Here is a 72,089-nt window from a genome sequence, read left to right on the forward strand (position 1 = left end):
AGCAAAATCATGTCGCAACAATGACCAATTTAAACACCATTCAAGATGAAGCTTTTAACCCAACCTCGTTGATCACCCCTTCAAACGAAACTTTTGAAGCATGGATGGAGGAAATCTTTCAAATGGATCAATCACAAAGGCGATAAACTGGAAATCGTCACAAGCAAAGGGAAGATGTTTGAAGAATCGGATGATGAATCTATTATAGACTCTAGGGAAGCTGAAAATTTAGGCCTTGTGGCAATTACTGAGTCTTTATTTTCTAGTTCTAAGGACGAAGATCCCAAAAAGGATTCTTCTCTTGATGTACTCTCTTTTAATTTTAATAATATGAGCTCTATTTTCGAGTATATGCCTTCTCTTGAATCTTTCGAATGCTATAACAATCAATCTAATGAAAATGATAACATTAATAAATTGGTTGAACTAATGATTGAACGAGAACAAAAGAACCCTATCGTTGAAGAAACTGAAATAGTTAATATAGGAACTAACGAAAATAAGAGAGAAGTCAAAATTGGCTTAACTCTAAATCCGAAAAAGCGATCGACCCTCATATCGACGCTCAAAGAAATCGAAGAAATGTTTGCTTGGTCATATAAGGACATGCCTGGAATAGATAGGGAAATCGCGGAACATACCATTCCCTTGAACCATACTTCTAAACCAGTAAAACAAAAACTTCGACGAATGAAACTTGATGTTGCATTAAAAATAAAAGAAGAAATACAAAAATAGTTAGAAGTCGGTTTTATTCGCGTATGTAATTACCCAGAATGGGTAGCGAACATCGTTCCTGTCCCTAAAAAGGATGGACGAGTTCGCATGTGTGTCGACTTTAGGGATCTTAATAAAGCTAGCCCTAAAGACGATTTTCCTCTACCACATATTGATATATTGGTAGATAACACGGCTGAACATGCGATGTTATCCTTTATGGATGGATACGCAGGTTACAACCAAATTTTGATGGAAAAAGAAGATGAAGAAAATACATGTTTTATTACCCCTTGGGGTACGTATTGCTACACAGTTATGCCATTTGGTTTAAAAAATGCAGGAGCTATGTACCAAAGAACGGCTACGACTCTTTTGCACGATATGATGCATAAAGAAATAGAAGTGTATGTGGATGATATGATTGTAAAGTCCAAATATAGAATGGGACATATAAAAGATTTACGCAAATTTTTCACTCGCATAAAAGAATATAAAATGCGATTGAATCCACAAAAATGCGCCTTCGGAGTAACTTCTGGTAAGTTACTCGGATACGTAGTAAGCACACATGGCATCGAGATCAATACCTCTAAAATAAAGGCAATTTTTGACATGCCTCCCCCTCAAACAGAGAAAGAAATTAGGGGATTCCTTGGCAAATTACAATACATTAGTCGGTTTATCAACAAATTGACTATGACTTGTGAGCCAATATTTAAAAAATTGAAAAAAGAGGAGAAACATGAACGGGACAATCAATGTCAAAAGTCCACCAATTTTAGCACCACCAGTACCCACACTACCTCTTAGGCTATACATTACAGTTACAGACACAGCCACAGGCGCCATGTTAGCACAAGAGGTAGAAAAAGTCAAACGTGCAATATATTATATAAGTAAGAAAATCATCCAATATGAAACAAAATATAGCACTTTGGGAAAGACAGGCCTAGCATTAGTGTGGGCAACCAAAAAGTTACGGCATTATATGTTACCACACACTACTCATGTGATTTCTCAACAAAATCCGATAAAGTATTTGTTTGAACAACCACCCATACAAGGATGGATATCTAAGTGGTCAGTGATGTTGGCTGAATTTGAGCTAAAATATATTCCTGAAAAATCAATGAAAGGAAAACTAATTTCCGACTTTCTGGCGCAACATCCAATTCAAACAAGTCGTGCAGAAACTACTCATCTTCCGGATGAAGAGATTCTCATGACACAAGATGACAAATGGGTAATGTACTTCGACGGTGCGTCCAATCCAAAAGTATGTGGCGTAGGAGTGTTACTCATAAGTCCAGAGGGAGCACATACTCCAATCTCTGTTAAATTAGACTTTGAGGTTACTAATAATGCCGCAAAATGTGAGGCATGCATTATTGGACTAGAAGCAGCGGCTAGCATAGGTGTGCAAAAATTAGAGGTATATGGAGACTCCAGTTTGATTACAAATCATATATTTAAAAAATGGAAAATAAATAACTCCTTAATGATATTATACCAAGCACACCTAGAGCAACTCATCGAGCATTTTGAACATATTGATTTTAAATATCTCCCAAGGGATGACAATCAATTTGTCGATGCGCTGGCAAAATTAGCCTCAATGATCAACATTCCAGATCACTTAAATATGATGTCATTATGCGTTGATAGAAGAGAAGAACGAGTGTAATGCAACGCAATAGAGGAAATAAATGACATTGAAGGAGACAATCCTTGGTATAATCATATCCTCCAATATATTACTCATGGCACATATTCCAAAAATACTTCATCGAAAAACCAACGAGCCTTAAGAACACTTGCGGCCCAATATGGTCTAATAAATGGTCAATTATGCAAAAAAGGACCTAATGGTCAAAGCTTACTATATATAGGCCAACCGAAGGCCACACGCCTTATGGAAAATACTCACAACGGTGTTTGTGGACCTCACATGTATGGTAAAATGTTTTCAAAAATAGTTTCACGACAAGGGTACTATTGGTCCACTATGGAACATGATTGCATAATGTTAAAAAATGTCCACAGTGCCAAATGTTCGCTAATTTACAACACCTTCCACCATCCGAACTATACAATCTCACTTCCCCTTGGCCTTTTTCGACTTGGGGAATTGACATAATCGGAAAAGTCTCTCCAACAGGATCAGGAGGGCACGAGTACGTATTAGTTTCCATTGATTACTTTACTAAGTGGATTGAGGCTGCTTCTTATGTGAATATCACTTCTAAACATGTCGCGAAGTTTCTCAAACAAAACATATTTTGTAGATATGGAGTTTCACGTGAACTAATTAGTGATCAGAGATCTCAATTCAAAGCTGAAGTCGAGACCCTCTTAACTCGTTATAAAGTAAAACATCATCACTCATCCCCATACAGACCTCAAATGAATGAAGTTGTAGAGTCGGCAAATAAAAATATAACAGTCATCATTAAGAAAATGGCATAAAATTACAAAGACTGCCGAATAAACTACACTTCGCATTATGGGGTTATAGAACGTCTATACGGACATCAATAAGAGTAACTCCATACTCCTTAGTTTTCGAAATGGACGCAGTTCAACCAGTCGAACTGAAAATACCATCCCTACGCATCGTACTTGAAAGTAAGCTACTGGAAGCTGAATGGGTAAGAGCGATGTATGAAGAGCTTTTATTCCCCGATGAACGTCAATTAAGAGCTTTGAATCATGTAAAAGTCTACCAAAGGTGCATTGCGCGTCATTTCAATAAAAGAGTAAAACCTAGAAATATAAAAGAAGGTGACTTTGTACTAAAGAAGGTAAGGGGTCCACCAACCGATCCAAGAGGGAAATTCAAAGCTAATTGGATAGGTCCCTACCACGTAATTGAAATCCTATCAGGAGGAGCCGTCAGATTAATGGATATTGGAGGAGATGAAATTCGCCAATTAATAAACATTGATCGTCTTAAGAAATATTACATATGAAATCCGGATAAAACTCGTTCACTCATACAACCATTTTTAATTAAGCATTCAATTGAAAGATTCTAAGTGTTCATTTTACCGAATAACACGGTAAAATACATAACACTTGGGGGGTAATTTAGAAATAAAAAACCGTTCTAAGTGTTCAAATTTTTTCGAACATCACGAAAAAATCTTCACACTTGGGGGGTAACAATACGATTTTTTTAAAGAAATTTTTTTCGACATTCGTAGCACAGGTGTCGCGCGCAACTGGAATAGTTGCGCGCGGATGTATCGCGCAACTGATTTTGTTGCGCGCGACATGCTCGCGCAACTCCAGACATTGCGTGTGCCACCTCATGACGAACTGCGAAGACGAATTTTTGCGTTTGAATGAAGTTGCGATTTCTACTTACGGTAAAATAAGGGTGCTTCTTAAATATAACATATACTCGGAAATAAAAATTAAACTTTGATTTAATTCTTTTAAACAAGGTTTGATTAATTTTTTCATTTAATGTCTATCTAAGAGATTAAAGAAAAAATAAAAAAATACATAATAATATATATAAAAAAAAGAATTACGCAAAGACCTGATTTCGTAATGCGAATACGTAGGCAATCTTTATGATTCGGTCATATCAAAATATAAAAATATAAAGCTCATTTTATTTCATTCAAAATTCAAAAGAGAGACATTATTGAACTAGATAGTAAATGAAAAAAAACATAGTAGTGATTACACTTTATTCGAAAAAAAAACTAATGATAAAATTGTGTAACACCCTAAGGTTTTACTATTTCCTCGATTGTCACAGATGATGGAGGAGGAGTTTCCATCGCAGCATTTTCAGAAACCTTGGAGCTTTCCCCTACATTCTTCTTCTTCACCCAAACATTGTTTTTCAATTTAGGGATTGGGGCCTTTGCAACCTGTTTTCCTTTTCCTTTGACTATTGGAGCTTTCTTGCAAGTATTTGGTGAAGGTTATTTTATTTTCATACCTTGTTGTGCGGGTTTGGAGGGAGCTTTCCTTTTTTTTTCCTTCAAACGAGCCTTAGGGGATGAGAAGTCTAATTTTCTTCTCACGCCTTTGTTTTGGCCACTAGGAGGAGTAGTAGTGGTTGAATGCATCAAAGGCTTAGGTGGATTACGAGCGGTGGCGGCTTGAAGTTGAGATCGAGCCTTGTTTAATTCACTACAAAAATAAGTCAATATAGCATCAACTAAAATTTGTTGCTATTCATCAAAAATTCGTTGCCAACTCTATTTAGCAACGGGTTGGAAACAAAAATTTGTTGTTGCTAAAAGGCTTGTTGCCATCGGATTTTGGTTACCAGTTGCAAAGCAATTTTTTTGCAATATTGCATCCATTTTAATACGGTTTCCATGATGGTTGCTATTTTTGGTGCATTCGTTGCCAACTTTGGCAACAGATTACCATTGGTTGTTGCTAAAATTAGCAAGAAATTATTAATATTAGTTCCTAAAATAGCAAAAAATTATTAATGTTGGTTCCTAAAAATAGCAACAAATTATTAAAGTTGGTTCATAAAAATAGCAACAAATCGTAAATATTGGTTGCTATCAACATTACGAGACAAAAACCTCATCTCTATTAGCAATTTGGTTCAACCCGATCCCGACCTTGACCAATTTGAAATCTCACTCAGGTCTGGTCAACTTGGCTCGACTTTGCATGTAAGGCTCTTTGAATCTCCTGTCTCAAGAATCGCAGTTGGTAGGAATCGAAATTGTGACCTCAAAGTCACATGGTGAATCTCTTACCAACTATACAAATTACTATTTGCTTACTTCTATACATATAATTTATAATAAGTGAACGAAATACTAGAGACGAAATTGAAAAATTTGTCTCTAAATTAGGGACAAAATCAAAAATCCGTCTCTAAATTAGAGACGAAATTGAAATTCGTCTCTATTTGATGTCATTATAGCAACAAATAATAAGAAGAGTGTCTTCAAATATTTTTATACATAATAGCAAAAACTGAACTACTTATAAATTAACAACAAAATGTAACACAATTTGTTTCCAATGACAACAAATAAAAAAATACGTTATCATCTAGCAACAAAAGTTTAGACGACTTGTTTCTAATGTCAACAATTCAAAAATTCATTGCCTTTGTTTGTTTCTAAATCAATACAAATAAAAAATTTGTTGTCATAGTTTGTTACTACATGGCAACAAGAGAAAAATATGATGCAATCTAGTAACAACTAGTAAGACAATTTATTTTAAATAGCAACAAATCAAAAATATGTAGCCATTAATTATTAAAAACTTAAAGCATAAAATGTCTCTTTTAATTAGGCAATGAAAAAAATTATATACGTTGCTATTTAGCAACGTTTAAAATAACTGTTGCCAAACTTAGTTGCTAAAAAGCATTTATTTTTGTAGTGATTCACCCTTATCCGCCGCATTCATCCAAGCCTTGTAAAAGGAAGATAATGTGATACTCGCGGGAGGATTTGTATTACCCACTTAGGAAGACTTGACCCATATTCCATCCAACGAGCAATTCTTTCGGGTTTAAAGATCACATCTTTAGAGGCATCACAATCTTGCGGGAGAATAAATTTCCTCATCCCGTGTTGTCTCATCACCCCAAAAGGAAAAATATAAGTAGTACTAGATAGGCCTAAAAGCCTAATGTAAGGGCAATTGAGACTATTCCCAATCATACTATTTATGTTCCACCAAGGAATCACAAACCGTATGTTAGAAATCCCATGACATTGAAACGATGTCCATTCCTCTTCGTTCTTATGCTTATAAAGGATTCGACGTCCAGGGAATATCTTTACTCCATTAGCCTCAAGGTTTTGAGGCTGATTAACAATTCGCAAACGCTCCATGAGCCAAATCTGAAAAAAAAAGAAAAAAAAATTACTTTGCGATTTTTTACACAAGCAGGTGGCGGGAGCAACTAAGCTAGTTGCGCGCACCCTCCGCGTGCAACAAAGAAGATTGTGTTGGTCATGCCAGCGCAACTTCTTAACTTGCGCTGATAAACGCCGAAAAAAAAAACGTACGTGTAATAGGAGTGGACTTCCCCTGAAACCGTTTTTGTTAGGATCTCCTCTAAGGCGATTCAAGCACAAAACGGTTTCCGCCAAAGCCAAAGGAGCGGGTGAATGACATCCATCTATTTGCTCTACTATGGACACCATCGAATAATCTCTGTATTCTTTGCCTGTTCTAAGTAAACAATTAACAACAAGACAATAACATAAAGCACGAATTTTAAAGCGTTGTTTAGTCATGTTGTCACGAGGAGTGACGAAGTGTTCAATAAATTGAATTAAGTTCACGCCTTCTTCAATTCCTATGTTGGCCATATCATTGTCAGACAAACCAAAAAATCTTTGGAATATAGGTTTGGGATCCGACAAGGTAGGAGAATAAGTCACAGGGAGAGTGTTTGTAGGGAAACCTAGCAAGGCCTCGAACTCACCAGGAAGGGGGACAATTTCGTCCCCTCTAAACAAGAAAAGATGGTGGTTAGAGTCCCAATGGTTGACTACGGCATGAAGAAAATCAAAGTTAACCACTAATTGCATATAATTCAATAAAGGGTCCAAGTGGTAAATTTTGAAAGCTAATTTGTCCTCGATTGAAAGGGAAGTGACCCATTGCTTCAAACGTTGTTCAAAGGTCTTCACCATTGTTCAAAAAAAGAGAGAGAGAATAAGAGTTTAGAGAGATTAATTCTTTTTAGTTTCTTATGTTATTAAGTGAATGAATGCGAGATGATCAAAAGCCTACACAAAACCACGTTTAAATAGACCCAAGAGGGGCAAATTTTTGGCAAATTCGGCTTAAAGGAAAGTTCACTGACAGGTGGCGCGCGCAACTCTTGAGTTGTGCGCGACACCCACGCGCAACGGTATTACATGCGCGCGGCAGGCGCGCGCAACTCACGCAGTTGCGTGCGACTCCCCTGACGCGACATGTAAGTTGGGTTAATTTCCGTATTTTGGCTCATATAATGACGAAATCTTCACGAGATCTTAAGACGAATCATACGCTTGCCTTCTAACACTTTGTGTCCCTCTTCTTGCCTACTTTCTTATTTTCTTTTTATTTTCTTTTATTATTTTATTTTCTTATTTTTTATTTCCATTTTTCATTCCTCATTATTTTCCTACTTTCTTTTTCTTTTTCTTTTTCTTTTTATTTTCTTTATTATTATTTTCCTACTTTCTTTTTCTTTTTTTTTATATTTTCTTATTTTATTTTTCCTTCTTTTTGCCTTCTTTTTTTTAGTTAGTTTATTTTTTCGAGGGGGGTAAGTCTGGAACCCTTTCCTTCCCTCGAAAATTTTTCGCATTAATGTACACATGGAAACAAAAAAAAATAATAAATAATAATGACATATATACAAATGTGTCATATATACAAAAAAAAATACAAAAAATATATATACATAAGTTTCCTAAAAAAATATATAATATTTGTGTACAAGAGGAATCAGGGTGCTCGGCGACTACTAGACGGTTGTTGCACATCCTGCAATATCCAAAACGAAGATTAATACATAAAATGTAATAACTTCGTTGCAAAGAAAAAAGAAATAAAACTTACCACGATCATCCGTTGATCACGGCATGACAAAGTCACGAGGGCTCTCCGATAAGTAACTCGGAAAGCACGTAAAGTCCTCACCATGCCGTTCACGGTCTCCCGCGGAACCTGTTCCAAGAATACAAGGACAGTTAGTAAACAAATGTATATGAAACAAAAAAATAAATAGAAATATTTAAGTACATATACATAAAAGACATACTGACTCAACCGTCTCAGGTACGAACGGTATCCCCTCGTCATCCTCGGCCGCTGGAAGGGTCTCACGAATTACCGATCCGACAACATCGGTATACGTGATCTCCGCTGTAGGAGGCACCCAACCACCTAGCTCGACTTGCTAAAAATACATGTGAAAAAAAAACGATATAAGGGTTAAAATTCCGAAAAATAAATGGAAACACGAAAAAAAAAGAGTTAGAGTACTAACCGGAACAAAGGCCGGAAAAGAAGTCAACATGGATGCTATAAAAGCCGGATAAGAAGCATCCGGCAACACCAGCTGCTCCTCTAGATAACCAAGGATCGCCTGAGCTCGATCCTCGGTAGACAGCATGTCCGGACACAGCATCCGGATCGGGGGATCCACAGCAACCAAAGGCTCCTCGGTTGAAAGCTGCCAGAGAACACTCTCGCCTAAAAACCAAGCGTCGGTCCTTTGGAACACCGAGAGTCCCGTAAAGAGGGCCCAGAAACGGGAACGAACCATGCCAGACCGGATAGCCTCAGGGATTCCGACGATCAAACTCCAAGGATGGAGATCGATCTATAAAACACAACCACATGAAAAATAGTTAGAAAATGAATAAAATAAAAAAACGAAAAGAGAACATGTAGTTGGAATACTCACCGACGCACGAGTCGACGAAAGAATCCTCTGGCTAAAGTCGCCGGCAGAAGTAGCTCGTCTCCTCTTAATCTCGACCAATCGATGGCCAATAGGAAAACGAGTAGCCCCAAGCACCCTAGGGGCTAAGAAAGGCAGGTACGAGTATCCCCAAGCCTGAGTTCGAGAAAAGATAAGCCTAAAGGAAAAAATGAAAGTAATAACCGAAAAAAGCTTAAAACACGTACCTCAAGGATACGACCATGCCATGTAAGCAAGATCCGAGGCACCTCAGTAGATGTCGCGGAATCCAATGGCGAAATGCTCTCCTCGATCACTCAAGATGGTGACGAAAATAACATGGGCAATGTATATCCGAGCCAGCTGCTCAGGTGTACACTGCCGGTCAAGCTCGTCAGCCGACAACTTGTCGGTAAGAACCGAGTACAGACAAGATTGCGCATACACGTGAAGGGCCGACGCAAGACGGTCCCCCACAAGGTCGCGCAATCTTTCGTCTGACCCCTTAACGAGCTCTATAACTACAGGCTCACCTCCGAAAGGAAAACCCGTAATCATAGAGAAATCGAAAGGGGTAACCGTCATCTCTCCCCATGGAAAGTGAAAAGTGTTGGTGGAATCCCACCAAAACTCCAGCAATCCACGGAGGAAAGCTGACGATGTAGACTGGATCGATAAATCTCGAGGAGCCGCCAGTTAGGAGTCAATCCCAGAAAGTGCTACAATCTCCTTTGCCACCTCGGGCAAACTCTCAAAACGGGCTCGCAGGTCACTAGAGCCGTACAAACGCATGCCAGGCTCACTCTAAATAAAAGAATAGAAATAATAAAAAACGGTTATGGTTTAAAAAGGAGAAGAAACAAAAGAGAAAAGAAAGAAACGAAAGCGCGGAAAACTCACGATGACGCGCCACCCTCTGATCGAAACGTGGTGATCTGGGTCCCACTTAAGGACCCTAGAGTCCCAGTTGGGAGGATCCTCCCAAATCATCTCCTCCTGGCGACGTCGATCAGCCGCGACGCGTCGCTCTCGAACCTCTTCTCGAGGACGGGTCACCCTCTTCCGAGGGCGAACCGCCTCGTTCGGACCAACAAGAACCACCTCGGCATCGACAAACAGAGGCGAGTCCATGCTATGACAGATAAAATTTCTTTAATTAGTTTATTTTATTTCCTAAACTAAACTAATGTACGTATTCTAGACCCATTTCGGCAGCATAACGGCTACCGATAGGGCAAAACACGAAAATCGAATGCCACCCATACTTGGGGGCTACGATACCTGCAGTTAAACTCAGTAAATGGAGGCTTTTAACACCCATAAAAGCCATCCTATACCAGTTTCAACTAAGCATTCAAGAGATTTTATTCCAAAATCTCAAAGAATCAACTAATTCTTAACTAATTCTAGACGAATAACAGTAATATAAACATAATTATCGTCTACCAAACAATTTTGAAGTTCGAATATGGCAAAATGAGCTAAGAGTATGTTTCGCGCCATTTTTCAACAATTCAAAATTCACAAAAACTGAATTATGAAAGTTATATTAATTCCATCGCTATAATATACTTCATAATCAGAAATTATAACCAAAATGAGCAAGAAAAGCAACGAAATCAAACAAAAATTCGAAAAAAGAAGCAAGAACGAACTTGAACAAAGAAATGCTCATACATTAACCATTTTTCATGAAATTTGTTGCAAAACACTCCTTAAACATAGCATAACCACATGGAACAAACAATTTCAAGAAAAATAAACCGAATCAAAAACCCCCAAATTCAAAATTTGGGGTTTAACGATTCGGAAATCGTTCGAATTCAGCCGAAAAAGAGCAAATTTAGGCAAAAAACTTACATTGGATTACGAAAAATATGAATTGAGGACGAAATTTGCTTCCTTTAGCTTCAAAAATCTCGAAAAACTAAGCTTCCTAGAGAGAGAAAGAGTCGAAAATGGCGAAGGAAGGAGAAATGGTGAAGTGAAAAATCGCGTCTGCGATTTTCACTTTACTGACATAAATGTCGCGCGCAACTTAAGATGTTGCGCGTGACATGCCAGTGCAACTCAGAAAGATGCGCACGACTGGCCAGCGCGACCTTCTGAGTTGCATGCGGATACTGGTCTCTAAAAGACCGGGATTTTGATGTTGATCCGTTTGATCATTTTTTGAATGGTTTTTGCTCGTTATTAGACGCAATGGCGCACAAATTATCAAAATCTTTTTATTTGATTTGCATATTGTAGTTTATTTTCCTTTTGTTAGTTTTTTGCATAATATTGCATGCACACCGTGCTTTGTGCCTTCCCCAAGCATATGTTTTGAACGTTTTTCGTAAGAGTGCCTTAAGACGTTCCGTGGCGGAGCTTTACGTAAAAGCACCCATAGACAGGTTTTTCATTTTACTGTACTGACGTTACAAATGTCCGGGTTTTCTTCTTTTTTCACGTCCGAAGAAAAAAGGAAGGCGTTTTCATACAGCATAAAAATGCAAATGGCGTATCGTACGGCGCAAAATTGTACGGCGTAGGTGTCGCGTAAAATTTCACTTCAGCCCAAGCTTTGCGAGATCTACCTCACGGGACTAAAAGGTAGAGAATTACTGTAGGCGTTAGCTTAACTAGTCGACAGGCGTGCCGAACCTTCAGGAACAAGCACTTCTTGAATGGATACGGTAGTAGTGTGCTTACTAACTTACCGGACAGTTAGGGTGTCGAATCCACCCCTGTATAAAGAAGCGACGAGACGATGTCGCACCCATGTAGTCACGTGCCCCCAGTCCTGAGACACGTGTACTCATCTTGTGGACAAAACTGGTGAGAGAGTTGCTGACTTTCTTCCCTCTCACTGAATTTGGATATATGCGTCCAGTCTTGAGACATGTATTTTTATCTTGTGGACTTCCGACTCGAATACCGGACCATTTCGGCTCGAATACCGAAAACCCCTTTTTTCACCTTTTATTTTGTTAAAGTCAGGCTAAAGTTTTGGGGACTTTAGACCAACGATGACACGATTAAGAGGAAATCCTCCCCTTTTATCCTTTTAAAAACCGATCTCTTCTCATGACCTGACATCACCCAAAATACTTTTACTTGTAAGAGCGTTCTACAATTGTAAAGGATCAATCCAGATTCTTTAGCGTGTTAAGACTAGGAAGGATTTTTTTCTAGCCTTACTAGCTACTTATTTCAAACACTTAGCGAACCAAGGATTATTTTGACATCCTTAAACATTACTGAAAGATTCTCTATCCTTAGAGAACTTCGCAGAATGAGTCTCGGATTTATTTCCTTGACTAATTTGATCATCGTATATTCTAGACTCGATCAAAGTGGGGGCTAACTGTAGAAAAGACTAGCCCAAATTAAAGAAAAAGCCAAAACAAAGGTCAAATTAACTAAACTCGATCATAATTAGGCTTAAGCCTGTGCTTAAACCCTAAAAATGACGGATTTAAGAGAACCTAGGTTAAAACTTAGTGTGCAGCAGAAAAAGCCGCTCGTATCTCACAAAGTCGCGCTGGGCTTCCGCGTGCAACTAATTTAGTTGCGCGCGACACCCAGCACAACTCTGGAGTTGCGCTGCAGAAGATTCAAAATTATTCATCTCTTGCGTGCAACACCTGCTGTGGCAGAATGCTCGAAACCCTAAACCTAATCATTACCTATAAATACGAGCTTAAATCGAGGCTTAAATCTACATAAATTAACCTAAAACTCTGGCGAAATAACTTGTGAACTTGTGCAACCTAGCCCTCTTGTCCTAAACAATAACCCTTTCGATACTTTGTTACTGCGGTGGAGGTTCCCCAACAAGAAGGTGTCCATAAGTGTTCTAAACGGAGATCTAGCAAAGAGAAGTGGTAAATTCCCGAGCACTTAGTTAAATCACCTTTATTTTCTTGTTTAAAAGGACTTTAATTAATTATTTAGTGTTGTTTGATCACCTTTAAAATAATTAATTAATAAATTCCACATAGTATCTTGTGTTAAATAAAGATTAGAATTGAATTAAATAATTGTTGGTTGATCACTTAAGCCAAGGCGAATCTTGTTTATTTATTGTTCTTTCACGAATATTATTAAATAAGAATAACGACTTTTGCAATGTAATTCCTACGTGAATTAATGTTTGTAAATAAAATCAACTAACATAGTTTTAGGTATCGCGTTGCATATATTGTTTAGTGATGAAATTGTAAAAAAGGAAGAGCTAGTAGAGGCCGCATTAGGGCTAGGATGACGATTCCCCTCTAAAAGGAACGGTATCTTAGTACCCTTGCTCCCGAACTCATTTCTGGTTTATAGACCAATTTGGGCATGGGTAAACTTATGATTCGTGCTAATTATTCCATGAACTCCACATGGAAAAAAAGGCATGAACGAGGTTTATGAGTTTTTCCTAAAACTCATTGGCGACTCCTACTTGTTTCTTACAAAAAAGCGTAATGATAGAATCAATTCTAATTCAAGGTCCCCCAACACAGTCAGGAATTCAAATCCTACTGCACCCTAGCAAGTGTAAAGTCCTAGGCTTTTAAGTGGCCAAGGGTATTTAAGGAGAGTACCCCTTATGATGGGATCACCCTCCTTATAGAGAGTACGACTTCACCAACACATCCATTGAACTCTTCCACATCAACGCCAAGCCCCCTTTTTCTCCTTCTTCCTTCTCCCCCACAATCTACACCAAGAGCACAATCAAATTTTATTTTTTCAAGCTCAAAAGCTTTCAAGCGAGTTTCCGAAAGAAAAACCATTTGGGGGTATTCGAGGAAAACAATCCTCTTCAATGCATTAACTGTAGGGTTACCCCCTAAACCCCTACAGTTTCAGGATATTATGTAACTCGTTGATCACCAAGAGCCCTTTGGGTGGAGTTCGCCACACTAATGTCAGCCTTCACAATTGCTCTCTTTTTATTGCTTTCAACATTTTTAGTTATCATATTACCGCTTTCATTTCCCTGGCCATCAGCTAATTTTCTTTTCTCCCCTGCTATGAACACACTTCCTTCAATTCCATGCTAAGGTCAACATCAATCACATGACGCTTCCAGCTCTTCTTGTAGGTAGTAGCATTTTTACTATTTATTTTTGCTCCCGCCACCTGCTTATGTTTATCCCCCACCTCCTCTACACTTTTGAAAACAAAAACTTCCCCTCCCTGCTCACCCTCATTGATTTTATTATTACCATCTACAACATTCAAATCAACCTCTCCTAATTTGTCAAGGACCTTAACCACCCGAGTCGGCACGACAGTTGTATGAGCATCAATGTGTTTCGGTTTTGTGACAAAGAGGGCTTTCGCACACCTACCGTCTTTTATCTCTACCTCATCCTTTTCTCCAAGATTATACTTCCATGGTGAAGCTTTTAACCACGAGCCATACGGAAGGACAAATTCATCATGTTCTCAATGCACCTCACAATCTTTCACACCATGTCCCATCATTCCATAAAAAAAAAAAATAATAAAAAAAAAAAAACAGAAGAGAGGAGGTTTTTCGCATTTTACCTTAAAAGCTTCTTCAATACCACCTCTCAATTTCAGTCAGACCCGCTTGAATAAAGGTTTACGGACATCCACAAGAACACGACTTCTAATAGATTTATCAATCCCAACCTTTGCTGCCGCATCTAATTTAACGGACACTCCAATCTTATTGCTGAATTTTTCAACATTAGCAAGATTCAATCTCCCTTTCAGAGGAAGATTATACACTCTAATCCACATGGGCAAATGGAAAAGTTCGATATCCGAAGGTATAGAGTCAGTAGTTTCTCCAAGGATTAAAGCGTGACGGTCAAAGTGCCAAGGCTGCTCATCAAGAACACGTTGTTTATCCCTCCAATAGCAGAATTGGAATAAGAAACAATTTTTGCCAATGTTCGAGATATCCACTCCATGTTTAGGCTGCCAAACTCCTTTAATGGTTGCAATGTAAGCATTAACATTAATGTTACGGCTAGTCCAGATATTACCTACAAGGGCGAGTTCAATGCGTGCATCATCATCATCTTCACCCGTATCATCCCAATCGATTGCTTCATTAGGGTCCTCTGCTTCATCACTCCGATTTTTGCTACTATCATCACCAGTTTCCTTCTCCACTAACAATAGGGTTTTATTCGCATTCGCCATTATAAAGGTGAAAGAACAATTTTAAGGCACAAAATTGTTAATAACTAGAAGAATTGCAAGAAACTCGATTAAAAATCAAGAAGAAAACCTCTTAAACAAGGAAACCCTAGCCAGAGAAGCTAAAACGCACACCATCAGAACCTAGACAGAACAGGTTTTGAATGAAAAGTATATCATGCTAAATATTAGAATAAGAACTGGATTGAAATTAAGGTGAGGTGAACGAGACTAGGACAAGAACAGTAGTAAGTTCCTCAAAAAAAAAAATGTATAAAAAAATAAAATAAAAACCGAGCTTCCTCGTTCTTCAGTTACGATCTTCGTCTCTGCCCCTTTCTCTCTCCTCTTTGCCCCCATTTTCCCTCTCTCTTCCTCAGTCTCACTTCAATCTCTCCATCTTTTTTCTCCAATTCATGTTTTTTTTGTAAACGATGGATCTCCAATTTCATGCTTGAAGCTCAATTTTTGGGTTAGATTTTCGATTTTAGGGTTTGGGTTAGGGTTCATTTTTCCCCGAGTGTAATAACCATTTCTGTTGTTTATCGTTTTTTCTTTTCGTTTTGTTAGATTGGAATTCGATCTAATTGTAATTTTTGATTTTTTGTATGGTTAAATTTTGATAATGATTCGGTATTGTACCTTGTAATAAAGAGGATTTGATTATACGTAGTTTAGGGTTAGGGTTTTGATTTCAATTCTTGGTTTTATTGTCTTTGTATCATATACTGTAAATGGAGATGGAGAGTTCTCGAAGACCACCGTTTGATAGATCGAATTTGATTTCGAAAAAGCCAAGATTAGCTGAAGACCCAACTCTCAGCGGCCGGCAATTTCAACAACCATTGCAAAGATCGGCGATTGGTTCGGGTTCAGGTGCGACTCGATTTAGAGCGAATTCGGGCGATAGAGAATCCGATGATTCGGGTCGTGCGTCTTTACAGCAATTACAGCAGCATCAGGAGCTGGTTAATCAGTATAAGACAGCTTTAGCTGAGTTAACCTTTAATTCGAAGCCGATTATTACAAACTTGACGATTATTGCAGGGGAGAATTTGCAGGCTGCCAAAGCCATTGCGGCCACCATTTGTTCTAACATTCTTGAGGTGAATTTGAAATTCGGCTTAATATGAATGGTTTAGTTGTTTTAGTTACTTTGTATTTGTAATAGTGTTAAATTGCAGCATTGATAGGTAGGTTAATTCTGTTGTACAGCGCGGGCAATCATGATGAGCCATTCATTTTCTTTATCCATTCCTTACCGATCTAATTTGATTGAATCATTGTAAAAGAAAAGATCAGATTAATGAATTGGAAGTGTTTCTGGATTATATAGGTGTCTTTCAACCGTAGTACAATGTAGTTACAAGTTGCTGATTTTAGATTTCTGAAAGTTATTTATGCGTCTGTCGTACTTATTACTGCACAAAGATGGTTTCAAGGCTTCAAAGAGTGTTCTGTATGCGCGAATCTGGATGTTAGAACAATGTTATGATTGTGAGTGTGAAACTAGCCAACAAATATATATATTCTGTTTATGTCATAGATTGAATCTATGAGGAGATACCCTCTTCTATGTTGCCCAATTAGTGATATTTATCCTGCAACTAACAGGCATCATCAAGTTTCTGCCTTTCAAGCTATGTAACAGGCTGAATGCAAAACTGAACTTTGTTATATCTTGTTCGTACTTATAGCACATTTGACTTTGTTGCCTACTCCATGAAATGTGTTCAACATGAGTTCAAGACAGTTAATTATTTGTCTATGTTGGGCAAGAGACTGAAAGTCAGTAATCTTGGGTGTACACAGTATAGATGCCCTTGTTTGACAAAGATAACAAGGATTATACTCTTATTGACGATGTCGATGATGATGCTGTTGAGGATGATACATCTGTCTGATTTAAAAACTGCAATACTTTGTACAAGTTTACAAAATTACAAGACTTGCCATTTCTATCCCGGAATCCATAATTGTAATTTTAAGTTTTACCGCAGTGGGTATTTGTACTTGATTTATGTTCAGAGTCATTTCTTTCATCTTTTCAGAGTTAATAGTGCTTAATGAATGTCTGCATCAATTTTTACAGAAATTTATTTATTGTCATGCTGCTCCCCTTGAAAACTGTGGTATCTGCATATTGAATTTCTGAATACCTTGAAGTGTATTATAGGTCATCTTGGTTGTGTAGAATGTATTTATGATTACTCTTGATGATGCATTATGAGAGTAGCATAAATGATTTGGACATCAAGGTATATGAAGTTATAGCTCGATATCAAGGATGTCTAGACAAGTTGGATATATTTGGAAGGACCAGTGCTGTAGTTTTACTTTGTAAGATGCTCTTATATATACATGTGTAAGATATATTGGAATATTGTAGAGTTAGGAGGTAGTTGAACTGTAATGAGTTTTATGATGCTCTATCATTGGTAAAGAACTTGCTTAGGAGTGGTAACACATGCGTTCTTGGATTCTTAAGACATGAACTGTCTCATTGAGTAATGGGGGTACAGGTACTTTGGGAATTTGTGAGCATTTATTTTAATAGAAATAGAAACTTGTGGACTGTTGTAAATTGGTATTCAAGGGCTTGCTCCCTTTCAAGATGACTTTTTTTTGTCTTCCCTTTAATTGTCATCTTTTTAAAATTTTCTGTAGGGTTTTCATCTTCATGAGATTTGATTTTTTTAATGTAATGTTTGAACCTGCAGGTTCCTACAGAGCAGAAGTTGCCCTCACTTTATCTACTGGACAGTATTGTGAAGAACATTGGTAGAGATTACATCAAGTATTTTGCAGTAAAGTTACCTGAGGTTAGAATTTGAATAGTTTTTCTGATGGTCATTGATTGCTTTCTAAACCTTGTGTAGTAGAGGCCTCCCCCCTCGCTGCCTGACCCAAATTGTCGCAGAAATTCTGGATACGATTAGTTTCATGTGTTGGTTGTGTCTTTTCTTTTTGCATCTGGTAAAAGGGCATGACAACGGAAATTATGAATTTTTAGTGATTTGAGATGTAGTGAAGTGATGTGCTGTATCTTTATCTGCTGGGTTGGTCTGGACTCTGGAATATTTTACATCTTTCTGCAAGTTTAGAGAACCAAAAACCCTGTTGTGCAACCCACCTGACTACCCCAAGCCTCATACTTGCCTTATGTATGCTAGGCAATGTGAAAAGGCACTTGATTGTGTCGGCTGTTAGTTATGCATTGGCTTGAGCAACAAGTTAATGAGGATATTCAGGTTCACTGGGATAGTTTTGGACTGAGAAAGTGATGTAAGCAGGATAGTTATCTCTCAAGCAACAAGTTAATAGGAGTGATAAGGAAAAGTATGTGAGAGAATATTCATTTAGAAAATGCTTGTAATTTCCTTTCTACTTTTAAGGTTGTATAGGTGATGTAATTGCACCATTAGTACAATTCTCCCTCTGCCTCCCCCCCCCCCCCCTTTAAAATTTGTTTTTCTTTTCTTAATTTCTTGTACTAAAACTCATAAATCACAACATTCAATAACATCCACTTGTCTTGCCCTCCTTCCATCTTATAAAACACTTGTTTTTGGAGTGATAAGAATCTTGTGAACTCTTAAGAAAGTGTTTTAAGACTCCCCTTGGGTTATCAGCTGGCCAGCTGCCTTTCTCATATTGTAGCAGTATCACCAGATAAATTGCCTTCCGTCTAAAGAAATTACTGAATGTCCCTTATATTAGGTTTATTTTGTTCTTGCTATTTATATTTCTTCCCCTGGATTACCTAGGTGTTTTGCAAGGCATACAGGCATGTGGATCCTTCAATACATGCTGGTATGAGGCACCTTTTTGGGACTTGGAAAGGTGTTTTCCCTCCCCAGCCACTGCAGATTATTGAAAAAGAACTCGGATTCTCTACTGCTGTCAATGGTGCATCATCTGGAACTACCACATCCAAGTCCGATTCACAGTCTCAGCGTCAGCCACATAGTATTCATGTGAATCCAAAGTATTTGGAAGCGAGACAGCGTCTTCAACAGTCTAGTAAGGTAAGATCTGTGGCTGGTTCTTGACGACCTTTACATTCTCGTATTGTGGTATGTATATTATTCTGAAATTATTTCTTGGTATGAGTTGAATGTGGTATATAGGCTTAAATTGCTGTGTGCAAATTGACTTTTGATGGTTCTTTCGTCTGAGATGCTGTTTAGATCTCATTCTGTGAATTGGAGGTTATTTTGTTCTAATAGCTGAAACTATTGCCAATAGGTACTTGCATGACCATCATTAAGCCTGATAAACATGACTCTGGAAGTTAAACGATATAATGGATGAGCTACAAAATGCTACTTTTGGTCTCAACTGCAGATTCTGTTAATAATGTACAAATTATGCCATTATTCATACTTTGAATAGGATAATTATATACTTTTAGTTTAGGCTATATATCTCATGCGGGCTTATATTTGTGCATGAAATTGCATATGTTATTGATGTCTATTAATTCCAGCGTTTCGAATATTTGGAAGAATTGATTTGGAGACCCTCAAAATGGTGGAGACTGGAAAGTGTAGTGATTTTATAATAACTTGAATTTCCTAGCCATTTAATTGGATTATGTTTATCTTTAATTTATCATGGACTAAACCCAATTCCAATTCCAATTCCAAAAGCAATTGCTAGTTGTATCTTTACTAGGAGTTCTTCCATATTTGGATGTTCAACTCCATGATTCAGAAATACTCATTTGCTTTTGGTTTCTTTCCTCCACTTGTCATGTGGGATGTTGACATCATTATTAGATGGGAAATTCTCAATGGTCTCGTATTTTTGCTTTTTCTGAATGGTAGCCAACTTTTTTTTTGATTATTATTGGTAGCCCTCAACTTTTTAAAAGTTACAACCGTAACCTTAATTATGTTTTTACCATGAACTTTCTGTTAAATTTAACCTTATGATAAACAAAGGTTAACTTTTAAACAAAATAATAATAAATAAAATAAAACCACCCCTCCCCACCAGCCAGCCACCCTCCAGCCTCCACTGTCGGCGTCCGCCCAACCCTTGCCTGCCATTTTCACACTTCTCTTCTCATACCTTCCCCTTTCTCTCTCCTCTGAAATTATCTGGGGGTTATGGATTGTCCCAATTTTCCGATTATATATATATGTTAGGGTTTTCCTCCCTTACATTTTCCAAACCCCTTCAAATCTGGCCCCAAATCAATGGGAAATTGCTTCAGATCTCCGGCTGCTGTTGCAAGGGAGGATGTAACATCTTCTTCATCTTTGACCACTGTTTTGCCCGACGTACAATTTGCTTTATAAAATGAATGACTGATTGCTGAAAACCAATTTGCTTAAGATTAGAATAACAGATTCAGCCTTTTCAACCCAACTGAAAGAAATAACCAGCTTTGCCCCACTTATTCTCACCGACTAGCGAGTGTAGCGAAAGTAGAAAGAGATTGGTGGTTGGAGAAACCCAGATTTTTCAACCAAGAAATTCGCAAATGAAGAAGATGAAGAAGTATTACCTCCTTTTAACGAAGAAGATAATGAAATGCATCGAAAGCTAGGCAGGAAGTTGTAGTTGTAGAGGCGTCGGAAGCCATTGGAGCTAAACCCAAAGCTCATCATTTGTAACTTAACTTCAAAATGAACTCATTTGGAATGCTGAATAGAGAATACTCATGGGTGTTGGGGGGAACTGCTGGTGGGTGGGTGGGTATTGGCTGGGGGCCGGATGGCCAAGGGTTAGCTGGGTTCTGGCAGAAAGAGAGGGGGGGGGGGCAGGGCAGGGGAGGTTGTCTGGGCTGGGCTGGTGCGCTTGGTGGGGAGGGGTGTTTTATTTTTAATAATTTTTTACTTTTACTTATTATTATTTTAAAGTTAACCTTGGTACTAATAAATTTAGATTTAACAGAAAGTTAATGGAAAAACATAATTAAGGTTACGGTTGTAACTTTTAAAAAGTTGAGGGCTACCAATGATAATCAACAAAAAAGTTGGCTACCATTGAGAATAAGCAAAAATACGAGGCTAGCATTGAGAATTTATGTAATAGACTAACATTAACAAGGGTAATTTGGGAAGTCTAGTACTTTTAGGTTAGTAGTCCTTATTCCTAAGCCTTAGTATAAATAAGGGATAGTATATGCATTAGCTATCATGTGAATTGTGAGGAAAAATGTTGAGAGTAGTAACCTCAAGTTACTAGGAGAGAGATAACCTAAAGTTATCAAGAGAGTGATAGCCTTAAGCTATTAATCTATCATTTGTATCCAATTTCTGCCATTATTAATCTAAATTATCAACCTTTTATATCTTAATTAGTCTTTAACTCAGAAAAGACTAAGTCAGTCCATAACAATTTACCTTATTAAATTTAAGTTGCCTTCATGACAAAAGTAGGTAGCTCTGGGCATTAATCACAATTAAAAATGTGTAGGCTTGAATCATGGTCTTTGTAACACAGTATACAGAGGAAAATCTGCATGGTATGATCTTCTTTGATGGGTATTAGTTACATATCTTATTCTGCTGTGTCATTTGTATGGCTGTCATTCAAGCTCTTAATCTGATAAAGAGATGCTACCGGTTAAATTGCTGTCAACTTGAGAAACCTTTGTTGTTTTATTGAAAAATTATATTTATAATTTGGTTATGATTATAAATGTATAAAAATCTGGTTCTGACTTCTTATCTACTTTTCAAATTGTATAGATGAAAGGAACATATATTGGTCTCTCAGAGGTTGGATCTTCTGAGGATGCAGAGAGACCAGAGAAAACTGCTACTGCAGGAACTGAAAGGCCGTGGATGGAATCGATGGATCCTGTAATAAAAATGCATGTATGGTTACTGCTTATTGTCTTATTTCTATTAGACATCCAACTGTAATTTAATCTCAGTTTTAAATGTTTACCTAATAATTTATCCTCTCTTTTGAATTGTTTCATTCTATTTAGAATGTGTGTCCTCAAAGAGAATCGTTGAGAGAATCCAGTCTTCCAAAGCAGGGAGGTGCAGTATATGGAGATTATGATATTGCATCTGGTCTTTCAAGACCTTTGAGCACATCTGGTGGTAAACCTAGTGAGAGGACTGTCGGACAGAGATGGACTGGTGCTGGCAGAGAGGGGGAAGAATCTATTTCTGGTGAAAGAAATGGGTATGATATTAAGCATGGGATTCCAAAGTATGCAGCTGGCAGACCAGCAAGTAGTGGTTTACCTTCAGTGCTGAAACAGCCAAGAATAGCTCCTGAGATTTCTGGGAGCTGGAAAAATTCTGAAGAAGAGGAGTTCATGTGGGATGATTTGGGCACCAAGGTGGATCCTAGTGCTGCAAGCATCACAAAGAAAGAAATTTGGTCTGATGATCCGGAGAAAGTGGTAAGATGCACAAAAAATTATAATCACAGTATCTGCGTTATCATTTTTTCTTGCAGAAAGAGATTTATGTTGACTATGGAAATTGACTAAAGGCCAGATTTAACACGTGGATGTTAAGATTCTGCAATGTTTCTTTGATGAGTAAACATTTTTCTTGTTAATGTAGTATTTCAGATTATTTTATGCTGTTTGATGTGTTAAGGCTGCATGTGGGTGATGAATACTGTTGCTGGATGCAATGATCCTATGTTTCCCCCAAGCAGTGGGTCTGCTAAAAGACCTTAAGTTAAAAGACCTCAAGTTTTTCCAAAAAAAGAAACCTTCTGAGTTATATCTTTTATTTTGCCTGTAAAGTCCTATATCATAGTTTGACCCTGTAATTTCGTAGATCTTTTTTGCAAATTTTTGTTGTATCTTTCCATTCCAAAAGGCATGCCCATTTGATGTTATTGATAATTTAGCTGTATTTCTCAGTTGTTCTTGTGTTTCATGTTATATCTTATTGTATAAGACTGTATGCATTGATTTGGTCGACTAAATGTGGATCACTATCTACAGGAATTTAATAGGCACCTTCCTAAATGGAAGAACCCGGTTGAAGTCAGATCCAACTTTGAGAGAGAACTTTCTTCTGATAGTCTTTCCTCTGAACAGAAAGATCAAGTGCCTCTTGGACATCCAAGGTCCTCCCACTGGAAGATGCTGGAACCTCACCAGGCTGATAGTTCAAGTCCTTTGTTAAAGCAAATGAGCTCTCACTCCGTGAATGGTCCCAACTCTGCTGGAGTCTCTAGTTTGGGTTTCTCTTCAGCTTCTGCAGGATCTATGGGGCGTCAACCATCTCCAGGCCAATCTGTGATAAGCCAGCGTCCACCTTCTCCTTCATTATCTAAAAGGGATCCTCGTCAAAGTCTCGTTGAGAAAGATCATATGAGATCTTCCTTAGTTCGATCTGATCCTAGAGTTGCTTCTATTTCAGGGAAGTTAAATGCAGGGGTCCGTGATAAAACTTTTCAGGGCTCTATGCTTAATCGTCAAAAGTTGCAAGCTGCTCTGCAGAAACCACCTCCTCCTACAACTTCTTTTCAACAAAGGCATGTCCCATCTTCTGAGCAGCAGCCTAATTCAAAGTCTGAGCTTACTGATATTGTCCAGAAAGCTCAGCAGCTGCTTAGTTCCTCCTCAGCAAAGAAAGGTACCTCATCAGATAGTTTGAATCCTATTGCTGGTAGTATGCAAGGGCAGTCGAACATGAGTAGTTTATTGGCTGCTGTGATGAAAAGTGGTTTACTTTCTGGTAGTCCTGTTTCTGGACAGATGGGGGTTCAACCTCCTTCAATTACTGCTCTCACCTCACAATCAACTTTCATTAGTACAAAGGATGATACGTCTTCAAGTCCTCATGATTCAACAGCTATTGTCTCCCGAAGTAAAGTAGAAATGCCTCCGCTGGTGGCTCCTGTTCCTTCATCTCCTAAGAGCAGTTCATTGGCACAAACATCGAATGCAGCAGCTGTCAAGTCAAACCCACTTTCAATCTTGAGCACATTGATATCAAAGGGGTTGATATCTGCGCCAAAAACTGATGCAGCTGTTGCTGCAGTTTCCGTGAAATCTGATTCCCAGATTCAAGCACAAAGCCCGATTATTGCTTCTGTAACTACTGTAACAGCTCCATCCGTTTCCAAAGTTTCTGCTACTCTACCTAAATCATCTAATGAAAAGGCTCCTTTGCTGCTCGATGAAAAGGCATCTGATGCAATTCAAAGCAATAAAGAAGAAAAAGATCTTATTGGATTTGAATTTAAACCTCGTGTGCTCCGGGATTTGCATCCTGCTGTAATTGACAGACTTTGTGATGACCTTCCACACAAGTGCACTGCATGTGGTCTTCGATTTAAACTGCAAGAAAGGCTTGCTAGACATTCAGAGTGGCACGCTTTTAAAAATTCAATACCAAATTCCGTGAATAAGCCATCCAGGAGATGGTATTCAAAGCCTGTGGACTGGATTGTCGGGAAGGCTGGATTTCCATTTGGTTATAATTCCACTTGTCTCATGGAGGGGTCCAGCAGGATGAGAGAAGAGACAGAGAAAATGGTTCCTGCAGATGAAAGTCAATGTGTGTGTCTTTTATGTGGTGAACTGTTTGAAGATTACTACAGTCAAGAGAGGGATGAATGGATGTTCAAGGGAGCAGTTTATTTGTCTACCCCTTCTGGAAGCTCTGAGGAAGGAGGATCTTGCAGTGAGAGCGATTTGCAAAATTTGATTGTTCACGCCAACTGTATGTCAGGTGATTTAGGTCGTGACTTGGGATCTATCAGGGGTATTAAAGTGGTAATTCTCAATCTTAAAATTTAATTTGGCTTTTACTTGTTTAAGTTTGACATCTAATTTGTAGTCTATTAATATTAGTTCTTAGCATTCTTCCCTGAAAAGGCTTGCTTATCCTTTATTTTGTATTTGGTTGATCTTGGATCATTTGTATTTTGTTGTCTTGCGTTGATCTTGCTTCTCAGCTACTTCCTCTGCCTCCTTTTTGTTTGTCTCATATTTCTCTTTGGGGCGTCCCTTTGAGATTGCTCCATTGCCTTTTTTTGGAAAGTCTGGGAAGGAAGATTGGACGGAGTATATTGTTTGTATACTCCATTGGCATAATTGTGCTGAGCATTTTTAGTTTAGCGGCAAGCATCTATTTGCTTGTTTTTAAGAGTCCGAGTTATTCGTAAACATATCATCCCGTTAGGGAGCCTTGCCTGCAAGGGGAAAAAAACAAAAAAAAAAAAAAATTATAAGGCTGTACCTTTATTGTACATTTGTACTACTTCGTATTAAACTCTCTTTTGATCTGATTGGATTATACATATCTGCAGGAAAAGGGTACGTAGTTAGCTGAGGCATTCATCCATGCAGTAACCACAGTATGTCCCTCTCAGCTGAGGAAGAGGGTGGCCGTAATTTTTTCAGGAAGCTGGTGCCAAAGATACAGGTAAAGCTTTGCACAATGCATCTTCTTTCTCCATTATTGCAGCTGAATCAATGTGATGGCTATTGGGCAGTGAGAGCTTCTACCGGATTTTTGATTTTGGTTTTGATAGTTATTATAGTTCCATGAAAGTAAATATGGAACACATGGGGACGTATCTCGTGCATTTGGATCAAACTTCTCACCTTGGATATTTTGGCATGGTTGAAGTGATATTGCTACCTTTCTCACACTCAGTGCCCACTGTCCATTATGTTCCGTACTAGCAAAATTGTTAGAAGGCAGCCCATTTCAACCTGTCACCGGAGTTCATATCTGAAAGACTGATACATTGTCTTGGTCTTACATGAGCTAAATTTGGCCGCAAACTTTTCCAGCTTAACCCCTTTACATCCTTAGTTTTATTTTTTCGCTGTGGCTTAATTTGAAAATTTGTTTTTTTTAGTAACAGGAAGAGTTTTTTATTTTTTTTATTTTTAATTTTTTTTTTATTTTTTGCTTTTATTTTTTCGAGGGGCAAGTGATGGAGGAGGAACGGGGTGGGGTGGGGGGGGGGTGGTGGTTTGGTGTATACATGGCATAAAGAGTGCTTTATCAGCTGAGGAGATTCTCTTTTTTTTTTTTTTTTTCTTTCTTTCTTTTTTTTTTTTTGTAAAGCATGTACTCCGTAGTCATTTTTGCAGAACTATGTAACGTTCACAAGAATCGCCCACTCCCCTCCAAAAAGGGGGGAAAAAGAGGAAGAAGCGAAGAAGAAAAAACCATAGGTTTAGCTAAAGTCTTTTATTTGATGCATGTTTTTTTTTGAAGGAAATAATTGATGCATGTTAGTAGTATTGATGTTTGTCAGGTTTATTTTATTGCTGCTTTTATTTATTTATTTATTTATTTAAAGGAATTTTAACTTCGATTTCATATTTTTTTTGCAACTTTGGAATATTTTATATCTTACAAATAATAGGGTATTTTCACTTTTACCACCTTCAAATAACCACTTAATTGAATTTACCACCTCCAAAAAAAAAAGATTTACTTTACCACCAACAAAATTTCCAAAAAATCAATTTTACCACCAACCAACGGATTCCGTCCACGAATCCGTTAGTAGGGCCCACCTTTTTGACGTTTCTTCTTCATCTTCCCCGATCTTCCGTGTAAACCAACCAGCAACGAAATCAACTACCTCGGTTGGTCGGAATTTCGTGTGTGACTAAGGAGGGGCCGAAATTTGGTGTGTGGGTTAGGGAGGTGGTCGGAATTAGGTGGTGGTTAGGGTTTTAGGAGTGCGAAATTTGGTGGTGGCTAGGGTTTTTAGAGTGGTCGGAATTAGAAGGGGATTTATGGGTGGTCGGGATTTGGTGGCTGCCAAAAACTAAGAAGCCAAATCACCAACAACAAGGATACAAATCGATTATCATCAACATTTCTACAAACCAAAGCAATTAATCCATTACAATACCCACAAATCGAAACCTCAAAACCAGAAAAAGAATTGGGTAAATCAAACCTTGTCAATCGTTTTTAGCATCAAGCTCAGAACCCCACTTCAATGGAGTCGATTCCAGGTGACTTCCATGGTTGAGGATAAGAAGACGACGGTCAGAGGAGAGAGAATGAGCGAGATGAAGTCTGATTAAATGGGTGCTGTTGATTGATTAAGGAATGCCAAGCCTTGGAAACGCATTTGAAGGGAAGTAGTGATTTAGTGGGTAATCGAAAAGAATGGAGGTGATTAACTCCATTGGAAGAGACGCCATTGTTGTGGCTTTCGAGAAAACAGAGCAAAAAAATAAATAAAAATTGGTGGAAAGGTGGTTGTGGCTGTGCGGTGCGGTGGTGGGGGCTGGTCGTAGCGGTTAGGTGGTGGGGGCTGGTCGTGGCTAGTCGGCGGTGGGGGTCCTGACGGTGGCAGCAACACCGGTTGATTAATGGGGATTTTTTTTTAATTTTTTTTTAAAACTTACCCAATAATATGGCGACACGTGTGCAAGGTAGGCCCCACTAACGGATTTATGGACGGAATCCGTTAGTTGGAGGTGATTGGTGGTAAAACTGATGTTTTATTTTTTTATGAGGTGGTAAAGTAAATCTTTTTTTTTTGGAGGTGGTAAATTCGACAAAGTCATTATTTGAAGGTGGTAAAAATGAAAAACTTTAAAGTTGTAAAAAAATATGAAATAGAGGTAGTACTTAATTTTAAACACTATTTCTTTTGTTTTATGAGGGGGCATTAAAAAGCACTTTATTAACAACCCCCTCCTTCCCCAAATCAATCTTTTTTTTTTTTTTTTTTTTTTAATTTTTTTTTTAATTTTATGTATTTTTTTTTATTTTTTATGAACAGTCTCTTTTATTACTCATGTTAGGCCCTATTCTATTCCCTTAAAAAAAAATTAAGTAAAAATAATTTCCGTTTAGTAAAAATAAGGTCAGTTCAGTAAAATTAATTTCAGTTTAGTAAAAATAAGTACAGTTTAGTAAAATTAAGTTTTCTTATAAAAGAATTATAATTAAAAATCAGTAAAAATAATTTAAGTTCAGTAAAAAATAATTTAAGTTCAGTAAAAATAATTTAGTTCAGCAAAATTAAGGTGAAGAGAATAGGGCCTTATTATAATTGTATAAGTTTTATTTATGCACAATATTATAAATTGATTTGTATCCAATTAAATTTTGCTAGTTTGTTTACTAGTATTATTTTCATTTTTATGGACTAAATTTTTCAGGTTCTTTTTATGCTTACCTTTTCACAATTGAACTTTATAATTGTACTCCATCCGTTTTTAAATATTTGCTCCACTTTTCCTTTTCGGCTGTTTTTAAATACTTGCTTCATTTCCTTATTTGAAAAGTCTTATAATATTAAATTAATTTCTTTTACCAAGTGGACCCAACAATATTAATTCCACATTCTCTTTCCTCCAATTCTTTCCACTATTTATGGTTTTTTTTACAATTTTTTATTCTCCACCAACCCCACTACCATCATATTTTATTACTTTATCCAATTTTCTCCTAAAACTCCGCGTATGGAAAAATGGAGCAAATATTTAAAAACGGAGGGAGTATTAGTCACCATTGTAAAATTGTGTGCAAATGATAAATGAAACTTTATTTGGAAGTGGAGCTTCTAAAGTGCTACCTCTACAAAAAGGGGTCATTTGTCATATGGGCACCGAGAATCCAAGATAACCCATACAACATAATTAGGAAATTTTGACAATTACCACCTTCTGTTATGTCTATTTTAGCAATTACCACCTTCTATTTTTTTTTTTGAAAATTACTACCTTCTATTTTCAAAAACATCAAAAGATACCACCTTCTTGCCCCCCAACTAGCACGTGACGTCATTTTGGGCCAATTCTTTCCCTTCCCTCCCTATTTCCCTCACATTTCTTGTTCCTATTTGGATTCTCATCTCCCTTTTAACTTTTTTCCCCCAAACCACCAATAATTTTCCGTCAATTTTGATTTAGAGGAGTGAATTGAAGAGTTTCTGAATTTTTGGGGGAAAATAAGTGAATGAGAAGGTAAGAATCGAGTTATGGAAGAGAAATGGGAGAGAAATAGGGAGGAAAGGGAAAGAATGAGCCCGAAATGATGTCACGTGCTAGTTAGGAGGCAAGAAGGTGGTAACTTTTGATGTTTTTAAAAATAGAAGGTGGTAATTTTCAAAAAGAAAAATAGAAGGTGGTAATTGCTAAAATGGACATAACAGAAGGTGATAATTGTCAAAATTTGCGCATAATTAATTTGTCTATAGCTGCCATTGGAACTTCTAGCTTGCCAAGAATTGACAAACCTATGTACAAGATTAAATTATTTTTATTTTTAATTTCTTAGAATTTGTTATACTTCCTCCGTTCTTTTTTTATTGCACCACGAGGAATTTCACGCATGTCAATGTATTTTTTAGCTATTAATATCTTCAATTATACTTTTATAAAAATTATAAAAAATTGATATTTGAAAAGAAGATTTCGAGACGAATCTAACTAGATCCCACATGACTATATTTTTTCGAATGGATAAATCACAAATAATAGTCAAAAAAGATTAAATGAATAGTGTAAAAGTCCTAATGGTGCAATAAAATAAAAACGGAGGAAGTATACATTTGGGTGTATCGTACACTAAACTAACCTAAGGTTAGTTTTTGTTCTTCATTTGATGATAAAATTAAAAACAATTATCAAAATGAGAATAAATATTCATTGGTGTACGATATACCCGGGTGTATATAACAACCTTTTTAATTTTTTGGTCAAGGAAAAAAGGCATGAAGTAAAAATCGCCACTAAATAGCGTCTATTACATCTTCAAAGCCTCAAAGGCAGGGCACAATTAAGGAAAACTCCAAATTGAATGCAAGACAATTAACAGAAGTTGAGAATGCTAGACAAACTGACAAAGTCTGTCAATAGAGCTATTAAATGAACCAGGGGAAAAAACCATAATTTTAATTTCAAAAATAAGAAATTTTCACAACTAATAAGAGTCCTGCCTATCTCCAACAATGATCCACTACACGGCAGGATCACAATAATACGAGACTTTCTTCCTTCTACGGATGTTTTAATAGTAGTCGTTTGAAAAATGACTACCATATTATTTTAATGATATACAAATATGACTGGTTTATTTTTTTACGTTATAAATAGTCACAATTAGTCTTATTATATCTACAATGCAAATATATTTTTTGAATTTTTCAATCCAACATAAAATAAATATTTTTTGAGAAACTATAAAATAAGAATAAAAATTACATAAATAAAACTAAAAATTTGATCAATCAAAAAATTGTTGATAATAACTATTTTATACCTAAAATAAAGTAATATAATTAATGACTTGGAAAATATGTGTTAATTATGAACTATATAATTATGAAAATATTATGGTAGTCATAAATCAAATGACTACTATAAAATTTTCATTCTTCTACTACGGCATCATGTGGTCAATTACAATGTCCTCCCAACATAGAACTTGTTCTTTTAAAGGTATTGCATTATATGATCTTTGTGACAATGGTGAATCGATCATTCTTTAATGTTTGACATAATTCTCGACTGGTCTTCTAAAGATATAAAGCGGGATAGGGCTTTGCAACTATATCCATCTTTTACGAAGTACTATTAGATTGTGTGGCCTTACCTTCCCATTACTACTTTGTGACTTAGTATCCTCAAAGAACAACATTGCTTTGAAAAATTCATAGTGAAGATGACCTTCAATTCTTCAAACATAAATTTCAGGGTTCATTATGCGTTCGCAATCTCTTTTCTTAAGGAGAGACAGAGGTTATTGTTGAGGATACTAAGTCACATACATGCATGTCTTGTTCTTTTTATGTCAATAGGCATTGTTAACTACATTATCCTACACTCCATTATCCTAAACTCGGCCTTTTCTTTAATTGTATTAGACCCTTTAGGTGTTTGTCTTGCTTTTGACTAGGGATGTCAATGGGGTAGGACGGGGCGGATGTTGGCCTTCCCAACCCCATCCCCACCTAATATTTTCATCCCCATCCCCGCGGCGGGTCCTATTTTCATCCCCATCCCCGCCCCACCGGGTACAACTCCAAAACCATCCCTGCCCCACCCCCCACTTGGACATCCATCCCCACCTAATCCACACCAAAGACCCGCCTAATCCCCACCCAAGATCCACCTAATATCCGTATCTCAAATACACAATCTTACATAATTAATACGAATTATAAAATAAAACATTCCATACACATTTTTGTGTTATAATATAAGTGTCATACAAAGTATTATAATTAATATTGTATTTCATGTAATTATTTTATAAATAGAATAAAAGTATGTAATTTTGCTTTAAAAGATATATAGATGTGGGTAAACCTGGGCACGGGCCGGGTTGGCCCGCGTGCCGCCCGGCACGGCCCGCCGTTCGGCACGGCCCGAAGTCAAGCACGGCACGGCACGAAGTTCAAGTCCCGTGCCGCGGGCCGTGCCACGGACAGGGTTGAGAATTCCCAGGCACGGCCCGGCACGAGCACGGTGCATGGCCCGCCATGCTGGCCCGCAGGCACGGCCCGCGGGCCAACGGTAATGTTACCGTTTCATCTAGCTAGAAGCCAAAAAAACGGCTAGTTTTTTGCCAATTTGCTCCCCAAAAATTCTATAAATACTCACCTCCATTTCATTCCCAAATCACAAAATCACAATCTCTTCTTCTTATCTCTTATATTCTCTAAATCTCTAATAATCCTTATTTTCTTAAATTCTCTAATTATTCTCTTAAATTCTCTAATTATTTTCCTAATATCGAAAAAAATTAAAAAGTTCGTAATCGTAATTAGTGGAGCGTTGAAGCACGGTTGTAAGATCTAAACTAATCTTAAATTTATTATTGTTTTATTGTTATTATTAGAATAATCTTGTTTAATTATTATTGTTGTTAATTGTTATTGTTTATAATTGTTGTTATTAATTATTATTATTGTTACAATTGTTGTTATTATTTATTTTTGTTGTTATTGTTATTGTTATAGTTGTTGTTATTAATTAATATTATTGTTATTTTTATTGTTAAAATTGTTGTTATTAATTATTATTATTATAGTTAACCACTTTTTATTAAAAAATTAATTGTTAATTATGGCATCGAACAACCCATCATCTAGGTCTAGGGGGAAAGGCCGACTTATCCGTAGTAGTAGTTCTAGGGAACCACCAAATACAACGAGCCCCCAAATTACGAGTCAAACCAATGACCCCATTTACTTCCCCCCGGGCTATGAGCCATATAATACGTCGGGATTTCCAGCACCACCACTAAACCAATTTCCACTACCACCATACCAATTTCCACCTAATTATATCGGTAATCAACAAAACTATTGTTCTAGCCAAGGTAGCCAAGAAAGTACCCGAATTCCCTCCGGTTCTACCCCTTCTACTGCCACTCCCACTAGTCCCACTACTAACCATCACACACATCATGAATGGTTAACCGAAACTGAGATGCTACTTTTGAAAAACCGAAGGAGTGAGGTATGGCGTTATTTTGTCCTAAGTAAAGATGGTGAACAATAGGCAAAATGTAAAACATGTAATAGTGTATTCACGGCAGTTACCAAAAACGGGACGAGACACTTATCTAGACACATGAAAGCTTGTGCAAAACCAGCTAGTGATCCAACCCAGCCCAAAATTTTCCAATTCCATCCATACGGCTTTACATACAACTATGAGAGGGATAGGGATGAGCTAGGAAAAATGATAGTACACGCCGAACAACCTTTTCTTTTCTCGGAAAGTGACGCATTCAACACCTACATTAACAAAGCACTACAACCCCAACATAAAAGAATCTCTAGGAAAACCGTTCGTTCCGCCGCAATGAAAAATTTCCTAGAGTACAAAGTCCGGTTACAAGCCGAATTGAGTAACCTTAACTGTAGAGTATCTTTAACAGCCGATTCTTGGGATAGTGGTTATAAATATCACTATTTATGTGTGACTTGCCATTGGGTAGATGATCAATGGATGTTACAAAAAAGAATAATACATTTCAAAATGCTGGAATACCCACACACCGGCATTAACATTGCTCACCATTTAATGCAAGCAATAGACGAATACAACCTTCGAGATAAAATGATGTCTATGACTTTTGATAATGCAACCTCTATGACATACACAGCTAATCTTATCAAACAAAACTTAACCGATGTACTATTAGACGGTGAAGCTCTTCATACTAGATGTGTTTGCCATGTACTTAACTTATGTGTACAGGATGGAGTTCGGGCAATTGGCCCATACTACAGCAAAATCAGAGATGCTATTATGTCTATTAATAGCTCTAACATGAGATACCAAGAATGGAAGAGTTTTCTAAAACAACAAAAGATAAGGGTAATAAAAATTAGAACCGATTGCCCAACTAGGTGGAATTCCACCTATGACATGTTAACAAAGGCAATTGAGTACAAGGGCCCGTTAACATTATTTTACAACCAAAAATTTCCACAAAATGCTTTGTATGATGATGATTGGAAAAACTGTGAAAGATATATGCAATTTTTACAGTTATTATATAACATGACGTATTGTTTTTCTACTGTTTACAATCCTTGTGCTCAAAACTTTCTTTCTAATGCATGCTTACTCGCCCAACTTTTCGCTGATCATCGCGATCAAAGTGATTATGATCAGTATCTTCCAGCAATGGAAAAAAAGTGGCGTAAATATTATAGTGAGATTCCTTTGATTTATATTTTTGCTTCCATATTCTAGGCAAAAGTATGAAAACACATTTATGTTAGTTGACATTTACTTTCAATGCATGTTTCTTGACGATGATGTAGAAAACTATAAGACTAATGTGAAGGATCAGTTTTTTGCTTTATATAGAGTCTATGAAGCCAAATATGGCACCGTTCCTCGCTCAGGGCCTTCCCAACCATCCAAAAACGTAAGTAAGAAGGCCAAACATTTATTTTCACAAGCTACTAACTTGATTTCAAGGTTTTCAGGTGATTCATCAATCAGGAGAACGCAAAGCGACGTCTCGGAGTTGCAGATGTACCTGAGTTACGACTTCACCAAAGGCATGGACGACGATGAGATAAACAGCCTCGACCTCCTTGCATGGTGGAAACAACAAAGCTCGAAGCATCCAACTTTGGCGGCAATGGCACGAGACATTCTTGCTATCCAAGTTTCCTCTGTCGCCTCCGAACGAGCTTTCAGCGCATCCGGAAGGGTTTTAGACGATAGAAGAACAAGTCTAAAACCCGAAACACTAGAAATGTGCGTGTGTTTCAAAGATTGGTTGGATGCGGAAAATCGCTCACAAGACCGTTCTTACGACCACAACGACAACGAAGAAGGAACCTCCGCTTCCGGTTCGGGTTCGGCTAGTTCCCAATCTATGCAACTAGCCGATGACCTTGAAGGCGAAGGCGAAGACGAAGACGAAGACGAGCAAGAAGAAGGAGAAGAAGAATAGACAATTATTGTATATTGTACGATTTTAAAAATATCAATTTTATCATTTTCAAAGTTTTGTTTAATACCATCATTGTATGATTTTTATCATTGTTATCATTGTACAATTTTCTCAACTCAAGTAATAATAATATAAAGTACGCATTATTCACATCCAAAGTCCAATTTGCCTTTTTTCCCCGTTTTGTTACAATTTGTAAATTCATATTAAAATAAAATAAAATTATACCAATTACTAATAAATCATAAACATTAAATTTTAAAGTAATAGTATAAAGTAAATATATAAATATAAATATTGAACATACAAATTATAAAACATAAATATTCAACTTATAATTATAAAATTCATAACTTAATAACTTATAACTTATAAGTTATAAACTTATAAGTTACCTTATAAAACTTATAATTATAATTTTATAACTTATATACATTATAAACTTATTAATTTATAATGTTGTCATATAAAAAAAAAAAAAAAAAAAAAAAAATTGAAAACTGCACCAGCCCGCAGGCCGACACGTGGCCGGCACGGCACGAGCCTGCCAGGCACGAGGGCCGTGCCGTGCCGTGGGCTGGCCTGTGAAAATGGCCGGCACGGCACGGCACGAAATCCTGGGCCCGCCGGCACGACCGGCACGGCACGAACCAGCCCGTGGCCCGCCAGGCACGGCCCGCGGCGGCCTGACACGGCACGGTGCCCAGGATTAGATGTGGGTATGAGGTGGGGATGAGGCGGGTACGAAGTGGGGCGGGGCGGGGATGGGGCGGGTACAACTTAAAATCCACCCCCGCCCCAACACCCATAGCGGGTATTGTTTTTATCCCCATCCCCACCCACCACCCGCCAAACCAAGACCCATCCCCGCCCCATTGGGGTGGGGATGGGGCGGGTCTCCAACTTGACCCGCCCCACTGACATCCCTACTTTTGACCTTTTTATCCCAGTTCTTCCAATCGTATCCATGTTTGGTGGACTGCGGAAGACAAATGTTAAATATGTTTTAATTTCAAACAACCAAGATCTAATGAAAATTATATTTGTATGAACAATTGAAAAAAAAAAAAAAATCGAGATTCCAAATTGCAATATTATTGATAATATAGGAATATTATGATTTATGAACTATGTCATATGATATGATTGATGCCTTTCCACTATTTGGTATTTGATACTTCCTGAGTTCCTGCCATACATATTGCATGAACTATGTATAATATACTGGCAATACAGCCTTCTAACACTTTCTAGTTTGCATGAAGTCACATTCATTTAGTTACTATTTAATGTCTACTATAATATTTATTATCCTTGGTAAATAGTAGCAAATTTTTAAGGGCTGTCAATTTTTTGGGTGTAAATGTAATCCAAATGAGCCTCAGCAAGCAGTTTCCTTTCAGCATTGCAATCTTCTCCTTTATTCCTGCATACTTCGATCTCATCAAACCCCATCAGCTGCACCACAATTTAAAATTAGCTACTGTCAAAGTGTCTTTACTGCTAATTGTGTATAATAATTTAAAATTAGGGTTTGTTCTTATTTACTAAACTAAGCTGAGCCGAGCTGAACTGAACTAATTGGAGCTGAAGTAAATTGAATTGAACTAAATAGAGCCAAAATGAATTGTGTATGAGAGAGGGAAATTGGGAACTAAACTAAACTGATTGGAGCTATACTGAACTGAAATTAAGCTGAAAGAACAGGCCCATAGCAACTGTCAAAGTGTCAATATTGCTAATCGCGTAGAATATATTTTGCGATATTTTGCGATTACTTTTCACGGCTGTCAATTTTTTGACAGTGGTGAAAATTATTATTATTGACAATTGCAAAAGTAATTGATACTTGTAATAAACAAAGGTTTTAAAATTCATTGTCATCATATCAACTAATGAACTTGATTAAAAAGAAAGAGGGAGTGAGGATAGGGCTCACATTGGATACATCCTCAATTTTGGCAGCATTGCTCTTGATCTCCAATTCTTGTTTACCTGTATTGATCATTATATGTAAATGTCTAGAACTAAAACTCAAAATTAGAAATACGTATAAAAATACAAAATTAACGCGTCACCAGGAATAACGTGTTAATGATGTCACTACGTTACACTTCCACACGTACTTGCGTAATAATGTAATTTAAACTGGTAGAGTGACTATTAATCCATTAAATTTAGGACGGAAAGAAAACATCTTAATAAACAAAACAAATCAATAAAGGAGAAAACTTAAATTGGGGAATCAAAAAAGGAAATTAAAATACCTTGTTCAAGTTTAGGTAGTAGGACACGAGCAGATGTTATGTAGGATAGAGCAAGAAGAACAACAAAAACAAAGACAACAAAACGCAGGGAAAAGCTCTTCATTTTTAGAGAGTAGAAGTTTGAAAGATAAAACTTGTTTGTGTTGTGATTGAATTTGAGTTTGAGAAATTTGTGTTGCCGAGGGAGTTGTATAAATAGTGCTCTTATGAATTGACAGATGGTTGGTTCGGTTGTCACACTTGGGTCATCCAAACGATGAAAGTTGCAACGTCTATTTTTATTATTTCTGTTACATATTGGTAGTGGTACTCCATTTAATAGTTTCGGTCATACTTGTAGTACCTCTGGTTCATAATAGATACAATGTGTTGATTTTGTGCAATGAGAATTTTCTAAATTTCTCTCAATCTATAAAAAAAACAAGTATAGTAATGAGAAATCTAGTTTGATTCGTCTTGATGAGTACATATTAATATGTATCTTTTATAATTTTTGTTAGTGTGAAATTAAATATATATGCGGTCAAATATGGGTAAAAATTTACATCGACTTACGTAAACAGGAACATCATTCTGAAACGAAGGGAGTATATTTTTTTTTTACGTATCTTGTATATATATAAAAATTAACTAATATGTGGTCCGAGCATTGTATCGGGTTGCTACTTTAATTAAACCTTGTGATTATATATATTCAATATTTTTAGTGCATTTTTTCTTTTTTAATTAGTCCTTGTGATTTGCATATTATATAAGTTATTTTCATATTTATAACTGATTGATTATTGGCTTAAATAGTTAAATAACCATATTTCTTAAAGGTTGGGTATTAAATCTCTAATGTATGTTTAGATACTCTTTTTTTTTTAAAAAAAAAAAGAAAAATAAATTTTTGGAAGGTGGAAAGCACTTTATTTCTTCGTCATTACAATAAATAAAAACTTTTGACCCATAATAATTACTCCATTGCATTAGAAAAAAAATGCCCACAAAAATTTCATTAATTTGTAAGAAATATATTCATGGTTTCAGTAATTGCATTATTTCAAAGTTTATATTATTTTACAAATATAAATTTCAAGAAACTTTATACTCCATATTTTAATACATAAATTAAATATCTTAAAAATCAATAAAACAATTTGTAAATTGTAACAGAATGTACCGAATAGGATTATTCCTCTAGAAGTTATGGTGGCTAATGCGGACCATGCAAACCTTGTTTTAGTTTGAACAGAAAAGTGAGACACATAACATAATTCATATTATTTGTATTTTTTGAGGCATCAATTGGAATGATTGAATTAAGTTTTATGAGGTGGAGTTAAGTTAGATCTATTTTTAATAAGTCATGTTAAATTATTGTGTTTATATAAGTCGAATTTGAATTAAGTTTTTTTTTATTGGTATTGTTAGAGAAAATAGGATTTCTGGAAGATGGCGGGGACATAAAGTTGATAAAAGTACTTTAAAGAGGGGCAGCAGAATTGGAGTCAAATACGGGTTCAAGCAGTCAACCATTTAGCAATTTTATAGATCAACTCTGCTGACATTGATACGTCTAACCACATTCTACACGTGCTTCTTCTTCTGTCCTCTCTTCTACGAGACTACGAGTACTTGTACTTCCATCTACTACTGTCAGAACGGTTTGACAGTTCGGATTCGGTTCGGTTTGAAATCGATTCGGTATTAAATCGGATCGGTTTAAATGTATTGCGGGTCGGTTTCAGTTCGGTTTAAATAGTTATCGGTTTGATTCAGTTTCGGTTTATTCTTGAGCGGTTTTAATTCGGTTCGGGTTGTAAACGGTTCGGGAAGTAAACGGTTCGGTACAGCCGGGTTGCGGTTTGTTAACGGTTCGGTGTAAACGGTTTTTTATACCGGTTCAAACAGTTTCGGGTTGGAAACGGTTTCGAGTTAGAAACGGTTCAGTTCTTTTTCGGTTTAGTTTTATTTTGGTTCGGTTTGTTGACGGTTCGCCTTTTATACGATTTAACGTTATTCGGATCAGTTCCATTTCACGTTTACTAAATTATGGTTCAGAACGGTTTTTTATTTCAAAAAGTCGATTTTTAATCGGGTCGTTTGGATTCGGGCAGTTAAACAATATTAGTTTGAAATTTCATAGTACTTGCTAACTAACCTTTTGCTTGTTAGCAAGTTTTATATCAAGCCGAGACTTCATCACTTCATATTTAGGCATTAGGCATTATATTATATACAAATTCTGATCGATTTTAAAAATTCATATCATGTTATTTTCAAGTTTAGTCATACTGATGTTACTAGTTTATTACGAAGTAACGTAGATTATCCAAGTTTAGTGTATTAATGAATTATTATTGTTTTACTATCACATTGTTAGCTGCTTCTTATTCAATCATCTTATTGATGTGTCATAATCATGATTTGATGAGTTATTGTGAGATCGAAATTACAGTTTGATTTATAGACAATTCGGTTTATTAACGGTTCGGTGCAAACGGGTTGCAGTTTGTTAACGGTTCGGTGTAAACGGTTTTTACCTCGGTTCAAACGGTTTCGGGTTGGAAACGGTTTCGAGTTAGAAACGGTTTGGTTCTTTTTCGATTCGGTTTGATTTCAGTTCGGTTTAATACTGGTTCGGTTTGTTAACGGGTTCGGTTCTTATACGGTTTGACATTATTCGGATCGGTTCGGTTTCGGTTTTACTTAAATACGGTTCGGGTCGGTTTTCGGTTTTACAAAATCGGTTTTTAATTGGTTCGATTCTCATTTGGGTCGGTTGGTTTCGGACAGTTAAACGGTTTCGGTTTGAAATTTGACAGCACTACTTCCATCTTATTTTCTTGGTTTATACTCCGTATGTTATCAAGGAATAACTTACCATATTATATAGTCATATACTTGTACATTAGGAATTCCCCTCGTGAGAATGACTTTTTAATGTATATTTCTTCTTACCTTCTCAAAAAAAAAAAAAAAAAAAAAAAAAATTGTCATATACTTTAATGTACCAATATAAAAATATAAATAAATAAAAAGGAAATTGTCAGCAATAATAAGTTATTATACCAGTCTTTTCAAAATATTTTAATTATTTCGAATTAAAATAACCTTTAACATACATTTCTATAAATTGAATAAAAAAACGTTAATTTGTTTCATAGGTTATATCGAACACATGTCGCATTGTGATTGATTAGTTTTTTTTTTTTCAAAATTTTAAATTATTTTATACTTACGTACTCTCTCCATTTTTTAAATGCATATTTTCAAATTATAACTTTATTTTGTACTTAATCACTGACGCCACCCATACCCCTTCCTCACCGTAACCTTCCCGTAAGGCTGTAACCCTCCCTTCATTCAAAGAACCCCTTATAACTTCTCTTTGACCGTTGGCAACACCCAGCCAGGCCACCTCTCCTTCCACCCTCGAACCCTAGCCGCTAGGATTTCGGGGGTGGGAGGAGAGGTGGCTAGGTGTTGCCGGCGGACAAAGGGAAGTTATAAGGGATTTTTCGAATGAGGAGAAGCGTTACGGAGAAGGTTACGATGGTTAGGGGGAAAGGGGTCTAGGCGACATTAACGTTAGAGGAGGGGGAGGGGGGTATCGGCACCGGTCAACGCCTATATTAGGGGATCATGAAGGGGGTGGGTGGCAAGAGGATGGCTGGCGTGGGAGAAGGGTGGTTGTCGTTTCTTATTTTTTGAAAGTGTTTTGGACCAATCACGTATTGACACATGTCTTGATAACCTGTAATAATAGGTTGCTGACAACTTGTTGATTGGTTGGGATTGCTAGTCTCCTAGAGGCAAGTGATAGCAAAGGTGAGATTATTAGATAATAATTCAAAGTTGGGATTATTAAAAATAAATCATTCAAAAAGGGGAAATTATTAAAATGAATTTTCTCATAAAAGTTGTTGAAATTATAAATTAACAAATGTAAAAGTCAAAGTGTTATTAAAATAGAATGGAGGTAGTTTATATCAAGATTATTCCAACAAAAATTTACCTCGTTTTAATACGTACATGATTCATCTATATTCTATCCAACGATAGATTTAGAATTTAGAAAGGTATTCTTATGGCGGAAAGGGAAACTGCACGCCTCTCCATCATCATTTTAGTGGGAGGTTTATGCCTTTGTGGCCTCTTTAAAAAGTGAAAGTTTAATATAGTAAACAAACTTCCCACTCAAAAAAATGCATTATAATTTTCTTAATTAGGGTAGTCTAGCTATTAAAATCACCTCCTAAACATAGCATGCTTAAATTACACAGTGAAGTACTATATGAGACTTAAGATTCCCACTTTTGGCTAAAAGAAGTAATTCAAAATCTAGTAACGTGATTTAGTAGTTATCTTACCATTAAGTTAAATTATTACCTTAAACTTATCGTAATTAACTTTTTAAATTTGGTTGCTTGTATGCTATTTGTTAATTAGCTTGCCACTAAGTATAGCTTTTACTCTTTTAGCTATGACACAGCTTAAAAGTCAATTTTGTTACTTATATATACAATATACTATATAGTGAAATAAAGCAAATTTGGTTCCACCAAGGATTTCACTTGCTAGTTGTACACTACGTAAATGTTGTGTAAACTGTATACCATTAACTATAGATAGATAATGACCTTAAACTGAACGTCTACTGTGATGATTGTTACATTTATATGTTATCAAAATATTGTTTAATGTTTCTCTTCCTGTTTTTGTCAAATGGTGACATTATTTTGGTCTTGAAGCGTACCACTTTTTAAGAACAACCACTACTCCCACGGTCTCATAATATAATTCTTGTTTGTGTTTTTTCACGATATTTAAGAAATATGAAGATAAAGTAGATGATGCACATTAATAAAAGAGAAAAGTACAATGATAGAAAATAGTTAGAGAGATAAAGTGGAAAAAAGTACATGACATGTGAAAAATTCAAGGGTAATCTAGGAGGTACAGTGAATAAAGTTAAAAAGTGGGGGCATAATAGTCTTTACATACTATTCAAAAATAAAAACAATAACGACATTTTCGATCTTCAAAATAGGAAAATAAGAACTTTATTATGAGACGGAGGGAGTAGTTAGTATGACTTTCTTCTTTTCAATGGTAAGAACAAAGAAAATATTAAGAAACCCTCCTCAAGAGGGAAATTCCTAATGCGACTAGTTAGTATGACTTAGAAAACACTATTGATTATTTGATACTATATCTTTTTGACGAGAAATGGTAGCATAATTTATTAAGGGTCTGTTCTCATACGATTATTATAAGTTCAGTTCAGTTCAGCTCTAATAAGTTAAGTTCAGTTCAGCTCCTAATTTCCTTCTCTTATAAAATATTCATTTAATTTCAGTTCAGTTCAATTCTAATAAGTTTAGTTCAGCTCAGTTCATCTCAGCTCATTTCAGTCAATGAGAACAGACCTTAAGTAGCAGGAGGGCTAAAATCAGCCATTACAAGCTCCATAAGAGCACCTGTAATGTCTTTCATCCAAACCATAAGCTCCTCATAGCTACAACTTATAGAGGCTAGCTAAACAACGAGCAACCCGATTCCCCTCCCTATTGATACTCTATCTTTATAAAGTCTTTTATCTTCATATTACATTCAATTGAATTGGCAAAGAGTGTGTTTTAGTCAAATATAAATTCAAATGAGCTAACTTAATCTCACTTAAGTTGTTAAGCACATTAGGGTCATTGGATATATTTGATTACTCAAATTGAGTTAGAATGGTAGACTTCTTTGGAGTAGAGGGAACGGATGATAAATTGATGAAGGCAATCCCACTCTCAATATTGCTTATTGGATTCGGTGTTTCATCATCATTTTTATTTTAGCTTTTATATTAGGAAAAATTGCGAGGAACTACACGCTTAATAGGTGTATGCAATGTGTGAATAACTACTTGCTAAAACATTTTATAAAATAAACAACCCCTAAATTTAAAAACTTAGAGTAGCACTACCCTTTTCAACTTTCCGGCAACAAACTCTGGCGTGTGGGCCCCGGTTGTTTAATTCCCTCCAAAAAAAAGCTCAGCGTCATGTATACACCCAACCTCCCCTGCATCCCAAATACGAAACCTAAAAAATCAATTATCTCAAAAAATCCCTAATTGAAGAAGTGAAAACAAGTTAGGTCTGCAATTCATAGGTAATTCTTCTCTTTAATTCCATTAATTACGAATTTTGATGCTACGGTGTAACGATTAGTAAAATTAGGGTTATTAGAAATTGGGGATAATTTGAAATTGGGCGAATTTGTTGGTTTTAATTCATATTGGTTATCCTAGGGTTACGAATTAACTATTACTAGTTTTAAATTATGTTAAAATTTTCCAGTTGCAGAATGTCGAACTCTTCTTTTCATCATTTAGCTCACCCATACCCAAGCAAATGCGATTGTGGAATTCCTCCAACAATGGTGACATCTTGGACAAGCAATAATCCAGGAAGGAAGTTTGTTGCATGTAAGTTCGATGCTGCAACTGGAAGGCAGTGGGTGAAATTTTTTTGAGTGGATTAATGAAGAGGTAGTTAAGTGGCAGAGAGTCATAACTAATTAATTAGTGCTGGAGAAGAAATTGTTAAGGGGTGAAATAGCCACCTTAAAACAGGAAGCAAGCTTACTCCAAGATCAAAATGCAAGACTAGTGCAACAGAAACAAAAACTAATCAAGAAATACAAGGTGGCAGCCATGGATTTGAAGAATGGTGGTATTAAGTTAGGTTGGGAAAAGCTTGTTTATGTTGCAATTGGATTAGTTGTTATGTATGTGAAAAAAAATTATGCAATGTAGTTTGTTCGTAACATGGGAAATTTTAACATAATTTAGAACTAGTAATAGTTAATTCGTAACCCTAGGATAACCAATATGAATTAAAATGCACATTAACTCCATATTTAGCTACAAGTTTTGTGACCACATATGTATAGTGGCTAGTATACATGGTGTGCTTTTGTTATGTATGGTTTGAATAAAGAAATGAAAAGACAAGCTTTATTTTGATCCAAAATATTGTTGTTCATTGAGTAGTTGCACCAAATTAGTTGTTCAATACAATTACAACTCAAAAACAGGGGCTCTTGCTCACAATCATCTTGTAAACCATTGTTTGTTAACACATGACCAAAAATTATAAGTTTCTAAGTAACTACAGTGGAACATCAACTTAATATATGTTAAATAACAAAATACAACAGCTTATTGAACTAAACTTTCCAAATAGCTTGTTTTTTGGCTTTAGACTTGACATGCTACTTTGGTTTGGGAGGATCTTTTGTCTTTGAGGGAGCTTTTGCCTTTTCTGCTGCCTTCCCTTGAGAGCTTGTTGAAGGTTGATTTGCAGTTTGCTATGATTATTCTTGACTACTTTGAGGATTAGTAAGTGGGGAAGACTTATTAGCTTGAAGACTAGACATGACTTTTTATCTTATTCCAATAATAAGAGGATTATGTAGTCACTAAATGCAAAGAATACAAACAAAATGAAAACAATAAATTCAAGGAGAAGAGTTATGGCAATTTCATTTTACCTTTTTGAGTGCCCTCTCCTTGTTCTTGTTCCTCCTAGCAACTGATGATCAAGCATCAGTTGAGTATGACTTACCACCTAAGTCTATGTATTGGGATGCGGTTGAAGGATTTTTTTTCACTTGTTTGCATAGTGTCCTGTTTGTCCACAATTTGAACACTTATACACTATCTTTGGCCTTTTTACAAGTCCTGAATCTGCGCCTTCACCCCGCTCCTTCTTTCTTTTCTTTAGTGATGGTCTTCGAGGCATATTTCACATTAGAGGAGGTTGGGGTTGAACCATGTCTGACCTTTTCCACTGCTTCAACCCAAGCATAGGTTTTATGCTTGGTATGTAAGCTTCTAGATAAGTGGCATTGGTGTAGCATTCATGGACATATGCCTCAGGTATTTCTCTCTTCTTAATGATACAAGCCTAAGCATTGGCACATGGAATACCATTGAGCTCCCATTTAAAGCATGTACAGGCGTTTTCATTAAGGTTCACAACACATCTATCAGAATAACAATCCACCTTCCAAACATCCATCTTGGCTGGCACAATTGAACATTTAGTAGCTAATTTTGCCACCCATTTGAACACATTGTTGATATAAGGCATGAATCTGCCCTCATGTTTCTAAGATCCCTCCCATTTTTAAGCATTCCTTTTCATCACATATCTTCTAATTCACTCTAAACAAGTGATGACAGGTTTATCTCTTGCACTCTTCAAAACAACATTAAAAGTTTCACAAATATTGTTCAAAAGCATATTAGATTTGTATGTTATCCTAAATGTATGCCTAAACCAATGTCCAGCTGGGATTGCATTTAAACAGTTAAAAGCATCTTCATCTAACTCCCTTATGCATGCCAACTCAGCATCAAAATCAACCTAGTGCACATGAAGGATGTTTAGGAATCGATGGTTAACCAACTAAACTATAAAAAGACATGTTGAAAATTAGATATTACATGAAGAATTTAGCAGATTACCTTTGTGGTGGATTTAGCAACCCTCTAAAAATGTTCTTTAAATGTTGAGCCACTAAATTGGAGCTTAAAATTAGCCCAAATATGCCTTGCACATAACCTAATTTATGATTTAGGCACAACCGATTCAAATGCCTCCAGCAACCCCTACATAAAAAAACTGGAAGATCAATTTAATACATGAACACATAAACTAGAAATTGAAAGATCATTTTACCTTTTGTTTGTCTGAAATCACTGTTAAACCATGTCCTTCTTCAAACTCAATGTCCATGATCAACAATTCTAGAAACCAAGTCCAATTGTCCTTGTTTTCAGCCTCCACCACAACCTAAGCAACTGGGTAGATGTTGTTATTCCCATCTTTTCCCACTACCACCAAAATCATCCCAGGAAAGGCACCTTTAAGGTGAAAGCCATCCACACCAATTAGGGGCCTACAACCCTTTTTAAAACCTACTTTTCAAGCCTTTAAACATACATATATCCTCTTAAAAATTGTGGAGGTCTCTCTATCCTTTCTATGTCAACAAGATCTATAGAATTGCAAAACCATAGTAAAAGATCCAGCATAATCCTCAGCTGAATCACCGTATAAGATTAATTTTTTCCTTGCTCTTGCAAACCATGCCTTGTAATACCCTATATGCAACCCTAAATCCTTGTACACCCTATCCACAAACCTATCTTGCTTCAAAGAACGATCTAATCTCTACTCATTTAAGTACCTTTCAGCTAAATACACTAAAGTTACTTTAGTGCTTGCATGAAGAAAGCCACAAGTGTGAGTTAGGTTCATGCTCTTAATCTGCATGGTGTCTTTCCCTGGTATATTCCTTATACAAATTTCAAACCTATACTTATTCTCATCCTCACATTTGAACTCCCTCAACTTCCCATGTTTCTTATCCCAAGGGCAACTACTACACCTATATTTGCAATACACATGCACCTTATTCTTACTATTGTGCAACAGATAGTAATCATATGAATTCTCAATGTTATGAGACCTAATTTCCTTTCTCACAATATAAACATTAGGGAAGTTAAGGCCTTTACTTAACCTTACTTTAGTCTTGAAGTCAACATATGGATTAAAAGAGGGTTAAGGGTCTACCTCTTCATATGAACCTTGCAAGCTCCTTAAATCATCTGAATCATAGTCAACTTCCTCAACTAACCCTAAGTCCTTAGTTTCTTCCCTCACTTTCTCTAAATCAGCATCATTTTGTTTTGTCTTCCTCTTGAAATCTGAGCTTGTACCCTCCTCATAGTAAGTTAAATATAGCTCACCACCTTTTTGTTCTGGGATATCTTCTTCATCATTCTCAATATTAACATCAAGTCTAGACTCATCTGAATCAGATCATTCCCCTTCTCCACTATAATCTGAATTTGCACCTAAACTAGTAACCCATTTAAGCTGATGAAAGGCTCAAGGTTAGGGTTTTCAAATGGAGGTAGATCTATGGAGGAAGCTGCATCTGCAGATCTTGAAGGAAGGATCTATTGGAGGGGGATTTTTCTAGACTAACATGTGATAGGGGAAGGGTGTTTGGTTTGGATTTTTTGTTTTTATTTGCAACTTCCCTTACGCGTCTTCTAAACTCAGCTGGGGTTACCAAGCAACATCTGAGTCATCTGGTTCCTTAGCCTTCTGTGGGGATAATCTACTACTTCTCCAGTTTTACAGGCTTTAGTTCAACAAGTTGTGATTTGTTTTAGATTTGGCCATGTACTGGTGAAAGTGGGTTGTTGTTGCAGTCCTAGGTGGGATATAAATTTGGTATTTGGATATCATTGTTTGTGGGCTAGTTGGTTCCACTAATGCCTAAATAATCACCCCGTCATTATAATCTGTTATTTCGGATGATATAATACAAGAGGGGGGTGAATTGTAGTATGTCCCTAGTGCCTACTTTTCGCGGAATATAAAACTGATTGTTATTAGGAACTTAGACAATGCAAAGCGGATTTTACGAGGAAACCATCCAGGGCCCAACTAGAAGTAAAACCTCGACATTCCAAGGAATTTCAAGCCAAACCAATCCACTATAATAGGGCAAACACCAAGTTACAAACCTATTAAGTGACAGACCTTTACTCACAAGTTCCTGAATGAACTTGCGACACGATAAGACCCTATCTTACCAGACCTAAGTCCCAAACTTAGATTCTGTTGAAGCATAAAGCTTTTGATGATGAGGAACTTAAACTAAAGCAAACTCAACTAATAAAGGCTTTCAAGTGTTTGATTAGTTTAGGTGAAGTTGATCTTGGTGATGGAAGAAGTAGCTGGAACTAAGAAGACATGAAGGGATCTTTATTGAAAGAGTTAAACAAACCAGAAGAAGAGTTCTCTAACAAGAACTAAGTTCTCTAACAAGAACTAAGTTCTCTAATAAGAACTGAGTTCCCAAATTGGAACTTGAAGACAACATGCTTAAGATCTTTGGTGGAACTTAATAAGCTTGGAGCCCAAGTAATCTGCCTGTACATAAGCGCGGTGCAACAATTATATTTAGTTAAGGTTTTTATCTTCTAAATTATTGTTAATATGTTAAGTAGGTTAATGCACGAAGTTTATTAGAAGCGTGACAAATTTGCTTGGTAAATAAAATAATATGGAAAATATATAAAAGATAGATTTTCTAAATAGTTTATTTCTTTAAATCAGTCTGTTAAAAAGATAATTCTTTTTAATAAATATCTTTTTACCTTATTTTCCAGAAAAAGTTTTTATTCCACTTGATTTACATAAAACCGTGTTTAAGGATAAGTTAAGTTAACTTATTTATCTTTTAGAAAACCTACTTTCTATACGAGTAATACTTGTATAAATAGTAGAGAGCAAAATGGTTTTAGGTTTTTGTGAGTTTATGCGTGGAGAAATCACAGTGCTATAATTAAGTAAGTTTACCAAGCTTCTAACTTGTCATATTAGTTTTAGATTTCGTGCATTGCTTACCTATCATACTAGGTGTCATACATTTGTATTGGTTGGGTTATTTGGGTGAGTTTATAGTTTGCTTTACATACAGTTTATGTAAGCTTCTAAGTGAAGTTGTGAGTTTTGTACTTAGGTGGTACAAGTATTTTGTACTTTGACAGTACGTGTAGTACTTTGGTGGTACGAGTGAATCTATGTGTGGTGCTTAGATTGGGTATGATAGGGTCCTATCATGTAGCAAGTCCAGTGAGGAACTTGTGAAATAAAGGTCCGTGTCTAATAGGTTGTAACTTGGTGTTTGCCCTATTATAGTGAAGTTTGTGTGTTTGAAATCCCTAAGGTAAGGTCGAGGTTTTACTTCCAGTTGGGCCCTAGAAGGTTTCCTCGTAAAATCTGTGTGTTCTTGCAAGTTTCTATATGCACTGTTTTGTTATTCCGCAAAAGTAGTCAATAGGAACTCGATACAATTCAACCCCCCCTCTTGTATTAATCATCTAAACTAACAATTGGTATCAGAGCAAGGTTCTCACGTGTAAGCAGATAACTTTGATGAGTAAGTTCCTAGAGAGATGAATTACAAGGAGGAACTTGAAGAAGGGTATTCCACACAACGTCCACCCATGTTCAACGGTAAGTTTTACACCTACTGGAAGAATATGATGGAGATCTTTATCAAGGCTGAAAATTACCAGGTTTGGCATGTTATTAAAACTGGTGATTTTGAAATAACTGCAACCAATGACAAGAACGAGGTAGTTCCTAAACCTATTTCTGATTTTGATAAAGAAGATTATCAGAAACTCGAATTAAATGCTTTAGCTATAAAGTATTTGCACTGTGGACTTGGACCTCATGAACATAATTGTATCATGGGATGCAAGTCTGCTAAACAGATTTTGGAGCTACTAGAGGTAACTCATGAAGGTACTAATGAGGTAAAACGTTCTAAGATTGATTTATTGATGTCTAGATATGAAAGGTTTGAAATGCAATCAAAGGAATCTATAGAGGAAATGTTTACTAGGTTCAATGATATTATTAATGGATTGAATTCCCTTGGCAGACACATTCCTATTGGTGAACAGGCTAGAAAAATCTTAAGGAGCCTACCACAAGATGAATGACGGAGATCCAAGGTTACTGCCATGCAAGAAGCCAAGGATTTCACAAAGTTTAACATGGAACAGCTAGCTGGATCATTGATAACTCATGAACTTCACCTGAGTTCCAACATTGAAAGTTCTAAGAACAAGAGTCTTGCTCTTAAGGCTCAAGACTCAGAGGAATCTGAAGCTGATGAGGAAGAAATGGTAATGCTAGTTAGAAAGTTCAAAAGGATGATGAACTACAAGAAGTTTGATAGGAACAAGAAGTATGCAAGTTCCAGAAACACAACTTGTTTCAAGTGTGGGTCTAAAGATCACTTCATTAAAGATTGTCCATTACCAGATGGTGAGAAAGGAAAGACAAAGGTCAAGGAGCAATCCAAAGAGTCAAGAGTCTACAAGCCTTACTTCACCAAGGACAATGTGAAGAAAGCCATGTTAGCTGCCTGGGGTGATTCGGAATTAGAGGAGGAAGAAGACCAACCGTCAGAGGAAACTGCCCATCTATGCTTGATGGCAAAAACTGATGAAAAAGCAAAACTGAAGGAACTAGAATCTGAGGTATGGTTTTCTTAAAAAGATCTTAGACATTTCTCTAAAGAAAACTTAATATTTGCTGTTTTAGAAATACAAAAGAATTGAAAGAATTACATAGAGCTAAACAGCTAAGTGATGAATCTATGGTTACTTTTAAAGAAAACAGTGTGTGGGTTGATAATATGAAATTTGGTATCCAATATAGGTTCTTTAGCCTGTTTGATGATAATAATTATTTGAAAGAGACTATAGACAGGTTGAAACATGATAAAATAATTTTAAACGTAGAACTATCCTTGATGAAACTCTGCCTTGATGCTCGTGATTATGAAGTTCCTCCACTTGCTCAATATCCGAATTTTGAAAAACTAAAATCTGATTTGGAAGATCTAAGATCGGATAAGGCAAGACTTGAGGGGGAACTTGAGAAAGCCAGGAAAGACAAACAACCTGTAGAATACAGAGTTCTAGATTGGATCACCAAATCTCAAACCAAAAGAACAGAAGGTTTGGGTTTCAAAAAGAAGTTCCAAAAGGAAAAAAGTATGTTGACTTGTCTAGTAGTATTGTTTGTTATTTCTGTGGCAATACTGGACATAAACAGGTTAAGTGTCCTAAGAAAGAAAAGAGTACACAGAATAATGAAAAACTGTAGAACAGATTTGGATCAAGAAGAATAAACCCGCTATTGTTACACAGGAACCCAAGGAAACCTGCCTGGGTTCCTGACACTAACGTCTGATTTCTTATGTAGGTTCCACTGAGGGGGAACAATACTTGGTACCTCGACAGTGGTTGTTCTAAGCATATGACTGGAGACAAATCTAGATTTCTCTCGCTGGATGCCTACTATGGGGGACTTGTGACCTTTGGTGATAACATGACAGGAGATATAGTTGCTTTTGGCAAAGTAGGAAGGTCAAGTTCCCATGCTATTGATAATGTATTTTTGGTTGAGGGTCTCAAACACAACTTGTTAAGTATTTCACAATTTTGTGACAAAGGTAACTTTGTAAGCTTTACTTCCAATAAATGCAGAATCATTCACAATGACACTGGGAATATTATTTTAGAAGGAACTCGTAAAGGGAACACATATGTGGTCGATCTTAACGAGGTTCCTAATAGCAGTCTGACATGTCTTAGTGTCATTGAGAATGATCCTCTGTTATGGCACAAGAGATTTGGCCATGCAAGCCTTACTTTACTTGATAAATTGATCTAAGGAACTAGTGGAAGGACTTCCTTGCATTAAGTTCATGTATGACAAAGTGTGTGATGCTTGTGTTAGAGGAAAACAGACTCGAGTTTCTTTAAAGTTAAAGAAAATGGTAAATACCAAAAGACCTTTGGAACTTGTTCATATGGATCTATGTGGTCCTATGAGAATCCAAAGCAGAAGTGGTAAGAGATATGTTATGGTTATTGTTGATGACTTTTCAAGGTTTACTTGGGTTTTCTTTATTGTTAGCAAAGTTGAAATTTTTGATGAATTTGTAGCTTTTGTAAAGAAAGAACAGAGAAGAATAGGAAATCCATTGATTCACCTTAGATCAGACCATGGAACTGAATTTGAAAACTCAAAATTTGACGAATTATGCACTGAGCACGGAATGGATCACAACTTCTCTGCTCTAAGAACTCCACAACAAAATGGAGTGGTTGAACGCAAGAACAGAAGCCTTGAAGACATGGATAGAACAATGCTGATCTCAGGTGGTCTGCCTAGGAACTTCTGGGCAGAAGCAGTGAATGCAACATGCTATATTCTTAACAGAGTATCAATTAGAGCCATCACTAACAAAACTCCTTATGAGCTAATCAAAGGGAGAAAACCTAATATTTCTTACTTTAGATCTTTTGGTTGTAAATGCTTTGTTCATATTAATGGTAAAAGGAACTTGGGAAAGTTTGATGAACGTAGTGATGAGGCAGTATTTAGGATATGCATCTAATAGTAAAGCATATAGAGTTTATAATAAAAGGACAATGTAGAATCTGTACATATTATATTCGATGAAACTGAACAATTAAATGATGTACAGGATTGTAATGATGATTTTGAAATTGGACTTGTACGCAAGACAGATCCAGATGAAGAATCAACATCATTGCAGAAGAAACAAGTTGAAATTGCTGAGCAATCAAATCCAGAAGCAAATGAAGAACCAGAAATGGAGAATGCACCAGGAACTCCACCTCAAGAACAAAATCAAGATCAGAATGAGGAAAATCCTGTTGAATTTCCAAATGAAACTCAAGAACGAGTTCCTACAGATGAACTAGTCAACAATGATCAAGAAAGATTGTATCCAATCAAAGACTTTACACCTAAACGATGGAAACATCAGAAATCACATCCTGTAGATGCAATCATGAGTGATATCACAAAAGGAACTCAGACTAGATCTCAGCTTAGAAACTTCTGTGCATTTTATGCATTCCTCTCTTCTATGGAACCTAAGAACTATGTTGAAGCTTTAACTGACGCAGACTGGATTAATGCCATGCAAGCTGAATTAAATGAATTTAAAAGAAATAAAGTCTGGCATCTAGAACCTAGACCCAAGGACAAGAAGACAATAGGTTTAAAGTGGGTGTTTAGGAACAAGCTTGATGAGCATGGTATTATTGTCAGAAATAAAGCGGGACTTGTTGTACAAGGTTTCAATCAACAAGAAGGAATAGACTATGAAGAAACATTTGCTCCAGTAGCCAGGTTAGAGGCTATTCGTTTTCTTATTGCTTTTGCTGCTTATATGGGATTCACGTTGTTCCAGATGGATGTTAAATGTGAATTTCTAAATGGATTTCTAAATGAAGAGGTCTATGTGGAACAACCTCCTGGATTTGAAAATTCAGAGTTCCCAAACCATGTCTACAAGTTTGACAAAGCTCTTTATGGGCTAAAGCAAGCTCCTAGAGCATGTATAAAAGATTGTCAAAGTTCCTATTACAAAATGGTTTTAAACATGGTAAAATAGATAAAACTTTGTTTTTAAAATCAAATGGAACTGACATATTAGTTGTAAAAATTTATGTTGATGATATTCTATTTGGTGAAACTAATGAATCTTTGTGCAACTATTTTGCTGACCATATGAGTGGATAATTTGAAATGAGCATGATAGGAGAATTAAATTTCTTTCTCGGATTGCAAATTAAGCAAACTGAAGAAGGAATCATGATCCATCAACAAAAATATATCAAGGAACTGATCAAGAAGTACAAGCTAGATAATGCTAAGACCAATAGCACTCCAATGGGTATAACAACTAGATTGGATGAAGATCCAATTGGAACTTGTGTTAATCAATCTATTTATATAGGTATGATAGGTTCATTACTTTATCTCACAGCTAGTAGACCTGAAATATCTTTTAGTGTAGGTTTGTGTGACAGGCTCCAAGCAAACCCAAAGGAGTCTCACTTGAAAGCAGTAAAGAGAATCCTTAGATACCTGAAAGGAACTGATGATTTGAGTCTCTTCTATCCTAGAAGTTGCAATGTCTACAGCTGAAGCTGAGTACGTGGCAGCAGCAGCATGTTGTTCACAAGTACTTTGGATAAAGCAATAGGTTAGAGATTTTGGTATTATTTTTGAATGTTTTCCTATTTACTGTGATAACACTAGTGCTATATGTATTTCTAAGAATCCTGTTCAACACTCAAAGGTAAAGCATATCCACATTAGGCATCACTTTCTAAAAGATAATGTGGAGCAAGGGAATATTAAATTAGAAATTTGTCATACTGAAAATCAAATTGCCGATATTCTAACCAAACCCTTGAGCAGAGAAAGATTTGAGAAATTGAGATTGGAACTTGGGATGATCAAGCTAAAATGATTGCTTCTGAAGTTCCAAGATATGGCAAAGTCAAAAATAATGTATATAGAGCTAAAAGAGCATTTAGCACAATTTTGGTGTGCTAAACATAGCTGAAGTGTCATTGTTGTTAATTACTAGAGGTAAGTTCATTAAATTGCTTAACTATGTAAGTTATTAAGTATGTACATTGCACATGTGTAGAAAGCGTGTTCCAAGTGTGTATTTATATTTTCAGAAAGTTTCTTTTAAATTAAATGAATTTGGAAAGAAAAGGATTTTGGCAAATTAATCCGTGAATTTAAAATTAAAAAAAATTAATTGAATTTGTTCAATTAATGACTGAATAGTGAAATCTCTTAAAATCCCTCACACCGCTTCATTAATTATAAAAGTTGATTTCACCTACCTCTTTCACCTCACTGTCAAATCATTTAACCCCTTTCTAGTAAAAACCCTCTTGAAATTTAAAACCATCTCTAGAACAACAATGGTCATCATTGCTGAAATCGTCTCATCAGAAAATTCTCAAAGCTTCGAAAACACCATTCAAAAGGAAACATCTCCATTAGCCATGGTGAACTACAAACCTTCTTCAACTTCAACCAAAACCCCTGAAAATCATAAAACCTCATCATCTAAACCTAAAAAAGTGGAAAGTAAGAGTGATCAAGAAGATTCATATGTTTCAAGTGTCCTTCAAAGGTTGAAAGAGTGGAAAGAGAAGAAACAAAAAGAGAAGTCTCTTGAGGAGCAAATAGAAGAAGTTGACGAGTTTTCTTAAGAGAAACATTCAGAAGAGACCAAAGAGGATGACGAAGAAGGAGGAGAGATGAATGAGGGAGAGGAAGACAAAGAAGATCACAACAATTCAGAAAAGGAAGAGTCAGAAAAGGAAGATGAAGAAGAGGAGGTAACTAATCAAGCCGAACTTGAATCACAGGCAGGGAGGTATGTTGTTGGACATCGTATTGATCTAGATTGGTGTAGGAAAGCTAGATTCTTAGAGTTTCTTGATTTGATTAAGTTCCAAGGCTGGGAATACTTGTTATCAAAAGTTTCAGCAAACTATTTGTATCCAATTGCTATGACTGAGTTCTGTCAAAATTTTCAAGCAAAATTGGGGGTAATTTTTAGTGTAGTCGATGGTGTAAAAATTGAATTAAATGTTGAAACCCTAGGTAAAATTCTGAAAACTCCAGCTGAGGGATATGAAATTTACAATAAAGGAAAAGCTAGTGTCAAAGTAGGAAATTACTTGACTGGTGACATTGTTGAAGCCCTCGGTGGTCAAAGGGGGAAGAAGATCATGAGTCATAATGACTTGAACCCGTTGAACAAGTTGTTGTTCAACTTAATTAAGAAAACCATCTTGCCAAGAACTGCAAAGAAGGGAGAGGCATGCTTGATGGATATGGCTGTAATTTTCTGTTTGTCTAAGAAAATTAAAGTAAATTTTCCTACATTGATGTATCAGCACTTAGCACATTGTGTTCCAAGTAGGACAAAAGTGGGCTATTGAGCTATTTTGTCAACTGTGTTTGAAAATGTTGGAGTGATTTTGAAGGGTAGGTATGGTGCTCTGGATGAGAAGCCAGAGAATGTTCTAAATGAGGAAACACTAGCTGGACTGAGTTTAGAGGTAGTAAAAGGAAAAATTCAAAGGATAGAGAAGGGAGAGAAAAATAAAGAAAAGGTGACAGGGAAAAGAAAAGAGAAAAAGGTGTCTGAGCAGCCTGTAAGGAAGAGCAGGAGGATATCTGCTAGTTCTGTTCCTCAGACAAGCATGGAATAACCTCTGGAGTTGGATGTTGAGGAGGGTATCCTCGATGGGCAAGTTGCAGAATTGGTGGATAGGATGGAAAGGGTTGAGAAGAAAATGAAGGATTTTGCTAGAAAACTTCAGATGTTAACCCTGGAAAAGCTTGTGCAGAAGCAGGGAAAAGAATTAAAAGAGCTTAAGAAGCTAGTGCTGAAACATAACAAGGATCTTCAAGAGCAAAAGAAGGTTCTGCAAGTACAGGACAAGGCTCTACAGGAACAGAAGGAGGAGTTTCAACAGAAACTCAAGAGTCTTGAAGATAATCTGGAGGCTCCTGCACAACAAAAAAAGGAGGACTACAAGAAAATTCTGGAGTTTCTTGAGACCTAGCCTATCATACCCCTTTCAGCCTATATCCAGCCTAGCCTATTTTCTGCTTCTTTGTTTCAGTCATGAACAATTTTAATTTCTGTTTTAGTATTTGAACAATTAATTTTGGTTGTTAATTTTTAAAAATTGTTCAACAGGATGATAAATCTTTTTGTTTTAATGAATAGTTGGAACTTTGCCTATACTTGTGTGTATATGTATGTGATGAACACTTATGCAGGAAAGTGGAAGTACTGCCAAAGTACAAAATACTTGTACCACCTAAGTACAAAACTCACAGCTTCACCTAGAAGCTTACACAAACTGTATGTAAAGAAAACTATAAACTCACCCAAATAACTCAACCAATACAAATGTATGACACCTAGTATGATAGTTAAGCAATGCACGAAATCCAAAACTAATATGACAAGTTAGACGCTTGGTAAACTTACTTAATTATAGCACTGTGATTCTCCACGCATAAACTCACAAAAACCTAAAACCATTTTTCTCTCTACTATTTATACAAGTATTACTCGTATAGCAAGTAGGTTTTCTAAAAGATAAATAAGTTAACTTAACTTATCCTTAAACACGATTTTATGTAAATCAAGTGGAATAAAATCTTTTTCCGGAAAATAAGGTAAAAATATGTTTATTAAAAAGAATTTAAGTTTGTCATCATCAAAAAGGGGGAAATTGTTGAAGCATAAAGGTTTTGATGATGATGAACTTAAACTAAAGCAAACTCAACTAATAAAGGCTTTCAAGTGTTTGATTAGCTTAGGTGAAGTTGATCTTGGTGATGGAAGAAGTAGCTGGAACTAAGAAGACATGAAGAGATCTTTATTGAAAGAGTTAAACAAATTAGAAGAAGAGTTCTCTAACAAGAACTAAGTTCTCTAACAAGAACTGAGTTCCTTAACAGGAACTTGAAGACAACAAGCTTAAGATATTTGGTGGAACTTAATAAGCTTGGAACCCAAGTAATCTGCCTGTACATAAGCGCGGCGCAACAATTATATTTAGTTAAGGTTTTTATCTTCTAAATTATTGTTAATATGTTAAGTAGGTTAATGCGCGAAGTTTATTAGAAGCGTGACAAATTTGCTTGGTAAATAAAATAATATGGAAAATATATAAAAGATAGATTTTCTAAATAGATTATTTCTTTAAAATAGTTTGTTAAAAAGATAATTCTTTTTAATAAATATCTTTTTACCTTATTTTCCGGAAAAAGATTTTATTCCACTTGATTTACATAAAACCGTGTTTAAGGATAAGTTAAGTTAACTTATTAATCTTTTAGAAAACCTACTTTCTATACGAGTAATACTTGTATAAATAGTAGAGAGCAAAATGGTTTTAGGTTTTTGTGAGTTTATGCGTGGAGAAATCACAGTGCTATAATAAAGTAAGTTGTGGTACGAGTGAATCTAAGTGTGGTGCTTAGATTGGGTAGGATAGGGTCCTATCAAGTAGCAAGTCCAGTGAGGAACTTGTGAAATAAAGGTCCGTGTCTAATAGGTTGTAACTTGGTGTTTTCCCTATTATAGTGAAGTTTGTGTGTTTAAAATCCCTAAGGTAGGGTCGAGGTTTTACTTCTAGTTGGGCCCTGGAAGGTTTCGTCATAAAATCTGTGTGTTCTTGCAAGTTCCTATATGCATTGTTTTATTATTCCACAAAAGTAGTTAATAGGAACTCGATACAATTCACCTCCCTCTTGTATTAATCATCTAAACTAACAGATTCACTCAGCATTCCCGAAGTTCCTACACTTGACCTCTCACTAGAAGTTCATTCGGCTTCACCCTAGAAGCTCACACATTGCACTCTTACAATACAATATTATAAAATCGAGAATCCTCACGAACTCTCACACCCCAATACATAAAACACTCAAAACCCTTTTTCCCAATTACAAGATCTCGAAGAATAACTATAAATATATATCAATAAATAAAGAGATAAAACTAATATGCTGGACACTCAAGATCTGTCTGGAACTTACTGAACGAACTGAAACTAAACCTAACTGGAACTTCGACCTGGAGGTTTGACTTAGCTTCGTGGTGAAGGATGAAACCATTAAGCACGACCACTAAGCTTCGTCAGCCTTTGCTTTGAATGAATACATATGAGCATATTTATAGTACACCCAAATTATTCTTTTCGTAAAAGATAAGTTTTATTTAAAGATAGAAATAAAAGATATTTTCCAAAAATAAGTTTTCCAAAAATATATCTTTTGTTAAGAATATATTCTATCAATAATAATAAGATATATTTACCATAAAATTAGAATTTTATCTAAATCTTATATTTTCCAACTATACTAATATATCTTTTTAACAAAAGATATACTTACCATATCTTTTTACAAAAGATATACTTGCCATAAAATTAGATTTTATTTAAAACTTATTTTGCTGAAAATATTTTCCAAAAATAACTTACCTTTTTCCAAAGGGATTTATTAGAAAATAAATATCTTTATTCTGTAAAACAAAATCCCTAAAAGATATGCACGTATTGGGTAAATATTTATATCATTAAATTTGTCCTGCGACCTTTAACGACGAGCAGACCTAAGTTCCGATTAGGTTTCGGAACTCTGACAGTCTCTGAGTTCCTGACAAGTCAGTAACTCTAATTTCATTGACTATCATGAGTTCACCTTGGTTCTTTAGAGTTGTTCCAGACTGAATTTTATGTCCAACATACTTACATGAATCCTAGAGCGATATACTTCGATTTCTCCGTCTTCATGTTGTTTCTTTGAAACTCTTGTTCTGGAATCTTGTAGTATTGATGTATTTAAGATCTCAGGGCAACGTTCCACTTTTGGAACCGCAGGACAAGTTCCTAACTGGAACTTGATGTCTTCAACGCAGACCAAGTCAACTCCTTAACTTGTTATCTTCTTTAGGGAACATTCTTGTTAGGGAACTTAGATATTTCTTGTTAGAGAACTAAGTTCCTGTTAGGGAACTCTTCATGTACCTGTTAGAGAACATGGAACTCTTCATGTACCTGTTAGGGAACATGCTCCGGCTTTCGTGGGAAAGCCTACCGAAAGTTCCTTCTGGATCTTGTTAGAGAATACCTTCAGGTTCCTTCATGGTTTGGTTCTCATGGGAGAACCTGCTTTAGGTTCATTCATTCTTTCTTATTCCTCTTGAAGTCTTCTATGTTCCAACCCATTGACTTCACCTAAGTCAGTTCCTATCTTCACATAAACACTTAAGAGAAACATTAGATTGAAGTTTGTTTGTCATAAACAAACTTCAAGTGAGAGAACTAATTAAACTTAAAGCTTATGTAAATACTCCTACACATATACAACTCATGTATGCATAGTGTACTTACCTCATGAAGCTAACATATGCAAACACCTATTTACATAGTTACCTTCATGGTTCTTTAGCCATCATCATGCTTATCAACCATGACACTCATCATTGTTCTTGTTTCTCTATTGCTTATCATATATTGCTCAGGTTCCTTATATATATATATGTGACATTGCTCAGGTTCCTTGTATCCTGTTCCAAGAATAACTTGTTCTTTCTATGCACAACTTAATAAACACGTTAGTTAGATAATCATCATTAGTTTACAATCATCAAAACCTAATTACTCAACAATTTTCCCCTTTTTGATGATGACAAACTAATGATGCTTATCATACATTAAAGAATAAATCAATGTACACTTATTCCCCCTTAATTCTTCAACGAGATAACATTATAACAAGTTAGGAACATACAAAGGAACTTCACATAGTTAGGAACTTAGCAATAAAAACCATTACTAATATATACATATACTTTCAACGATAATGATGTTAGAACTTTAAACTTAACTGTTGCATAGCATAAGCATCATACATATTCTTCCCCCTTTTGTCATTATCAAAAAGGGTATTGTTCCACACGTTTATTTTCCGTAAATTACACACGCGTAAAGTCATATATGTCACATCTACCACCATATAATAAGTAAATGTATAATGGTTAAACAATTGTTGTTCCTAAAAGCCTCAAGGTACTCACTTTTCAAACACGGATACCATTTCCACACTAATTTCCAACTCACAATCCCAAGGCCCAACTTCAAAACCCTTAATTGAACTTGACAAATAAGAAGTTAAAAAATCAAGTAAAGATCAGAGCTAAAAATTTAGATATGGATTGCATAAATAGGCAAATGAAAGCACAAGCTCAAAGGATATATAAAGAAGCATGTAGAACAAAATAAGTAGAGGGAACATGAAGTGGAATTTGTGCTCTTCGTTTAGACCTTTTGAGATGAGGTTTGCCACATTTTACTTCACCTCAAACTTCTTGAACCTCCTGTTAAACACAACACATATTCATCTTTCTAATTGATAACCAAGTTCCCTTACTTTAACCACCAACTTCTTTGAGGAACATCCTGCACACTAGAACTTAAGAAGATTTCAACTTCATCATAGTCAAGTTCCTTCATCGTTTATTATTGTTCCTTCACTAGCTCACCAAGCATACGAGTACACGACATCTTCATATATATATATATCCAGGAAATTAAATATTTGATCACCCTTTTTTCTTTTTCTTCTTTTTATAATTTTTTTTAAGGGTGTCATTATACAATTTTTGCATGATTTCCTAGAATAACACATTTTAAATCAATGAAGCCCATACTTACTCATACACTTGAGTTCCACAACCAGATTTGTACCATTTTGATTTCTTGGTTCCTAACTTATTCTCCCTTAGTCCCTTACCATTCTTCTTCTTTTTTAAGTGCTTACTTTTAATTTTTCTTCAACTTCCCCCTCGGCGTGTAATCACCATTCTTCACGTTTCTTCGAACCATAAAAGATGATGATGAACAAACTTAGAGCACATAGGAATTAAGAATAAGAGGTAAAAGTGTATGAACGGAAAGTGGAAATTGAATTGGATGAATAAGAATCTTTGATTTTCTGAATATGAGACAATTAAAGTATATGCAACATGGACACACAACTTAGAGTTGTAGGATAATGTTGCGTTCGAAGATATTTGGTGTGGATGCTTGAAAGTTGGCAAAAAGATAGGTTAGTTCCCTATGAAATTCAAACAAGTGAGATACAAACGGTCTGAGAACTTACCTGTCTTGTTCCATCAAAGTTTCTTCCATTGTTCCTTTGGCAACTTAGGAACTTTGTGTTTGACAGCACCCATAGTTTTATTATGAGACCTCTAACACTCTTAGGCAAGTGAGTATGTCTTTTACAACACAAGAACCAAGTGTGACACATAAACAATAAGCGTACACTCTTTACTTCAATTTTAACTAGACCTGACAATCCTGACCCTGACCCGATGACCCGACCCGAATGACCCGACCCATGACCCGAAATCGACCCGAAACCAGTGACCCGAAATTGACCCAAAACCCGAATTAACCCGACCCGACCCGAAGTGGAACTGACCCGACCTTGACCCAAAACCCAAAATGACCCAACCCGAAACGACCCGAGCCGAGATGACCCGACCCAAAGTTGACCCGAGACCCGAAACGACCCGACCCGAAGTTGACCCGAGACCCGAAGTTGACCCGACTCGAAAATGACTCGACCTTTAACTTCTTTTAGTAAATAATTATATAAGTTATAAAATGTTTATATTAGGAAATTATACATTAAAATAGACCCAACAACATCTTACATGACTACATTGACTTTCATATAATAGCTAAAAAAGATGGTCAAAGTGAGATGTGTGAATAGTGCAAAATGTCAAATCGTTAAGAGTAATTTGGGACGGAGGGGGTATAAGAATAATTCAAAGAAATTATTACAACAATGACAATGATAATAAGAGTACGTATTAAAACTAAGATCAATAAGAGAGTGAGGTATAACTCAATTAGTTAGAGCATCTATCCCTCTTAGTTTCAGGAGATCCTAAAAGTGATTCTCAGCCTAAAGTTCTAAACACTAAAAAAAAAAGGTTAATAAAAGTCAAACAATTACTATAATCCATGAAAAAATAGCCTTATAAAATATAGTGAGTTTTTCGTTAAAAAATAAATAAATATATATACAGAGTTGAATTTAACCCAATGAATCACCCGAATATGACTCGACTAGAAGTTGACCCGACCCGAAGTTGACTCGGAAATTGGACCCGAAAATTGACCTGACCCGACCCGAAAACTGACCCGACCAAAACTTGACCCGACCCGAACTCGACCCGAACTGTTGACCCGATACCCGACCCGACCCGATTATCAGTCGACCCGAAATCAACTCGAAACCCGAAATGACCCGACCCGACCCGAACTTGACCCGATAATCTTTTGACCCGAACTTGACCCGACCCGAAATGACCCGACCCGAATGACCCATTTGCCAGGTCTAAGTTTAACATGCATAGGAACCCCAACTTGACATAACTTAAGGGAAAAATACTTTATACTCATGTTATGTTTCATCAAGTTTTGTTCCATTAAGTAATAAACAAGGATATGATGAGTCAAGACATAACCATAAGAGAATCAATTTACAAATTTTCATATTGCATTCATACCAAAAATATATCAATTCAATTCATCTTATGTGAACAGGAACGTATATCTTATGTAGTCTTTTACTAGTAAAAATATTACTTTTAAAATATTGGTTGATATGATGGCTTACCTTGGAGTTCTTGAAGTGGTTGTTCTGTTCCTTGATGATCTCAAATCTAATATGAACTTCCACTTCTAACTCAAGTTCCATTGTCAGTGGTTAATGCTTACAAATATATTTTCTCATCATAGAATCATCAAGAACCAATGCACAATGGCTCATTAGTTGTACTAGAAATAAAATCAATGTAAACAAGCACAACTAAAAACTCAATCCATCTTGAAAGCAAAAATCGACAATTTTAAAACTCAAATTTCAAGAAAGAACTTGGATAGCATTCTATCCTAGAGTGTGTTCCACATAGACATCTATAACATAAATTTATACAAACGACATTCTAGACATCCATGTGGTACAACTCTAATCCCATATAAATAGCAAGAACAAATAATAAGCAATTACCTTCAAGTCTAGCTATACGAACAACAAGTTTTTTAAAAACAATACATACCTTTAAATTGGTTGTTTCCTTTAAGAACCAACCTGGCCTTGTTCCATTCACATGCCTTAATCAATAAGCTTTTTCCAAAACACCCTTTTCAATCTCCGACCCTTTTTAGGTGTTCTAGAATAGGTTCAGGATGTGATATACACCTTCTTCCTTTTAAGCTTATTAAGTTCCTACAGCACATCCAAACAATATCTTCAAATGCTTTAATGTCGTGAGGCTCGACCTTGGTTACATGTGCATGAAAGACACAGTAGTTCCATAGTTTGTTGAGATTTTTCTAGTCGGAAAAAATATTATCTCATCTCTTGAACTTCGTTGGAACTTGCTTTCTTGTATTGAGTTCATTGAACTTTGTTGTATGAGTTTGAACTTATTAACACCTGAAGGTTCCTCAATGTATAAAGCTATCCCTTGTTGTTATTCTTAGTGGCATATTTCTTTAATAGGAACTCAGTTAGTTCTACAGGAAATTGTGAGTTCATCTATCTTTTATAACCTGCTTGATGGGAACAAACCTGTTAGTCTCAAAATATGTTCACTTATTGCACATTAAACAAGATAAAGTAAACTTTTTATGTTTTACTATTCTAGGCGTGTATGGGTAAATCGCCTTGTCACTTATATCATCAAACATCCCTAAGTGGAACATAAGGTGTCTTTTTAATCAAAGCTCTATTGCTTTAGTGTTGATGATGTAGCAAGAGGCATTGAAAAATATTTCAAAGAACCTGCAAAGACCATTAACATATAACTTTGTTCTCTTCGTGTCTTTCATGATTCAAAGTTGAATATTTGTTGTCAATCCTGTGCTCCTGCAATAAACATCAACCATGACTGGAACTAGGTTCCATCATTAGATCCACAACTTCATAAATAATTAACATTTAGCCACATACCCTGTGATAGAAAATACTTTCAACAAACAGTTCATCATCTCTTCTATTAAGAAAAGTAACCAAGTGTCCATTTGCGTTCATCACTTATAAACAAGACATCTCTTTCAATTAGTCTCTAAATATCACATGGTAAACAGGTCCATAAATATCATTAAGATCCAATGGATTAGTATTGCTTACCATCTCCCTGATGTTGAAAGAGAATATAACATGTTTTGATTCTCATGCTTCTCGATCTTCACCTGTTTGGAACTTACATATACTTATACCTATTATCGAGTTCCTACCAGGTATATCAAGCATGAAAAGATTAACATGTTTACAGTTTGAAGCATAGAAGTATTTTGTAAAACATCTAGAGTTACAAACATTTAAACACCAAAATGTACATCAAAAACTCGATAAGAAAAATGTTCACAATGGTATAGGAACTTGAATTACTAACCTCCTGTTATGCAACAATTTTACCTTTCATATTAGTCTTATAAGTCATAGTTCTTCCATTGTAGGTTTATAGCAGGAGATATCTTGTTTTGACAATCATCATCCCTTTGTAACCTCGCTGTCGAGATACAACGAATTCCTTCCTACTATGCACCTTTAAGTGTTCATGTTCCTATTAATATCAGATGGAACATGTCCTTCTGGTCCTTTCGACCATTGTATCTTGGGTAGAGAAACGTGTTGATTTAATCTCAAATTCTTCAACACCTTGTCAAAGTTCCACAAATATTCATTCGAAAGATATAACCTGAAAAGTCAAAACCCAAGAGATTCCTTTGTGCATTTAAATTGTTAGTAGGTTAGTCAAAAGAGATAGATAAAACCTAAAGCATAAAAAGTATTTGAGCATAGAGTTCCTGTAAAAAAAAAAAAAAACAAACAAACAAACTCCTTTTTGGATGTTGTTCCATAAATGAAATTATTAATCTATAACATGTAGTCAAAGATAATCTTATTGCTTCATCATCCTTCATAAGGGACTGCTACAAGAATTTATGATTTGTTCCAAGGAACTTTGAACGATAGGAACTTTACTGGAACTTGAACAAAATCTTTACTGGAACTTATACGCTATCTCCTATAACACCTTGATATAGAAGCTTTGTTGTTCCTATATCCTTAATCTGTTTTATCATTTTAAGTTCACCAAGTTCCAACTAATTAAGCACCGAGTTCCTAATGGAACAAACTTTTATGCACCGATTTATCTCAATGGAATTACCTACAAAACAATCATTAATAACCATCACAAAACTAGAAGAGAAGTTAGTTTGTCAAGATATACGTTATAAGCTCCAAAACACCTTCTCTTTTACATCCATTCACAAATACCACCTTGGAAATATGTAATTGAAGTTCAATAGGAATTTGTGAAGGATTAATATGTATACCAAAAGCAAATGACCAATATTTACATAGAGATGTATAGGTGACTTACACACTTTTCCATATTATTGCTTCACCTACTACAAACCTCTTATAAAGGCTCTCTAGTGAGAGGAACTTGCACATAATTCCTTATATACAAACAACCAAAGTATCATCATTATTAATAGGTTGTCTCCACTCACATAGCTTGCAAAATCAGTCACTTTTTGGCTTTGGTTACCCAATATATATTGGGTACCTTCTTGTTAGTAATAGTCATCAATAATCCATAATTAAAACAACTACGATCACACCAACTATCTTTACTAATAATAAACATCATGTGTCTACATAATAAATTTTCAGAATAATAAAAACACATGATAAGGTCATTCTTTTGCAAATATTCAAAATATATTTTTATTACCTTGCCTAAAGAATTAAGTTTCCATTCAAGGGTAGTCCAGGTTCCGAAAGACCAAATATGCATAATTCTAAACAATAAGTTCCTTGAACTATTTCTAGTAAACTGATTCTTTATTAATAAATCAATTTATAAATCTGAAAAAATTATTTTTGAATACACTTCAAATCAAATTTGAGGTTACACAAAATTGATTTAAAAATATTAACAATAAAATAAAAAATTTAACTAGAAATACTGTAAGGAACTTGCACACATAATAACATGCATATAACAAGGAATTCAAAGACGAGACACTTACCTCCAAGATGTTAATCTTTGAATTACTTCTGCTTTACAAGCCGATTTTGGTCTTCATGTGGTGTTGGGAACATTCTCGAGCTGAGTTCCAATCGCTGCATTCCTCGTAGATATACATCCTACCCTGGAACTTGCTCCTCGGGGTTACCCGGTTTTATCTAGAGCATTGGCTCTGATACCAATTATTATTTCGGATGATATACTACAAGAGGGGGGTGAATTGTAGTATGTTCCTAGTGCCTACTTTTCGCGGAATATAAAACTGATTGTTGTTAGGAACTTAGACAATGCAAATTGGATTTTACGAGTAAACCATCCAGGGCCCAACTAGAAGTAAAACCTCGACCCTCCAAGGGCTTTCAAGCCAAACCAATCCACTATAATAGGGCAAACACCAAATTACAAACCTATTAATTGAAAGACCTTTACTCACAAGTTCCTGACTGAAATTGCGACATGATAAGACCCTATCTTACCCAACCTAAGTCTCAAACTTAGATTCACTCAGCACTCCCGAAGTGCCTACACTCGGCCTCTCACTAGAAGCTCATACGGCTTCACCCTAGAAGCTCACACATTGCACTCTTACAATACAATATTATAAAATCGAGAATCCTCACGAACTCTCACACCCCAATACATAAAACACTCAAAACCCTTTCTCCCAATTACAAGATCACAAAGAATAACTCTAAATATATATCAATAAATAAAGAGATAAAACTAATATGCTGGACACTCAAGATCTGTCTGGAACTTACTGGACGAACTGAAACCAAACCTAACTGGAACTTCGACCTGGAGGTTTGACTTAGCCATTTATAATATATACTAATCGATTAAAATAATATACTTCACAATCTAATAGAATTTTATTACTATATAGACCTGTCAATTAGGGTCGGTTTATGAGTCATCTCATATTAAGTCACTTTAGGTTATGAGTCAAGAAATGTTCAACCCATACCCAAAGTTTTGGGTTCAGGTCAATCCAACTGGTTTTGTACATTTATTTAATTTAATTTATTTTTCGCTAATTTTTTATATTTTTAATGTATTAAATCGAACATTTTGGAAAGAAAGTCAATGTTCTTGCCCCTGATTATAAAAATTGTCTATTTTTCTTAGACCCACCCGCTTTTTCACGCTTTCTTACTCAAACCAAAATTTCTCTATTAAAAGTTCGCCATAAAGACTACATGAATAGTCCATAAGTCAAAGTGTTACGGATACAGAAGACATAATTTCTTAACATTTGCATAAGTTTCAAGTTAAAATCAAAGGAGGTAGCACAATTCACTTGACACGTGATTTTAATTCATCCAATAAAAAAATCATAAATAGCAATAAATTTGTAAAGCAATTGAAGAAAGACGAAGAAAATAATACCTGGATAAGAAGGTTGAGGCCAAGAAGGAGGCTGAAATGGAGGAGAATTAGGGTTTTCCAAATTACGAAGCCAAATAACATCATCAACTTTGTTACCAATTTTGGGAACATGTAAATGCTCATTTGCTTAGAACTCTCATAAATTATCATATAAATTTATTTTTGTATCATAATATTTTTCTGGAGTGAAGGAATTAGTTCAAAATGTACCGCATCCATTGTTTATAATATATTCTAATCGATTAAAATAATATACTTCACAATCTAATATAATTTTATTACTGTGTGTAAACCTGTACAGGTCATTTCAGGCAGGGTCATTATTTCAGGTTAAGGGTCAAAAAGTATTTTTCACCAATATTATTATTATTAGTCATTACATGTCTACAAGTTTAAATCGTCACAAAAACACATTAATTTCTAACTAATTTTGTATCAATGAGATGTTTTAAAATTTGACATACAGATTAAAAATATATTTTAAAATTCAATAAACAACCCGGGCATCGCACAGGCACAAAACTAGTATATATATAAAGGGGAGTTTTTTCCCGAGTTTTTAGAGAGCCATGTAGGATTTAATTTTTTTAGCGCGCCATGTAAGATAAACAATTTTAGTGGTCGCCAATTAAATACGAGATTATTAATTTCTTTTAAAATTAAATAATTTAAATGACTCGTAAGTAAAATTGGCGAATGAGGTTTCCCAGTTTAAATTAATTAAGTATAAAATATTATATTTTGATATCAAGAATTTTATCTAAATATATAAGAAATTTTAGCACATAAATATATTTATAATTTTTTTTAAAATAAAATTTAAACAAACCGTGCATCTCACGGGCTTCATCTAGTTATCTATATACGCACGCACATAAGTTTCTCATCCGTTTTACATTTACTTGGGTGATGATTGCGACAATTAAATATTTGTAATACATTATCTATTTTATGTTGACATTTTTTTGGGCTTGGATTTTTAAATTGTGGTTCTCGATCAATTCCTAACATTGACCTCAGATCAAACCCTCAGTACATCGCCAAGGCTTTGACGCGCATGTCAAACCAACTATAACCAAACTTAAGTCGAAATTTTTCCACTGATTACTTTTTTCCTTAATTCATACTCTAATAATTTATTAATTAATACTTCCGAAATAAGGTTACGTTTGGTGATTTTACACAGTTAATAAGGAATATAAGATAGCGAAAAGCAATGTTTTGTCAAAAAAAAAAAAATGCTTAGATGTTTGTGTATTTCAAATATATCAAGTATCAAGATATTAAATTAACTTTGAAACCCGTTCAAAAAAAAAAAAAAAAAAAAAAAAAAAAACAAACAAACAAACAAACCTTTGAAAGTAAGAATTTGAATTTTTGCATTATTGTGAGTAAGTAAATATTATTTATGTAAATAAGAATAGTTTTATTGGGAGTTTGCAAGTATTTTGATGTATAGGGATTGCATGGAAATTATGTTATGTACGAGAGAATTGAGACTAATATGTAAAATAATAATTATTTTAATTTAGAAAATTATTTAAATGCAATCATTAAAAAGTAACGCCTAAAATAATCAATTAGTAGTTCGTACGTGGAGGTGGATGTACCAAGCACATGGTACATCCATTTAAAAAAAAAAAAAAAAAAAAAAAAAAAAAAAAAAAAAGCGGAAAGAACATTGTATATAGATGTAAAAAAACATTTAGCTAAAATGAAAAGAGCATTTACTTAAAGTGAAAAGAACATATTGTTAAAATGTAATGAGCGTGATAATTACTGAGTGTCTATTTTAAAGAACATGAAAAAATAATAAAAGAACATAAGAGATATAAAAAAAGAACATAGAGCTATTAATAACAATGAACATAACACTATCTTATAAAGAACATCATCTTCAACCTTTGTCACATTATTCTGGATCTTTTACCAAAATGATTAGTTTTACAAAAGTATTTGTCAAAACGGCTAATTTTAAATTTTAATTCCAAACTAGCTAAATTATTGACTTGGAAGGAAATTATATATTTCTAATATTCCTTTGAACTGGTTTGGTTCACTTTATGGTTTTTTTTTTTTAAAAAAAAAATTATGTTTTATTTAATGTTTATAGGTTAATTTATATTTTTTTTTTTGGGAAATTCTAATGCCATATTTTAAAATTCCCACTAATTTGACAAATAACATTCAACATAATATATTTGCAACAATTTTCAATTTTTTTTAAAAAGTTACACAAAATAAAAAAAGAAATCAATAAAAAAAATTGTTCCAAACTACCTATTAACAAATTTTTTGTAAAAATAAAATAAAAAATACAATTCTTTTATTAACTTATAAATAAAGACAGAAATATATTAAGGAATAAAGACCCAAAGTATCTATTGCACTTACAGTGGGGATTGGAAGATAAAAGCACGTACTTGAAATTCTAGAATTTTATGATACATACACTGTAGACGGAAATTATTATTATTATTATTATTATTATTATTATTATTATGTTATTGAAATTAGGGTTTTCACAACTATTTGCATACTCCGTATATTTGTACATGGTCAAAATTTCTAACTTAAAAAAAATCCTAAAAGAAAAAATAAATATAAAGAAAAAAAATCAATTAAGTGAACCAAACCCCGTTCAAAGAAAAAAAAAATGGATAATAACCTTACAAAAATTTAGCTAGTTTTAGAATTTAATTTAATAACTAGCCGTTTTGGTAAATATTTTTGTCAAATTAGCCGTTTTGGTAAAAGATCCCATTATTCTCAATTACAAAATCAATATTCATCAAATTTCAAAAAAGAAAATAAACAATGTATTTTATGATTACAAAATATTCTAATTTAAATCTAAAATAACACAATTAATGAAAAATAAATACAAAACTTCATTCAAAATTACCTTTGATATTTGATTAACAAATCCACATATTCACCTTCATTAACAATCACTCCATTAACAAAACAATGATCATAAGCACCACTAAACTTGATCTAAATGCGCAACCATCGTCTTCTATCAATAGTATTCCTTTTTCGTTATAAATTTTCTATTTCTCTCTCTAAAATTTTTTATTTCTCTCTCTAAAAAATTCAAACAAGGGAAATTAAAATGTGAAGAAATATACAATTTTCTAAATTGAGATTGGGAAATAATTACCAAAAATCTTTAATTATGGAACAAATAATTCATTTAAAGATTGAAAAGCTAGATGTTCTTTTAAAACTAAAATACTATTATGCTCTTTCTTATTTTTTCTTTTTGGTTTTGAATAAAAATAATATTCACTACATTATATTATCATGTTCTTTATTAATATTACAGATGTTCTTATATATATATATATATATATATATATATATATATTATATATATATATATATATATATATATATTATATATATATATATATGTATGTATATATGTATATATATAAAGAACATAAAGTTGGATTTTTATTTATTTATTTATTTATTTATTTTTACAAAATAGCTATATGTTCCTAACAAAACAAATATATGTTCATTATAAAACAACTATATGTGATTTTTAAAAAAAAAAAATAGCTATAGGTTCTTTACAAAAAACTATATGTTCTTTACCTAACAACTATATATTCATTCCGCCTTTTTTTTTCTTAAAAGAAAACCGGATGCACGAACCATGATGCATTTTGAGGTATAGAGGGAGTAAAGATCTTTGCTTAATAAAGATAATTTTCAAATTATAGGTACAAATGCCCGTTTATTACCATTTGTTTTATTTGGGTTAGAATTGTAAATAATTAAACATTCTCCGTAATTTATTAATAAATTATGAGTGTTGTTTTGATTTGAACAATGATTTATTATTACTTAATTATAAATCAACATTTGCTCTATCTTGTCATATTTTATTCTTCTAAGTAACAAGTTTATTTACCATATTGTTGTTTCATTATATAATTTTGCTTGAGGGAAGTTTTATACTCGTGCGATTCTACTAGTAATGGTTTGGTTGTAATTATATTTATTTTATTACGTTTTGAAAAGGTAGAATACAATTCAATATATATGTTTCATAATAAAAGTTGCATCTATCAGATCATTATCAACCAGCATTAATGTTTACAATCCAATAATTCATCTCAAAATCAAAATAACAATTCTTATATACAACACAATCTAAAAGTATTGATATTTTATATGACCCACCAAAAATGCAACTACTAGAATAAAGTCAAAGATCTCAAACCTTACCTTACCTATACTTTGTACATGTTACTATGTTAGTGATCAAGTATACTGATATTATTCAATTTCTACAATCCTACCTGCCTAACTTCACCACACTACAAATCACTAAATATATACCAACCAAACACTAACATTCATCAAATTAAAACCCCTTAATTTATGCATCCTTTCTCACATACATGGCTTGTTTTCTTCTCAATCTTCAACTTCATTTTCTCTCTTTTCAATTTAAGCACTAATTCACCAACAAAATGATGAAATTTACTACTATAATTTACCCTTTTCTTTTTGTAATATTTACGCTTTTAGCTGAAGAATCAAAGGCAACAACATCACAAGAGCTACTTAAAGGGTTCACTATAACTCCAAATCCAACAGTAA

At 35.2% G+C, this 72,089-nt stretch overlaps 3 protein-coding genes across 3 annotated transcripts in view; 2 read left to right on the plus strand and 1 right to left on the minus strand.

Moving 5' to 3' along the window:
- Window positions 1–15,608: 15,608 nt before the first annotated feature.
- Window positions 15,609–26,483, plus strand: LOC110709411 (polyadenylation and cleavage factor homolog 4-like). The gene is made up of 7 exons (XM_021887632.1): window positions 15,609–16,389; window positions 18,004–18,105; window positions 19,051–19,311; window positions 21,988–22,116; window positions 22,233–22,658; window positions 23,217–24,998; window positions 25,535–26,483. Exons 1-7 carry the CDS (start codon window positions 16,018–16,020, stop codon window positions 25,547–25,549), a joined length of 3,087 nt encoding a protein of 1,028 aa, XP_021743324.1. The 5' UTR covers window positions 15,609–16,017; the 3' UTR covers window positions 25,550–26,483.
- A 9,234-nt stretch (window positions 26,484–35,717) lies between these two features.
- On the minus strand, window positions 35,718–37,078 carry LOC110709412 (phytosulfokines 5-like). Its single transcript, XM_021887633.1, has 3 exons — window positions 36,912–37,078; window positions 36,584–36,639; window positions 35,718–36,102 (listed from the first exon to the last, which is right to left on the minus strand). The coding sequence occupies exons 1-3, from the start codon at window positions 37,012–37,014 to the stop codon at window positions 35,980–35,982; spliced, it is 282 nt and encodes a 93-aa protein (XP_021743325.1). The 5' UTR covers window positions 37,015–37,078; the 3' UTR covers window positions 35,718–35,979.
- Window positions 37,079–71,959: 34,881 nt separating this feature from the next.
- The window catches only part of LOC110709388 (PAN domain-containing protein At5g03700-like), a 1,458-nt gene continuing 1,328 nt past the window's right edge, over window positions 71,960–72,089 (plus strand). The window contains exon 1 of the mRNA XM_021887600.1: window positions 71,960–72,089. This exon is cut by the window's right edge and continues 1,328 nt beyond it. Coding sequence (XP_021743292.1) covers window positions 71,960–72,089 — 130 coding nt within the window.

Source organism: Chenopodium quinoa, unplaced genomic scaffold (genome assembly GCF_001683475.1).
Source record: "Chenopodium quinoa cultivar QQ74 unplaced genomic scaffold, ASM168347v1, whole genome shotgun sequence".
Lineage (NCBI taxonomy): Eukaryota > Viridiplantae > Streptophyta > Magnoliopsida > Caryophyllales > Amaranthaceae > Chenopodium > Chenopodium quinoa.

Bases quoted from the DNA above. Each gene is read 5' to 3' on its own strand.
- LOC110709411 (XM_021887632.1), top strand. From the start codon at position 16,018: ATGGAGATGGAGAGTTCTCGAAGACCACCGTTTGATAGATCGAATTTG. The intron at 16,390-18,003 runs GTGAATTTGAAA...TTGAACCTGCAG, and splicing joins TTTGTTCTAACATTCTTGAG to GTTCCTACAGAGCAGAAGTT. The intron at 18,106-19,050 runs GTTAGAATTTGA...TGGATTACCTAG, and splicing joins TTGCAGTAAAGTTACCTGAG to GTGTTTTGCAAGGCATACAG.
- LOC110709412 (XM_021887633.1), bottom strand. From the start codon at position 37,014: ATGAAGAGCTTTTCCCTGCGTTTTGTTGTCTTTGTTTTTGTTGTTCTT. The intron at 36,640-36,911 runs GTATTTTAATTT...TGATCAATACAG, and splicing joins ACTACCTAAACTTGAACAAG to GTAAACAAGAATTGGAGATC. The intron at 36,103-36,583 runs GTGAGCCCTATC...ATTGTGGTGCAG, and splicing joins AAATTGAGGATGTATCCAAT to CTGATGGGGTTTGATGAGAT.